The sequence below is a fragment of the Elaeis guineensis genome, chromosome 1 (assembly GCF_000442705.2).
Source record: "Elaeis guineensis isolate ETL-2024a chromosome 1, EG11, whole genome shotgun sequence".
NCBI classification, from domain to species: Eukaryota; Viridiplantae; Streptophyta; class Magnoliopsida; order Arecales; family Arecaceae; genus Elaeis; species Elaeis guineensis.
In genome coordinates this window covers 80000714-80072802 of record NC_025993.2, presented here as the reverse complement: position 1 = coordinate 80072802, position 72089 = coordinate 80000714, and the positions used below count along the sequence as shown (strand labels likewise).

The following is a 72089-nucleotide window of genomic DNA, read 5'->3' as shown; positions in this document are numbered from 1 at the left end:
ATTTAGAGTAAAGACCTACATTGAAGTGGACTTGCTATCATCAGGGTTTAATTGAAAACTAGAGTTAGAATACCCTTTTAATTTTAGATCAGATCCTCCATATACTAAAAAAATATTCTTAGTCCTTCTCAAGTATTTAAGAATATTTTTTGCTACTTTTTAATGATCTTTATCTGAATCAGTCTGAAATCTACTAACTATGCCTAACACATAGGCAACATTAGGCCTGGTACATAGATAGCATACATGATTGACCCTACTGCCAAAGCATAGGGAATAGAACTCATTCTATTTCTCTTTTTCAGTGTCTTAGGAGACATCTTGTTAGAGAGATGTATGCCTTGACTCATGAGTAAGTAACCTCTTTTACTCCTATCCATGCTAAACTTTTTCAGCACAAGATCTACATACCTAAACTGGGACAAACCTAACATCCTCTTAGATCTATCCCTATAGATCTTTATACCAAGTATATAAGATACTTTGCCTAAGTCCTTTATGAAAAACTTACTTGATAGTCATATCTTGACTAATTGTAACATTGGGATATCATTCCCAATAAGAAGTATATCATCCACAGATAAAATTAAGAAGACAATGGCACTCCTACTAGCCTTTTTATATACACAAGGTTCATCCACATTTTTGATGAAGTCAAACTCTTTGACTGTAATATCAAAGTAGATGTTCCAACTCCTCGAGGCCTACTTTAATCCATAAATATTTTTTTTAAGCTTGCATACTTGATTTGCTCTCCCTCTTGAGACAAATCCTTTTGGCTGAGATATGTAAACCTCTTCCTCAAAATAACCATGAAGGAAAGCAGTCTTCACATCCATTTTTTAAATTTCATAATCATAGTATGCGGCTATCGCAAGCATAATCCGAATAAATTTGAGCATAACAATAGATGAAAATATTTCATCATAATCAATATTCTGTTTTTGTCTGAAATCTTTTTTCACCAATCTGGCTTTATAGATTTCAACTTGGCTATCTGCTCCAATCTTTTTCTTATAGACCCATTTACATCCAATGGGGGTCACACCATCTGGTGCATCAACCAAAGTCTATACTTCGTTGAAGTATATAGAGTCCATTTCAGATTTCATAACCTCTAGCCATTTATCTGAGTTCCTACTCATGATAGTTTCCATATAGGTCAAATATTCATCATTCTCAATGATATGAGCTTCATTATTCTTAATAATAAATCCATACCTTAGAGGTACATTTCGCACTCTATCCAATCTTTGAAGAGGAGGTGTATTTTGTGGTTGTACCTCATCAATGGGTACTTCTGATTGAAGAATATCTTATGCTTCTATTTGTTGGTCTTGAACCTCATCAAGTTCAATTTTCTTTCCACTGCCCCTTTCTAGGATAAATTCTTTTTCCATAAAAGTGACAGGTTTACTAACAAAAATCTTTTGTTCAATAGGGTGGTAGAAGAGATATCTCATACTCTTTTTAGGATAACCTACAAATAAGCATTTATCTGCCTTAGTACTTAGCTTATGTCCAAAATTTTTTTTAATATAAGTTCAACAGTCCCATATCTTAAGATACCTAAGATTAGACTTCTTTCCTCTCCATATCTCATATGAAGTGCTCGGCACAGATTTTAAAAGTACTCTATTTGGGATATATATAGCAGTCTTTAGGATATATCTCCAAAAAAAAAAAGATAAGTCTGTAAGGCACATCATGGATCGCACCATATCTAATAAAGTATGATTCCTGCTTTCAGCTATACCATTCAATTGCGGTGTATAAGAAGGGGTCCATTCTGAGAAAATTTTTTTTTCTTTAAGATGATCTAAAAATTCACTGGATAAGCATTCTCCTCCTCGATCAGATTAAAAAATTTTAATATATTTTTTAATTTATTTTTTGACTATACTTTAATACTCATTGAATTTATCAAAAGATTCAAATTTATATTTCATAAGATACACATACCCAAACCTAGATAAATAATCAATGAACATAATAAAATAAGACTATCCTACTCTGACTTCAATTGTCATAGGACTACATACATCAGTATGTACAAGTTCTAATAACTTACTTATCCTTTCTCCATGTCTACTAAATAGAGTCTTGATCATTTTTTTCATAAGATAAGATTCATAAGTACCTAATGATTCATAATTATGAGGATCAAAGAAGTCTTTTTTATCCAACTTGTTAATTCTTATCTCACTTATATGACCAAGTCGATAATACTAGAGTAAACTATTATTTACATTATCTCTCTTTCATTTTTTGCTTTCATCAACATAAAAAATATTATCATTAAGAGATAGAATTAGAAGATCATTATCAAAAATACCATGATAGAGAATTTCATTAGAAAAAAAATTGAGCAACTATTATCTTTTTCATTTATTTCAAATCATTGTTGCAATAGTAACGGTACGAAAATAATATTCCTAATTATCTTAGGCATATAGTAACAGTTTTTCAGCTCTAAGATCTTTTCAGAAGATAATTTTAACATATATATCCCCATAGCTTCTGCCTGGATGGACTCTCCTCTAGCATCGTAGAGCTCGAAGTCATCCTTCTTCAAAACTTTAATATTCTGTAGCCCTTGTAATGACTTGCATATATGAGAACCGCAAGCGGTATCCAATACCTAAGAGTCTGAATTAGAAGAACTTAATAATAAAATTGTATGTATCTCATACAGACTTTTTGGTACGTTGCTTACACCAACCTTTATAGATGCAAAATAATCCTTGCAATTCTTTTTTTAGTGTTCTGCATGCCTTGTCGTAGTGAAAGCAAGTACCTAGTCCAAAAATTTTCTTCCCTTTCCTTTTCATCTTGCCACTTTTAGGGTTCAATCTTTTCTTTGAACCCTTAATGCCTAATTTCTTCTTAGAGATCTTACCTATAAGAAGAACTAGAGCCTTATCCTTTTTAATATGGCTCTCAGCTATTTTGAGCACGTTTAATAGCTCAGACAAAGAGGTATTCAGTTTGTTCATGTGATAATTCACAACAAACTGAGCGAATGATTCAGAAAAAGATTACAGGATCAAATTCTGACTCAATTCTCCATCCATCATAAAATCCAATTGATCCAATCTAGTGATCAAGTCAATGACTTTAAGGACATGATCTTGTATGGATGATCTTTCTATCATTCTAGCACGAAATAACTACCTAGATATCTCATACCTAGCAATCCTACTCTATTTTTCAGACAACTTCTTAAAATTGAGGAGTATGGATTGAGTATCCATACTTTCATGCTGCCTCTACAATTCATTACTCATATAGGCCAGTATAATGTATTTTTGACAGTCAAACTATCATTCTTCCACATCCTGTATGTGGATACCTCTTCCTCAGTGGCATCATCCCCAATCTCTTATGGTTCAGGGATATCAAGAATGTAAGAAAACTTCTCCTGAGTGAGTACTATTTTTAAATTCCTCAACTAATCCACATAATTGGGACTGATCAACTTGTTGGAATCTAAAATTTCTTGTAGTGATAATGAAGATGCTACTTGTAGAATTTAATCTACATTAAATAAAGAGCATAACATAAGAAAACAACTCATGATGACACACAATTAAATAAGGTCTTTAGGTTTAATTGTGCCTTCTACCATTTTATTGAACATCATAACCTTCTACTATGATAAACGAGACATATTAAATATTTATCTTAGTGGGATTGTGATCCTAATTTTTCATAATGATCTTGTAGTAACACAATAAATCTTTATGAGTTTAGAGGTAAGAAACTCTTTCCAATTGCATCTCATATAATTTCCAACTTTATCTTAACCTCTAAAACATTAATAACCTTGTGGTAACACAACAAGCTATAATATTTTAATTAAGTATGATCCTTCATTTCAATACAATCAAATTTGAATATTACTATCCTTGTGGTAATACAATAAAGTAGTATATCTAAAATTACCGTAAGCATCTTCTATGCATCAGGATTATGTTACATCAGTCTCCATGACAAGCTTTATGGTAACACAACAAACCTGCTATGAATTTTGATATAATATTGACCTAGCATGAAGGAAGGCCAAAAGTAGTGATTTTAAATATCAAGCAATCTGAATTCATGATTCAATTTAACCTAATCAGTCAGAAAAATATTAAGATTGGTGGGAGTCCTCCCATTGCTTTTCTTAGACATCAATAAATTGATCAGACTAACAAACAGAATCAATTAAAGAACCACCGTACTTGAAACACTCCTTAAATACCAATCGATTAATCATTTCAAGAATCAGTTAGCTTATAGTTACTATCACTACAACTTAGTATAATTTTTATGAGGGCTTCATTGATCTCATGCACATTTTAATTTCATAATGCTAATGCACACTTATATATATTAGCATTAATCATTTTATATACGCCAGTGCGACATATGAATATTCATTATTCTAGGACAACCTTTACAGTATAATCCCGTTATGCTAGGACAATCTTATTTTAGAATGATGAAGTGATGGATCAGACATGCATCAATTCATATCATCATATGAAAATATGATTAAAGTATAATTAATTTTAAACTATGAACATCTGCATATGATTGAATCAAGCAAGGTCTGACTCTGATACCACTGTAGGGTTCGACAAACAACATGCACAGTGGAAGTATAATGGACTTCAAAATTTTTAGTATAATGAAATCCTGATTAACTCAAACCTTAATCCTAGGAACCCCCTTAAAATTATATAATTATATAAACATATTCATAATGGAAGCTATAGAGGAATACATGCAACACTTATTACAAAACTCTGGCAGAACCTCCACCCGGTGCCCACATATTCGCCCTCCAATGTTGATCCACACCAGAATTTGATCAAGACACTGACTCCTTAAGATGGTTCCTCCTGAATTCTTTCTCCAAGAACTTCTTTGGACAACAAAACCTTAGGGTTTCTTTCCTCTCTCCCTAGCCTTCCTATCTCTACCTTTCTTCCTCCTTATCTTTCCTAATTTTCTTCCTAGATCTTTATCCTACAATCAAACTTATCCTCACTATTTTAGGACTTATCCTAATAAAGAAAGAAAGAGAGCAATTTAGACAACCTAGGAGACTTGTAAGAAAGAAGAGATGGAATTGTTTTCTGATGGATTAGAATACCCGGCACAGCACCCTATTTATAGTTAGCTATCGGATGCCATCAGGATCATCTCATGCCCTCTCCACACAACAACTTGCACCCAACCAAAATATCTCATGCCTCCTACCAATTTCACATGCCCATCAGCAAGCCAGGGACATATGGCAAACATCGGGAAAGAGTTCCAAGAGTTGCTTCGCACAGAAAGACTCTTCGAAGAAACTTTTTTGGTGTTTTTTCGAGAAGTTGCGAGGCTTCACTTGGGCAGCATAATTCTCCACCCTTGATCAGTGCTCTATGGCCATCCAAGGGCTCAAAATGGAGGCACCAATCTAAGATATGCGTGAAAAAGAATTAGAGGAAAAATGTGGCGTGAAACAATTTAAGAGACCATAAATATATGGACTCTTATAAATGGCGCATGAGTTGTGGGCGGCTAAGGTTCCAAATTTATCTAAACTTCTTGATAATAAACAAGTGATTAAGAGGCAGAAGGACTCTTCTGTGCCTCTTATTAACCTGAAGACCATGCCATATATAAATTTCATCATGGAATAAAATGGATAAACATGGAATATGGCATCCCATCCCATGGGGCGCCATGAAAATCTTTTGTGCACAAAATGAACACCATGCGCCAGAGAGAGAATCTCTAGCACGTGGGATGCTAGGAAGGAGGCACCAATATCTTGGCTCAATCAGCCATGAGTCAACCCAATTTAAGATCAAATCTGATTTGATCTTAATTGGATCTAATTAGCCCAATCCGAAATCAATTTCGAATCTGATTCGAAACTAGGAGCTAAGATTTGCAACATGTATTCATCCTACAAATATGGTCAAATCCAATTAGACCTTTGATCAATTTTCTTTGTATGTGACCCATTGGTTTCCACATCTAGCTAACAGTGAGTCTGGATGCAAGTTGATCTGATTTAATTAGAATCTAATCTAATCGATTTAGGTCCAATTGAGCTAACCCGATCTCAACAATTAGAACCCTTTCTAATTGGCGATTGAATTAAACTCTTTAATTTGATTAAACCCATAAGACAAGATTGATCTCTAACAATATATCATATCTACTTGAAAGATATGAAATTTGATAGAAATATCAAAAATATCCTTCAGTGGTAAGTTATCATGCAATTTGATCCTGCAATTAGCCTGCATCCCAAAAGTGACTCTGAAAATAAAATCATGTCAAATCTAATATCATATTCATATTTTTCTTAATCTTATAATGATGATTCAATTAATGAAATATTAGAACCTCTTTCTAATTTTCATCTTGCTTTGATCAAAGACTCCCTGAATCATTAGTCGATTAGAGCAAGTAGGATGCGATCTTTTCTGACCAGGAATGATCGATTCTATGTTAACTTACTCACAACCTCCATACATATTTCACCATATCCAGAACACCTCATACATGACTAAGTCATGAATGAGTATGAACTAAAATATAGATTCATATATATAAGGTTCTATGGTAGTCTCAAGTCAAAGGATTACATGCACAACTTTCACTATAAGAAAACATCTTTTGACAAGTAAGTTGAATCCATAAGATATTTTTTAAGTTAGATCAATTTAGTGAACTTATTCTCTAATGAATACCCATATCTTCGTATTAGTGTCTCACACAAGTGGCTTATGAGATCGGTCACCCTCTCCATCAAGCATACATAGGAAGTGCTAGTCTATCTGGAATATTAATCTCCTACTCAATGCTCTTATGACTAAAAATATTTTAAATTAAAATTTTTAAAATTTTAGATCTCATAGGTATGATTTCATCATAATCCTAAAGCCATTATTTTGATTTATGGAGTTCATCGTAATCAATACAGAAATAAGATGTAGCACATGATGAAAAATAAATATCTTATATTTATAAAGTGTCAATTATATGGTTCTGGAAGATTACAAGAAAAATTTATCAAAATATAAATTTTGATTGGCTTGTAGGACATATTCCTTTCAGAATAATAGGTTTCTAAGGATCTATAGCTCTTTACTATTCAGAGACCTTCTCTTCAAGCTCAACTAACCTCCCACTACCACCATTCTGGATAAATTATTTTTCTAAGAATATGGCATTCTGACTCACCATCATATTATGATCTTGTAGAAAGTAGAACTAGTATCCTATTGATTCTTTTGGATACCCTATAAAATGAGCTATTATAGATCTATCCTGTAATTTATTAGCCATCTATCTCTTGATATAGGTCGGACTTAAGATATCCTAAAAATTTTCGATCAAAGTATTCTTCTTTTCGATCAGATCAAAGAAACTTAATGAATTTCTCTGTTTATTTTTCTACTTCATTTCTGAATTTTTGAACTTTCAAAGACTTCAGACTTGTATTTCATTAGATACATATATCTGTATCGTGACAGATTATCGGTAAAGGTGATGAAGTAGCTGTAACTACTCCTAGCTTGCATATCAAATGGCCCACATACATTAGTGTATACCAGAACAAGTAATTCAGTGGCCCTTTCTCCATATCCTACAAAGGGTAACTTGACCATTTTTCTTTGAAGATAAGATTCATAAGCTGGTTATGACTCCAAATCAAAAGAGCCAAGGATCTCATCACTTTTCAGTTTGTTTATCCTATCCTCTCCAATATGGCCTAGTCTATAATGCCATAAATATTTTTGGTTAATTTCATCTCTGAATCTCTTTTAACCTATAGCACTCACTACTTGCTCGTTTAGATTCACATTTGCATCAATATGCAAGTGATAAAAAACTATCAATTAAAAGGTCACATGTAACTAATTTATTTCATAAATAAATGAAATAAAACCATCCTGATAAAGACTATCTTTATTGAAATTAAAATCAAAACCATCCTGTGCTAGCACAGACATGAAAATCAAATTTCGACTAGCTACAGGAATAAAATAACAGTCTTTCAAATCTAATCTATATCCTGATGGTAATCGAAGAGGATAAGTGCCAACGACTTCTATAGTAATTTTTGCTCCATTGCCGACTCGAAGGATCATATCACCTTTCCTCAACCTCTTACTTTCTATTAGACCTTACATTGAAGTACATATATGAACACTCGATCCAGAGTCTAATATCTAACTAGAAGTAGAAGAAATCGTAAAGTTAGATTCAATTACGAGCATATCTTCTGAATGGTTATCATTCTTTTTGATCTTCAGGCTCTCCAGATAGAGTGGACAGTTTCTCCTCCATTGACCTTCAGCAGCACAGTGAAAACACTTTTCCTTTGCTTCAGCCTTCTTCAGAACATCCATTTTTGGCTTGCTCTCTTTCTTCGCTTCTTCACGGGTTTACTCTTCTTCCAACTAGATTTTCTCTTGGATAAAGAAGTCTACTCCACAGCAAGAATAATACCCCTTGAACTCTTCAAGGTTTCCTTAATAGTGATCAATATGTTGACCAGTTTGGGTATAGTGCAATCAAGTTTGTTCATATGAAAATTTATAATAAATTAACTATATGAACTCATAAAGGATTGAAAGATCAAATCCATCAGTAATTCTTTTTACATATCAAACCCAAGCTTTCCAAGCTCCTCAATATCCTCGATCACTATCATACAATGCTCATGGACTGACTGCTCTTTATACATCTCAGATTGAAGAGTCTCTTGAACACTTCGAAGTACACTGTTCAGCTCTGCTTACCATATAACTCTTGTAGGTGAGTAATTATAGTCCTGACAGTGGGTATATACTTATATTGGCTCTATAACTTATTTGACATAGAAGCCAGCACATAGCACTTGACTCGACTATCTTCATTCATCTACTTTTTATATGCTATTCTTTACTCAGCAGTAGGATGGTTTGGTAATACTAGGAGTTTCTGATCGAGTACATAACCTAATTTTTTAGAAGTCAGGATAATTCCGAGATTTCTAAGCCAGTCTTTATAATTGGTTCTAGTTAAATGATTGAATTCAAGGATGCAGGCTAGAGGGTTTGAAGCTGACATGGTTTAACTGCGAGAGTAAAGATTCAAATTAGATTTTTATACTTTAAGTTTATATTTACTTTAGAAATTTTAAGAAGCTAAAAATGACTTCCACTATTTTTTCAGATCCCTCCACTTTTCAGGTGGAAAATAAAAATCCTAACATGACAAGTAGATTTCTAGTGGGTGCTACAGTCCCACTGATGCCATGCACCTCAGTTAATAGTTATTGATAATATGCACAGTATATGTAGACAACCCTTTGCCCAGATGCTTCTCTAAGCATGTTGCAGCGACTTGGTCTCTAAGTTATTTGGGCTCATCTATCAGTTATTGACCATACTCCTTAGTTAAATTCGACCCATCATCCACAAGCAAGTGCAAAGCCGTCATTGGAACCTTTACTTAACAGTTATTGGATTCAACTCCATCTTTATCCTGGAGCAACTCTTTGCTAATAGAGTGGTTGTATGTTTTCAGTGCAACTGAACCACTATGACCAATCGAGAACAATCAACACCAGTACCACATCCACACATCTACAATGGTGGAAGATCTATTTACTTAATATTTATGGAAAGATTTAGGTTTAGGTCTCACCTAATCAGTCATCATATAATCGATCTAATTGGCATGGGCTCAACCAAACCGCTAAGTATCTTATTCAAGACTCAATCATCTAAATTGATCTGGTAAGTAGAGATCAGTGGGTCCCCCCGTTGCTTTCCTTAGATATTAATAAATTAGTCAGATAAGCGAATGGAACCAATTAAATAACTACCTCTCAATTACTTATCTTAAACATTAATAGGTCAATTGATCCAAATATGTTAGCTTAAGTGAATCAGGCTCAAGCCATCGAGCCGAATTAGATCCTTAGGTTAATTGATTCTACATATGAGATTTAATTGATTTGATTAACATCAATTGCATGATCTTAAACTTAATTGATCTAATGCTAATCAACACTTAACTTGGTTTGATTAATTACTTAATCGAATTAGATCCATTATGTTTAAATCAAAAATTCTAGATGCAATCTAATTACATGACCTAATTTTTGATTTATCCATGACCAAAACCCTCATGTACAAATATAAATTTTAGATTCTAAAATTAAATTTTAGATCTAAATTTTTTACATGATCGATTAGTTTTAAATCATGAAACTAATTTTCAGATTTAACATACAAGCATATATCTCATATATGTACGTAAATTTAGATCTAAACAAAAATTTAGATCATAACATGATATTATATATCTTATATACAAATCATAAAACATATTAAAACTAACTTTCAGACCTAAATATGCAATCGTACATCATATATATTAATCATGAATCAGGTCAAAATAATTTTTAGATTTATGCATGCATCTATATATCATATATACATGAATTAGAAATCTATCTAGAACAAATTTTAGATCTATGCATACCTTCACATATCGAATATATAATCTAAAAATTAAATCAAAAATAAATTTTAGATTCAAAGTAATCATCTATATATCTCATGTATCAAGAGTAATCAGATTTTAAATTTTTTTTCAAAAGCATGTATGTCAATTTCATGCATATAAAATCCGTAGCTCTGATACTACTATTAGAATTTTGTATCAAGGTATGCATGCATATTTCAAATTTTTTTTCTAAACAATGCATAGAATAGAAAATTAAAATATCTTTTAATCTAAATCATACATGTATAAAATAAAGAATACAGGGATCTACATTATATGCTAAAATTGAACACATGCTGAATTTTATACTAAAATTAAATATGTGATCGAACTCACATACCTATTTCATAATTTCTTTCTTCAAATCTAGACCTAGAAGAGAGTAGGGTTCTCCCTAAACTATACAAGTATCCGACCTCTATGGATATCTACTTAGGATCAGTCTAGAACAGTCCTCTTTGGTGTTGATCTTTTTTTTTCAAGAACAATCATCCTATGAATCTGAACGAAGTCTGGATCATGATCCACTCTTTGATCATTTTCTTAATTTTTTTTTCTCTTCTTCTTTTGCTCTTTTTTTCTTGATTATGAAGCAATCAAGGTCTGAAAATCAGCAAGAAAGAGGAGACGCCCAAGCTCCTCTTGGGCGTGGAGATGGAGGATGCCCAACTCCTTTGGGCATTAGATCCAAAGGGGAGAAGAGAGGGAGGCGTGGGGGGGCCTTATGGGAGGCATAGGTTGCTGAAAATCTGATGTAAAGAGCCTTAGAGAAGTTCTCTTTAAATAAGCAAAAAATTTGAATGCTATTCAAAACCAAATAGCTCCTTAATACAAGTCTTACTTGCATTAGGAATCTTTATAACCTTAGATATTTGACTCCCTTTAAGAGATCTAATAGGGGCCAATTATTGGAGCCTTTGCATCCATTTTTTCACACACTACATGGGACCTAGGGGATGCCCCATGCTGGTCCCATACGTCCTCTTTTAAGTGGGCACGCCCAATTTGATCAAATTAAGTGGCATCCCATGCAAACAATCAAAGAAATTGATTAAGGGTTTGAACCCTTAATACATATGATCAAAAATCCTAGGCATCCAACAATTGGAGCCCAATGAATTTAATTCATTTAGATTATTAGTAAGTAATTAACTTGAATTAATCTTATCAAATAAGAAATTCAGATACAAAGAAAAAATTGAGTTCAACTATGTGCTAGCAAAGTTACCCTATACCTAATAGGATTTCTCTAAACCTAATTGAGACTTCATAAGCCTAATTGCTTATTCCAGATCTAATCTCTTTGTTGTATAAGCTCATTAGTTTAATTCTATCTGCTAGTGAGATATACTATGATCTCTATCATAGTGTCATTGAAACTCTTTGCAATGGATCGGAACGATTCCACTCTAACTCATTAAGGATTGTCGATCTTGAGCAACTTTAGTGAGCTCTCACAATCCATCAGTGACACCTAGCAATATGTAGTGGCAACCTAGTAGAACCGAAAAAAATCTTAAAGTGTAGTTTCCATATGATTTAGTCCCTCTATCGTGAGTCCCAATTAGATGGCAGGTTATAGATAAATCGTTAAATCTTATCATCAGTCATATGATAGATTTGATTAGCTCAAGTCCAATTGTGATTCTCATAAAAAAATTTTTTCATTTATCACATTGTTGTGGCTACAGACTCTCGAACTTAGCCTTTCAAATCCCATAAGACTACTCTTCTTTATCAAGATCGATAGATTCCATCTAGATGTATATCCTACTCCTATAGTAGACCAACTATCATCAACATCCACTACAAGATCTCATCGAGATCATGTTTATATAGCAATCAAACTCCAGCAGCCTCATTACGAACAGTCGTACCATCATAGATCAAAAGACTATTCACACAACTATAGCATCGAGACGATCACTGTTGCCCAACTATGCAACCCAAGAGGGAGGGATAAATTGGATTTTTAAAAATTTAAACTTAACTTCCAACTATGAAGATTATTTAACAATGAGCAAGATAAGTATGGAGAGTATAATTTATGCAAGGTGTAGAAGTTGGATGCAAGAATGTAAGAGGATAAAAAAATTTAAAAGGAGAGCAAGTAAGTACAACACAAACAAGAAGATTTATAGTGGTTCGGTGCCAACCTTGTACCTACATCCACTTCCCAAGCTCCTACTTGGGAATTTAAATCCACTAAACTGTATTCAACCTGAATAAAATTGTCGGAACCTCTGACTCTAGCTATCCCAAGCTAGAACACTTATTTTTCGGATACAAACCAACCCAATACAATCCGATTCAAGGTTTAGATCAACCTTTCCACGTTTTGGAACCCTTCCAAAACAAAAATAACAACTCAAAAAAGAGTATTACAGTTAATTGCACAGAAATACAGATGAAGCTTCTTTAATGAGCAAATAATACTTTAAATACACTTTACATAATTAGAAGAAAGCTCTTTCTGATTTTCTCAAGGTGGTTGGAGACTTGAATGAGCTCTTGAGGAGTTGGTGAACTTAAAATAAAAGCTTCTTGAACTCTTTTTGTGGGCTCTTGCTTAGGGTTGAAATGAATACTTGAAGAACCTTTTTTCAAATCTCTTTCTTCTATTTGATTCCCTCCTTTAAGTCTCTTTATATAACTTCAAATAATGATGGAGAGTAATCTGGGCTGAAATAGAGCCATTAGAGCACATTAAATGGATATTAAATATAGCCAAAATGAGCTAAAAACTAACCGTTGCAGAACTTTTCTGTCGCAGGGGTGGACTCATAGGGTCGACTCATGCTCATGGGTCGACTCATGGGGTCGACCTCTGTGGAAAAAAGTAGAAAACAACTATTCTATAATTTTAGCCTGCAGAGCCGCAGAGGTCGACTTATAGGGTCGACTCATGCCAAGGGGTCGACCTATAGGGTCGACTTACAGAGTGTGCCAGCCAAAAAATTTTACGTGCCGTTCAGCCCTTCTAGCCATGAGTCGACTCATGGGGTCGACTCAAAAATATAAATCAGATTTTTTTACAAAATACACTTCTAAAAATATTGAAATTGCCTCCAATAGATTGCATATCTTTTATTCTTGCTCTTGAGGCTTCCGAATCAGGCTTGATAAAATTATGATTTTGTCCCTGAAATACAATAATTCTTTTTCTAAGCCAAAATCATTAGAAACTCCCTCAAATGCTTTGTAATCATCAAAATCAATTCAAGGAGCAACAATCTCTCCCTTTTTGATGATGACAAAATACTTGAGCAAAAGCATATATAAAGTATTGAACATGAATTTCAAATTTATGAAGATGCATCACCTAAATATTATAGCCAAGTATTTGAACGAAATGCATCATAAGCAGTTTGAAGACAAATTTGAAACTTGCTAAAGATTTAAAATTTGCTTATAAGTTCATTTGCTTTGGAAAAAAAAGCTGATGATTTTGATTCTTTGACACATGTACCCATTTGCTTAACAATTTACTTATTGCTCATTCTTTATTGCTTATTGCTCAATCTTGATTTATTGCTTATTTCTTGTTGCTCTTTGAATTGATTTTGATGATTACGAAGTATTTGAGGGGATTACTAATGATTTTAACTTGAAAAAAGATTTATTATATTTCAGGGACAAAATTATAATTTTATCAAGTTCTGATTCAGAAGTCTCAAGAGCAAGAACATAAGATTTGTAATCTTTTTGAGGCAATTTTAATATTTTTGGATATGTATTTTGAAAAAAAATTATATTTATAAATTTGAGTCGACCCCATGAGTCGACTCATGGCAAAAGGGGCTGAACGGCATGTTATTTTTAGCCGGCACACCCAATTGAGTCGACCCCATGAGTCGACCTCTGTGTATGAGTCGACTTCTATTGCTGTGCCAGCCAAAAATACAGAACTGTCAATTTTTATTCTGTGCCATATAAGCTGACCCTATGAGTCGACCCCTGTGACCCCATGAGTCAACTCATGAGCATGAGTCGACCCCTGCGACGAAAAAGTTCCGCAACAGCTAGTTTTTTGCTCATTTTGGCTGTATTTAATGTCCATTTAATGTGCTCTAACGGCTCTATTTCAGTTCAGATTACTCTCCACCATTATTTGAAGTTATATAAAGGGACTTAAAGGAGGGAATCAAAAATAAGAGAGGGGTTTTGAAGAGGATTTCAAGCATACATTTCAGCCCTAAGCAAGAGCCCACAAAAGAAGTTAAAAAAGCTTTCATTTCAAGTTTACCAACTCCTCAAGAGCTCATTCAAGTCTCCAACCACCTTGAGGAAATTAGAAAGAGCTTCCTTCTAATTGTGTAAAGTGTATTTAAAGCTTTATTCGCTCATTAAAAGAGTTTCATCTGTATTTCTGTGCGATTAATTGTAATACTCTTTTTGAGTTGTTGTTTTTGTTTTGGAAGGATTCCAAAACGTGGAAAGATTGATCCGAACCTTGAATCGGATTGTATTGGGTTGGCTTGTACCCAAAAAATAAGTGTTCTAGCTTGAAATAGCTAGAGTCGAAGGTTTCAACATTGTATTGGGTTGGCTTGTACCCGAAAAATAAGTGTTCTAGCTTAGAATAGCTAGAGTCAGAGATTTCGATGTTGATTCGGGTTGAATATAGTTTAGTAGATTTGAATTCCCAAGTAGGAGCTTGGGGAGTGGATGTAGGTGCAAGGTTGGCACCGAACCACTATAAATCTTCTTGTCTGTGTCATGCTTACTTACTCTTCTTTTAAATTTTTTTATCCTCTTGCATTCTAGCATCCAACTATTACCCTTGCATAAATTACACTCTCTATACTTATCTTGCTCATTGTTAAATAATCTTCATAGTTGTAAGTTAAGTTTAAATTTTTAAAAAACTCAATTCACCCCCCTCTTGGGTTGCATAACTGGGTAACAAGTGGTATCAGAGCCCGGTGCTCTGGTCTTACTTTGATCTAACCAATCAAAGGGCTAAAGATCTATGGCAACTCAAGTTGGCACTTCTCTAGCTGAGGGGTAGTCCACTAACTGACCTCCACTTTTCAATGGGTCAAACTATACCTATTGGAAAGCTCGGATGAAAATCTTCATTCAAGCACTTGACTATGATATGTGGAGTATCATAGTAAACGGACCACACACACCCACTAAAATTATTGACGGTATGGAATCAACCAAACCTGAAAAAGAATGGGATGAGGTTGATAAGAAAATGGCTCAACTAAATGCTAAAGCCATGAATATCTTGTATTGTGCCCTAGATGCAAATAAATTCAATCGTATTTCAACTTGCATGTCTGCTAAGAAAATATGGGATAGATTAGAAGTAACTCATGAAGGAACTAATCAAGTGAAAGAATCCAAAATTAACATGCTCGTGCATAAATATGAGCCTTTTAAAATGGAGCATGATGAATCTATAACTGAAATGTTTACTCGCTTTACTGATATTATAAATGGTTTAAAAAATCTTGGTAAGTCTTATTCTAACAGTGACCTCGTGAGGAAGATTCTTAGGTCCTTACCAAGAACTTGGGAAGCCAAAGTGACCGCTATCCAAGAAGCCAAGGATCTAAACATCCTATCCTTGGAAGAGCTTCTAGGATCGCTGATGACACATAAGCTGAGCATGAAATAACATCAAGAAGAAGAAGTCAAAAAGAAGAGGACAATCGCCCTCAAATCCATGGCTCAACTTGATGAAGAAACTGATGATACGAAAAATGAAGAGCAGGATGAAGAAATGGCTCTCATTAATAGAAGGTTTAAGAAATTTTTGAAGAAAAAGAAACAAGAAATGAGGAAGAGGCCACCCACAAAAGGAGAATATAGCAAAGAAAAGGATAAAGACCAACCCCTTATTTGCTATGAATGCAAGAAACCGAGATATTTTAAGTCTGAATGCCCACAACTGAAGAAGGATCCCAAAAAGTACAAGAAGAAGGCTATAATGGCTACCTGGAGTGGAAGTGATGAGTCAAGCTCCAAAGAAGAAGACTCAAATGAACAAGCCAACTTGTGCCTTATGGCACATGAAAATGAGGTAAATTCTGATACTCCTGTTGACTTTACCTTTGAAGAACTTCATGAAGCCTTTTATGATTTAATTGATGAACTAAAGAAGCTAGGGGTAAAGAACAAAGAGTTAAAATCAAAGAATCAATCTTTACTAAAACAAAATGAGAATATTTCAAATGAAAAATCTACCCTGCTTCAAAAAAATCTGAACTTAAAGAATGAAATTGTCAAACTAAAATCAATAGTTGAAAAATTCACCTTAAGTTCTAATAAACTGAATATGATTCTTGAAAATCAAAAGGCTATTTATGATAAGGCTGGTCTTGGTTACAACCCCTTAAAGAAACAAAAATTTCTAAAAAAATATCTATGTAAACTCTTCAAACAATAAATTCTCAAATATTACTTGCTTCAAATATGGTAAAATAGATCACAAGTCATACACTTATCTCTCTAAGAAATTCTTAAATTCTAATGCAAAGAAAATATGGGTTCCAAAAGGAACCATTGTGACTAACCAAAAAGGACCCAAGAAAGCTTGGGTACCTAAAGTAAAAACTTGACTTTTGCTTGCAGGTGTGTCTAGCATCCCAAGGAGCAAACCAAAAATGGTATCTTGATAGCGGATGCTCGAGATACATGACTGGTGATGAATCCCAATTCATCACACTTGATGCTAAAAATGGAGGGATGGTCACCTTTGGAGACAATGGCAAAGGAAAGATCATCGATATAGGTAACATTGGTATTACTTTCTCTAAGTACATTAAAAATATTTTATTAGTAGATAGTTTAAAACATAATTTATTAAGCACAATTATTTTTGTGATAAAGGATACAAAGTCATTTTTGAATCTTCATAATTAAATCAAATCTTTTAGATCTAAAAATTAGTATTTTTGATATGTTTAATTTAAGTTTAGTTCTAAAATTAGAATGATTAAAAATTTACATCAAACTGATATAAGGTTGTCCTGATATGAGGTTTACCCCTTATATTGTAAAGGTTGTCCTAGTTTGATGTGAATCGATTTTTGAAAAGATATTTTTAAAATATTTTAATCATTATTTTAGATTTAATTATATATATATTTGATATGTGTAAATTTAATTTTAGATCTGAAATTTGATGCATATGTGATGCATTTTTATTTAGATCTGAAACTACATATATTTGATATATGAAATTAGTCTGCATTGTAACTAGTCCTATTAATGAAGGCATTAAATTTGTTGGGCATAGACATGATAATGTTTATATGGTAGATTTGAATGATCCTTCCAAAATAAACATGCAATGCCTAGTAGCTTTGAATGCCAAGATTAATGAGACTAGTTGACTTTGGCATTGTAGACTTACACATATTAGCATGTATTCACTTTCAAAACTTATTAAAAAAAAAAAGAATTGGTTATCGACTTACCTAAGTTGAATTTTGAAAAGAATAGAATTTGTGATGCATGCCAAATGGGTAAACAAACACGAGTCTTATTCAAATCTAAAAATATTGTTTCAACTTCTAGGCCATTAGAACTATTGCACATGAATTTATTTGGATCTACTAGAACTACTAGTCTATGTGAAAAATAATATGATTTTGTAAATATTGATGATTTTTTCATTTTACATGGGTCTTCTTTTTGGCACATAAGAATGAAACTTTTCATGTTTTTGATTGTCAATATTTTGTTTTGAACAATGGTAAAGAAAGACTAAGAAAATTTGATGCTAAATCGGATGAAGTGATTTTTTTTGGTTACTCCTCTTCTAGCAAAGCTTTTAGAGTTTTCAACAAAAGAACTTTAATAGTAGAGGAGTCAATACATGTTGTTTTTGATGAAACTAACGATCTTCCTTCAAGAAAGAATGAAGGTATTGATGATGCAGATCCTCTTATAGAAGGGATAAAGGAGATCACTCTAAAAGACTCAACCATTCAAGATGATGAAGAACATGAAGACAAACAAGATGAGGAAGATGAAGAACAACCTGCAGGTACAAATGATCTATCCAAAGAATGGAGGTATGATCACAATCACCCCAAGGAACTAATCATTGGTGATCCTACACATGGTGTAAGAACTCACTCTTCACTTAGAGATATATTCAATCATTTTGCTTTTGTCTCACATCTTGAACCTAAAATCATAGATGAAGCTGAAAAAGATTATAATTGGATAAATATAATGCAAGAAGAATTCAATCAATTTGAAAGAAATAATGTATGGACTTTAGTTTCAAGACCTAAAAATTATTCAATAATTAGCACAAAATAGGTATATAGGAATAAATTGAATGAACATAAAAATGTGATAAGAAATAAAGCAAGATTGATTGTAAAAGGTTATAATCAAAAAGAAGGAATTGATTTTGATGAGACTTTTGCACCTGTTGCTAGATTAGAGGCAATTAGACTTCTACTTGCATATGCTTGCTTTATGAAATTTAAATTATTCCAAATGGATGTCAAAAGTACCTTTTTGAATGGATATATCGCTGAAGAAGTTTATGTAGAACAACCCCCAGGTTTTGAAAATCATGCTTTTCCTAATCACATTTTTAAATTAAATAAAGCTCTATATGGTTTGAAACAAGCACCCAGATATGAAAGGCTAAGCAAATTTCTACTTAATAATGATTTTTCAAGAGGAAATATAGACACAACTCTTTTCATTAAAAAAAATCAAGATGATATATTAGTTATACAAATATATGTTGATGACATTATTTTTGGGTCTACTAATAAAACTCTCTATCAAGATTTTGCAAAGCTCATGCAGGAGGAGTTCGAGATGAGTATGATGGGAGAACTTACATTCTTCATCGGACTCCAAATCAAACAAACGAAGGAAGGAATGTCCATCACCCAAACCAAGTACATAAGAGAACTACTCAAAAGATTTGGAATGAAGAACTCCAAAGCAATTAGCACACCCATGAGCCCAACATGTAAGCTTGACAAGGACGAAGAAGGTAAAAGTGTAAACCTAAAATTTTATAAAGGCATGATTGGTTCTCTACTATATTTAACTGCTAGTAGACCTGACATCATGTTTAGTATTTGCCTGTGTGCTCGCTTTCAATCAAATCCAAAAGAATCACACTTGAATGCAGTTAAAAGAATCTTTAGATACTTAAATGGTACACAAACTCTAGGATTATGGTATTCTAAGGACTCACTAATTGATTTAATAGGATATTTAGATGCCAATTTTGCTGGATGTAAATTAGATAGAAAAAGTACTAGTGAAACTTGTTAATTTCTTGGAGTTAATTTAATCTCTTGATTTAGCAAGAAACAAAATTCGGTAGCTCTGTCTATAGCCGAGACTGAATACATTACAGTCGAAAGTTGTTGTGCTCAAATCTTATGGATTAATCAATAACTCGAAGACTTTGGTATCAAACTTAATGAAACTCTCATAAGATGTGATAACATTAGTACTATAAATCTCACTAAAAATTCAATTCAACATTCTAGGTCAAAACATATTGAAATCAGACATCATTTCATAAGAGAACATGTCCAAAATAAAGACATAATTCTTGACTATGTTTGTACTAAAAAATAATTAGCTGACATCTTTACCAAGGCCTTAAGTGAAGATAGATTTTGTGAAATTAGGAGAGAACTAAGAATCCTTGATCCATCTGCTTAGGTGTCTCTTTGATTCCAAGGTATCTATGCCAAAAATTCTTTTAGCTTAATTCCCATCTTTTCTTTTGAGCTCAAAAGCCCAAAATAAATATTCTCATGATCAATTTTTGGGTAAACATCCTTCCCCTAATATTTCGAACTTTTTCGAAATTGTTTCATCATTTTTCTGAATTTCTCTGTGCCATGAGTCGACCCCCAGGGTCGACCCTAGGGTAAACTTGTAATATTGACTAAATCCTTCGGGTGCTTTCTTTTTGTTGGAAAACCTCCCTTGAGCCGACCCAACTCCTCATCTTCTTCCTTCCACCAAGCCAAAAGACTCCCTCTCTTCTTCCCCAAATCCAAGTTTTTCCCCAAAAAAACTCTTCTCCCATCATCTCTCTCCCTCTAAATCGCCCTCTTGGAACCCAGCTCCTCCCTTTTCTTCCTCTTCATTTGGAGCGAGTCAAGCTTGCCCTAGACTCTACCTGTCTTCTCCAAATCGGCACTCCTCTTCTCCAAAATCATTATCCTTCCCCTAAAAACCTTTTATCTCTCCACACATTTGCTCTCCTAAGTTCCTTGCTAGCTCTGGTTGTGCAAATGGCTCTGAAAATGAAGCTTCCACAGAGGAGGAAATCAGTCCGCGGGTTGGAAGAAAGTGTTCGCCGAAAGAGACAAGCAACCGAGACCACGTCAGCTTCAATCCCTGCTCCTGCATCTGCTCCTGCTACAACTCGGTCTCCAATCAGCCTCAGTAAGATACCCCTTTCCGATAGGAAGGTAGAACCCGGCAAAAATATTGATTTCAGATTTTTTGAAAAGGAGGGGTTCTCTATCGGATCAAAAATTAAGGACCAAGGTTAGAAATTCTACTGCTCTCTAAAAAAAATACTTATGTGGATCTTGTTAGAGAATTTTATCTGAATTTGGGATACAGCAATGAAACAGTAAAATCCACAGTAAAGGGTATAGAAATTAGCCTTGATCCTATGCTTTTGGGAGAAATTCTTTATTTACCCTGTGAGGGATACACAAACATGGAACTCCCAGTTAAGGAGGAGGGAATAAATGCTATTCTAGGAAGAACCTTCACTGGAAGCTTAAACAAATTAGAGGCTAAGATTCTTTCCATTGAGATGAGGCTGCTGCACCAAATGGTAACTAAGTTATTCTTCCCTAGAAGTGGTAGACATGATCTCTTCTCTGGTTGGGATATCTGCATTATGTATCATGTTATTACTCAAACCCCCCTGAACCTCCCGGCATTGATGATTGAGGCTATGAGAGAAACCTTGAATAGGTCCAAGGCACATTTGCCTTTTGGTATGGCTCTCACTTTAGTATTTAGGAAGTTTGGAGTTAGCTTTGAGGGGGAGGTAGTAGCTAGACTTTCTCACTCCGACACTATCAACCGCCATACTCTGCACCGCATGAAATTTTTCAAGACTGATGGTGGTTGGACAAAAGGTGTGGAAGAGAGAGCTGAGGACAGAGCAGAGGAGGAAGGACCATCATCACCTCTCCGTGATCACAGGGCTGTATCTCCAGATATTCAGTTTGTTTTCGACCATGAGGCGGGCCGTCAGAGTCTGTGAGGAGGCACACTTCAGTTCAGCAGTCGGACAGCAGAGCACATCCTTCAGAGATCAGATTGGCTGATGATCAGATAGAGATGATATCTCAGCGTGTAGCTTCCATACTATCTCGTTAGATGGGTACTTCAGTTTTTACTCAGGGATCGACATCTCACGATGTATCTGATCAGACACTGATCCCCCACATCTCCACTATTTTTCAGATGATTCTGATCAGTCAGTATGCATCGAGCAGCTTGAGGGTTGTATAGTGAGACTGACTGGCAGAGTATTTGACTTGCAGAGGCAAGTACTAGTTCTAGCCCATCCACAGCCACATGAGGACATCACTGAGGTCTCAGACCTATCTGCGGAGGCAGTCAGACTGCGAGGAGTCTTAGAGAGTGGCTTTGACTTTCTGAGGAGAGAGATCAGGGGCTCTAGTGAGCATGCTTTCACTCAGTTCATTGCACTGCTACAATCTATTTTGAGAGCTTTAAACCTCCTAGATACCATCAGACTATCACTTGTAGCATAGTCCTTTGCTTCTCAGCCTTCAGGATCCTCTCACCCTTTCACTCGTGCTGGCACCTCTACCCATGGCAGAGGTAGACGCGGTCGAGGTCGAGCCCATGGACGTGATCCTTCATCTCCTCACCCCATCTCTGATTCATCAGACTCCGATCCATCCAGTCATGTATCTACTAGATCCAGTATAGTCAGTCTTTTCTTTAGTTTTTATCTAGGATCTATCTTGTAGGCCATGTAATGCAATGTTGACTGATTAACTCTTGGATAGTTTCTATCCATGTCTTTTGTACTCTAAGTCAACACTTATGTATTGAAACATCTTTGTACTCACTCATCTTTTGGATCTATATATATACACTTTGACTTTCAATGAATATCTCTGAATGTGATCACCTTGGATTACTTTTAAATTGTGAAAAACTTGAATAGCAATATCTTTTAAATGAGCAAATTGATCTATCTTTTATGATTGCTATATTGAGGGGGAGTAAAATAATAAGCAATACAGAAATAAGTAATTAAAGAAGGAAGCTAAAGAAGTAAAATTGATCCTATCAAAAGGAAGGAATAGAAAATATATTCAAAAAAAGGGGGGAGTAGAGAATCTCAATTGATGCTGTCAAAAAGGGAAAGTATAGAGAATCAAGATTGATGAGTTTGAGCAAAGCAGTAAGTACAGTAAAGATTGAACATTAAGATTGAGATTGAGCACAAATCCAAAAATCAAAATCGAGATTGAGCAATAAGAGATTGAACTATAAGCAAATTTTAAATTATTAAGCAAATGGGTATATGTGTCACATGCCTTTTTCTTTCCAAGCAAATGCACTTATAAGCAAATTGAGCAATAAGAGCAATAAAGATTGAACATTGAGTAAATTGTTAAGCAAATGGGTACACGTGTCACATGCCTTTTTCTTTCCAAGCAAATGCACTTATAAGCAAATTTCAAATTTATCTTTAAACTGATTATGATGCATTTCGTTTCAATACTTGGCTATAATATCTAAGTGATGTATTTTCATAAATTTAAAATTCATGTTCAATACTTTATATATGCTTTTGCTCAAGTATTTTGTCATCATCAAAAAGGGGGAGAATGTTACTCCTTGAATTGATTTTGATGATTACAAAGTATTTGAGGGGATTACTAATAATTTTGGCTTGAAAAAAGATTTATTGTATTTCAGAGACAAAATCATAATTTTATCAAGTTCTGATTCGAAAGTCTCAAGAGCAAGAACACAAGATTTGTAATCTATTGGAGGCAATTTCAATATTTTTGGATGTGTATTTTGAAAGAAAATCATGTTTATAAATTTGAGTCGACCCCATGAGTCGACTCATAGCAAAAGGGGCTGAACGGCATGTTATTTTTAGCCGGCACACCCAATTGAGTCGACCCCATGAGTCGACCTCTATGCATGAGTCGATCCTATGAGTCGACCTCTATTGCTGTGCAAGTCAAAAATACAGAACTGTCAATTTTTGTTCTGTGCCATATGAGCTGATCCTATGAGTCGACCCCTGTGACCCCATGAGTCGACTCATGAGCATGAGTCGACCCTATGAGTCGACCCCTGCGATGAAAAAATTTCGCAACGGCTAGTTTTTTGCTCATTTTGGCTACATTTAATGCCCATTTAATGTGCTCTAACGGTTCTATTTCAGTCTAGATTACTCTCCACCATTATTTGAAGTTATATAAAGGGACTTAAAGGAGGGAATCAAAAATAAGAGAGGGGTTTTGAAGAGCATTTCAAGCATACATTTCAGCCCTAAGCAAGAGCCCACAAAAGAAGTTAAAGAAGCTTTCATTTCAAGTTTACCAACTCCTCAAGAGCTCATTCAAGTCTCCAACCACCTTGAGAAAATCAGAAAGAGCTTCCTTCTAATTATGTAAAGTATATTTAAAGCTTTATTCGCTCATTAAAGGAGCTTCATCTGTATTTCTATGCAATTAACTGTAATACTCTTTTTGAGTTGTTGTTTTTGTTTTGGAAGGGTTCCAAAATATGAAAAGGTTGATCCGAATCTTGAATCGAATTGTATTGGATTGGCTTGTACCCGAGAAATAAGTGTTCTAGCTTGGAATAGCTAGAGTCAGAGGTTCCGACGTTGTATTGGATTGGCTTGTACCTGAGAAACAAGTGTTCTAGCTTGGAATAGCTAGAGTCGGAGGTTCCGACATTGTATTCAGGTTGAATACAGTTTAGTGGATTTGAATTTCCAAGTAGGAGCTTGGGGAGTGGATGTAGGTGCAAGGTTGGCACCGAACTACTATAAATCTTCTTGTTTATGTTGTGCTTACTTGCTCTCCTTTTAAATTTCTTTATCCTCTTGCATTCTAGCATCCAACTATTATCCTTGCATAAATTACACTCTCTATACTTATCTTGCTCATTGTTAAATAATCTTCATAGTTGTAAGTTAAGTTTAAATTTTTAAAAAACTTAATTCACCCTCCCTCTTGGGTTGCATAGCTGGGCAACATTGCTCAATCTTGATTTTGATTCTCTACTCTCCCTTTTTGACAGTATCAACTAAGATTCTCTACTCCCCTTTTTAAGGTCATATTTTCTCTATTCCCTTTTTTTGATGGGATCAATTTTATTTCTTTAGCTCCCTTCTTTGATTGCTTATTTCTCTATTGCTTATTGTTTTACTCCCCCTCAATATAGCAAATGTAAAAAATATACCAATTTGCTCATTTAGAAGATATTGCAATTCATAGTATTTTACAACACAAATATTCATTATTTTTCATATCTCATAATTAAAAGCAATTCGATTCACATTCATAAACATTCATTGAAGGTCAAAGTATCTATATATATATTCAAAAAGTGATTGAATACATAGGTGTTTCAATATATATGAGTCAACTTAGAGTACAAAATTCATGGATAGAAACTATCCAAGAGTCAATCAGTCAACACATTACATAGCCCACAAGATAGATCCTAGACAAAAACAAAAGAAAGGACAAACTACACTGGATCTAATAGATGTCATGGCTAGAAGGATCAGAGTCTGATGAATTAGAGATAGGGTGAGAAGATGAAGGACCATGTCCACGAGCCCGACCTCGACCGCGTCTGCCTCGGCCACGGGTAGAGGTGCCAGCACGAGAAGAGGGGTGAGAAGATCCTGAAGGCTGAGAAGCTATGGACTGAGCTACAAGTGAGAGTCTGATGGTGTTCAGAAGATTCAGGGCTCTCGAAACAAACTGTAGCAGGGCACTGAACTGAGTGGAAGCATGTTCACTAGAGCCCTTGATTTCTCTCCTCAGGAAGTCAAAATCACTCTCTAAGACTCCTCGCAGTCTGGCCGCCTCCGTAGATAGGTCTGAGACCTCTATGATGTCCTCATGCGGCTGTGGATGGACTAGAGCTAACACTTGCCCCTGCAAGTCAAGTACTCTATCAGTCAGTCTCAAAATACAACCCTCAAGCTGCTCAATGCATACTGACTGATCAGTAATCATCTAGACAATAGTGAAAATATGAGGGATCAGTGTCTGATCAGATACATCCTGAGATGTTGATCCCTGTGCAAAAACTAAAGTACCAATCTGTCAAGATAGAATGGAGGCTACTCGCTGAGATATCATCTCAATCTGATCATCTACCAATCTGAGCTCTGAAGGATGTGCTCTGCTATCTGGCTGCTGAGCTGAAGTATGCCTCCTCGCAGACTCTAATGGGCCAGCCTCGTGGTCAGAAACAAATTGAATATCTGATGATACTGCTCTGTGATCACAGAGGGGTGAGGATGGTCCTTCCTCCTCTGCTCTATCCTCAGCTCTCTCTTCCACACCTTTTGTCCAACCACCATCAGTTTTAGAGAATCCCATATGGTGCAATGTATGACGGTTGATAGTGTCGGAGTGAGATAGCCTAGCTACTGCCTCCCCCTCAAAGCTAACTTCGAACCTCCTAAATACTAAAGTGAGAGCCATTCCAAAAGGCAAGTGTGCCTTGAACCTGTTCAAGATCTCTCTCATAGTCTCAAACATCAATGCCGGGAGGTTCAGGGGGGTTTGTGTAATCACATGATACATAATACAGATGTCCCGACCAGAAAGAAGATCATGTCTACCACTTCTAGGGAAAAATAATTTAGTTACTATATGGTGTAGCAGTCTCATCTCAATAGAAAGAATCTTTACCTCTAATTTATTCAGACTTCCAGTGAAGGTTCTCCCTAGGATAACATTTATTCCTTCCTCTTTAACTGGGAGTTCCATATTGGTGTACCCCTCACAAGGTAAATGAAGTATCTCCCCCAAAAGCATAGGATCTAGGCTAATGTCTACACCCTTCACTGTGGATTTTACTGTTTCATTGCTGTACCCTAAGTTTAGGTAAAACTCTCTAACAAAATCAACATATGTATTTTCTTTCAAGGAGCAGTAAAATTTTCAACCTTGGTCCTTAATCTTTGATCCGATAGTGAACCTTTCTTTTTCAAAAAATCTGAAATCAATATTTTTTTCGAACTCTACTTTTCTATCGGAGAGGGGTACCTTACTAGGACTGATTGGAGATCGGGTTGAAGCTGAAACTGAACCAGGAGCAGGGTTTGAAGCAAAAGTGATCTCGGTTGCTAGTCTTTTTTGGTGCACACTTTCCTCCAACCTGCGAACGGATTTCCTCCTCTGTGGAAGCTTCATCTTGGGAGCCATTTGCACAGGCAGGACTAGCACAAAACTTAGGAGAGCAAATGTGAGGGAGAGATGAAGGGTTTTATTTTGGTGAAAAGATAAGGATTTTGGAGAAGTGATGTGCCGATTTGGAGAAGACAGGTAGAGTCTAGGGTAAGCTCGAATCACTCTAAATGAAGAAGGAGAAGGGGAGGAACTTGGTTCCAAGAGGGTGATTTAGAGGGTGAGAGACGGTGGGAGAAGGATCTTGAGAGAAAATTTGGATTTGAGGAAGAAGAGAGGGAGACTTTTGGTTTGGTGGAAGGAAGAAGGCAGAGAGTTGGGTCAGCTCAAGGAGAGATTTTCAACAAAAAGAGAGCACCCGAAGGATTTAGTCATTATTACAAGTTTACCCTAGGGTCGACCCTGGGGGTCGACCCATGGCACAGAGAAATTCAGAAAAAATGATGAAATAATTTCAAAAAAATTTGAAACATTAGGAGAAAGATGTTTACCCAAAAATTGATTATGAGAATGATAATTTTGAGCTTTTGAGCTCAAAAGAAAAGATGAGAATCAAGCTAAAAGAATTTTTGGTGGTGATACTTTGAAATCAGAGAGACACTTAAGCAGATGGATCAAGGATTCCTAGTTCTCTCCTAATTTCACAAAATCTATCTTCACTTAAGACCTTGGTAAAGATGTCAACAAATTATTTTTCAGTACAAACATAGTCAAGAATTATGTCTTTATTTTGGACATGTTCTCTTATGAAATGATGCCTAATTTCAATATATTTTGACCTAGAATGTTGAATTGGATTTTTAGTGAGATTTATAGCACTAGTGTTATCACATCTTATGGGAGTTTCATTAAGTTGATACCAAAGTCTTCGAATTGTTGCTTAATCCACAAGATTTGAGCACAATAATTTTTTACTGCAATGTATTCGGCCTCGATCGTAGATAGTGCTACCGAATTTTGTTTCTTGCTAAACCAAGAGATTAGGTTAACTCCAAGAAATTGGCAAGTTCTACTAGTACTTTTTCTATCTAATCTACATCCAGCAAAATTGACATCTGAATATCCTATTAAGTCAATTAATGAGTCCTTAGAATACCATAATCCTAGAGTTTGTGTACCATTTAAATATCTAAGGATTCTTTTAACTGCATTCAAGTGTGATTCTTTTGGATTTGATTGAAAATGAGCACAAAGGCAAACACTAAACATAATATCAGATCTACTAGCAGTTAAATATAATAGAGAATCAATCATGCCTCTATAAAATTTTAAGTCTACACTTTTACCTTCTTCGTCCTTATCAAGCTTACATGATGGGCTCATGGGTGTGCTAATTGCTTTGGAGTTCTCCATTCCAAATCTTTTGAGTAATTCTCTTATGTACTTGCTTTGGGTGATGGAGATTCTTTCCTTTATTTGTTTGATTTAGAGTCCGAGGAAGAATGTAAGTTCTCCCATCATGCTCATCTCGAACTCCCCCTGCATGAGCTTTGCAAAATCTTGACAAAGAGTTTCATTAGTAGACCCAAAAATAATGTCATCAACATATATTTGTATAACTAATATATCATCTTAATTTTTTTTAATGAAAAGGGTTGTGTCTACATTTTCTCTTGAAAAATTATTATTAAGTAGAAATTTGCTTAGCCTTTCATACCAAGCCTTAGGTGCTTATTTCAAACTATATAGAGCTTTATTTAATTTAAAAATATGATTAGAAAAAGTATGATTTTCAAAACCTGGAGGTTGTTCTACATAAACTTCTTCAGCAATATATCCATTTAAAAAAGTACTTTTGACATCCATTTGAAATAATTTAAATTTCATAAAGCAAGCATATATAAGTAAAAGTTTAATCGCCTCTAATCTAGCAACAGGTGCAAAAATCTCATCAAAATCAATTCCTTCTTCTTGATTATAACCTTTTGCAACCAATCTTGCTTTATTTCTTATTACATTTTCATGTTCATCCAATTTATTCCTATATACCCATTTTGTGCCAATTATTGAATAATTTTTAGGTCTTGATACTAAGGTCCATACATTATTTCTTTCAAATTGATTAAGTTCTTCTTGCATTGCATTAATCCAATTATAATCTTTTTCAGCTTCGTCTATAGTTTTAGGTTCAAAATGAGAGACAAAAAAAAAATGATTGAATACATCTTTAAGTGAAGAACGAGTTCTTACACCATGTGTAGGTCACCAATGATTAGTTCTTTGGGGTGATTGTGATCATACCTCCATTCTTTGGATAGATTATTTGTACCTTGTGGTTGTTCTTGTTATTCTTTACCTTCCTCATCCTGTTTGTCTTCATGTTCTTTATCATCTTGAATTGTTGAATCTTTTAGAGTGATCTCCTTTATCCCTTCTATAAGAGGATCTGCATCATCAAAATCTTCATTCTTCCTTGAAGGAAGAACGTTAGTTTCATCAAAGACAACATGTATTGACTCCTCTACTACTAAGGTTCTTTTGTTGAAAACTCTAAAGGCTTTACTAGAAGAGGAGTAACCAAGAAAAATCGCTTCATCAAATTTTGCATCAAATTTTTCTAGTCTTCCTTTACCATTGTTTAACACAAAACATCGACAACCAAAAACATGAAAATATGCAATATTCGATTTTCTTCCTTTCCAAAGCTCATAGGGAGTTTTTTTAAAAAATTATCTAATTAAAGTATGATTTAATATGTAACATGCCGTGTTAATTGTTTCCACCCAAAAGTATCTAGGAAGGTTATTTTCATATAGCATGGTACGGGCCATTTTTTCAAGAGCTCTATTTTTCCTTTCTACTACCCCATTTTGTTGGGGTATCCTAGGTGCCGAAAAGTTGTGGCATATTTCTTTTTCATCATAAAATTTTTCAAAATCTTAATTTTCAAATTCGGTTCCATGATCACTTCGAATATTTTAAATTAAAAAAATTTTCTCATTTGTGACTTTTCGATAAAATTTAGAGAAAACTTGAAAAGTTTCATCCTTGTGTGCCAAAAAAAAAATCCATGTAAAATGAGAGAAATCATCAATAATTACAAAATCATATCGTTTTCCTCCTAGAGTAGTAGTTCTAGTAGGTCCAAATAAATCCATGTGCAATAGTTCTAATGGCCTAGAAGTTGAAACAATATTTTTAGATTTGAATGAAACTCTTGTTTGTTTACCTAGTTGGCATGCATCACAAATTTTATCCTTTTCAAAGTTCAATTTGGGTAAATCAATAACCAATTTCTTCTTAATGAGTTTTGAAAGTGAATGCATGCTAATATGTGCAAGCCTACGATGCCAAAGCCAACTAGTCTCATTAATCTTGGCATTCAAGGATACTAGGCATTGCATGTTTATTTTGGATAGATCATTCAAATCTACCATATAAATATTACCATGTCTATGCCCAACAAATTTAATGCCTTCATTAATAGGACTAGTTACAATGTAAACAGAAGATTCAAAAATAACTTTATATCCTTTATCACAAAATTGACTGATACTTAATAAATTATGTTTTAAACCATCTACTAATAAAATATTTTCAATATACTTGAAGGGAGTGATACCAATGTTACCTATACCGATGATCTTTTTTTTGCCATTATCTCCAAAGGTGACCATCCCTCCATTTTTAGCATCAAGTGTGATGAATTGAGATTCATCATCAGTCATGTGTCTCGAGCATCCGCTATCAAGATATCATTTTTGGTTTGCTCCTTGGGATGCTAGACACACCTGCAAGTAAAAGTCAAATTTTTACTTTAGGTACCCAAGCTTTCTTGGGTCCTTTTTGGTTAGTTACAATGGTTCCTTTTGGAACCCATATTATTTTTGCATTAGAATTTATGGATTTGTTAGAGAGACAAGTGTATGACTTGTGACCTATTCTACCACATTTGAAGTAAGTAATTTTTGAGAACTTGTTGTTTAAAAAGTTTACATAGATATTTTTTAGAAACTTTTATTTCTTTAAGGGGTTGTAACCAAGACCAGCCTTATCGTAAATGGTCTTTTGATTTTCAAGAATCATATTAAGTTTATTAGAACTTAAGGTGAAATTTTCAACTATTGATTTTAGCTTGACAATTTCATTCTTTAAATTCAGATTTTCTTGAAACATGATAGATTTTTCATTTGAAATGCTCTCATTTTGTTTTAGTAAAGATTGATTCTTTGATTTTAACTCTTTGTTCTTTACCCCTAGCTTCTTTAGTCCATCAATTAAATCATAAAAAGCTTCATAAAGTTCTTCAAAGGTAAAGTCAATAGGAGTTGTAGAATTTACCTCATTTTCATGTGCCATAAAGCACAAGTTGGCTTGTTCATTTGAGTCTTCTTCTTCGGAGCTTGACTCATCACTTCCACTCCAAGTAGCCATCATGGCCTTCTTCTTATACTTCTTGGGACCCTTCTTCAATTGTGGGCATTCAGACTTAAAGTGTCCCGATTTCTTACATTCGTAGCAAATAAGGGGTTGATCTTTATCCTTTTCTTTGCTATATTTCCCTTTTGTGGGTGGCCTCTTCCTCATTCCTTGTTTTTTTTTTCTCAAAAACTTCTTAAACCTTCTAGTAATGAGAGCCATTTCTTCATCCTGCTCTTCATTTTTCGTATCATCAGTTTCTTCATCAAGTTGAGCCGTGGATTTGAGGATGATTGTCCTCTTCTTTTTGACTTCTTCTTCTTGATGTTGTTTCATGCTCAGCTCATGTGTCATCAGTGATCCTAGAAGCTCTTCCAAGGATAGGATATTCAGATCTTTGGCTTCTTGGATAGTGGTCACTTTGGCTTTCCAAGTTCTTGGTAAGGACCTAAGAATCTTTCTCACGAGATCACTGTTAGAATAAGACTTACCAAGACTTTTTAGACCATTTATAATATCAGTAAAATGAGTAAACATTTCAGTTATAGATTCATCATGCTCCATTTTAAAAAGTTTATATTTATGGACGAGCATGTTAATTTTGGATTCCTTCACTTGATTAGTTCCTTCATGAGTTACTTCTAGTCTATCCCATATTTTCTTAGCAGACATGCATGTTGAAATACGATTGAATTCATTAGCATCTAGAGCACAATGCAAAATATTCATGGCTTTAGCATTTAGTTGAGCCATTTTCTTATCAACCTCATCCCATTCTTTTTTGAATTTATTTGATTTCACACCATCAATTATTTTAGTGGGTGTGTGTGGTCTGTTTACTATGATACTCCACATATCATAGTCAAGAGCTTGAATAAAGATTTTTATCTGAGCTTTTCAATAGGTATAGTTTGACCCATTGAAAAGTGAAGGTCGGTTTGTGGACTGCCCCTCGGCTAGAGAAGTACCAACTTGAGTTGCCATAGATCTTTAGCTCTTTGATGGTTAAATCAAAGTAAGACTAGAGCACCGGGCTCTGATACCACTTGTTGCCCAGCTATGCAACCCAAGAGGAGGGGGGTGAATTGGGTTTTTAAAAATTTAAACTTAACTTTCAACTATGAAGATTATTTAACAATGAGCAAGATAAGTATGGAGAGTGTAATTTATGCAAGGTGTAGAAGTTGGATGCAAGAATGCAAGAGGATAAAGAAATTTAAAAGGAGAGCAAGTAAGCACAACACAAACAAGAAGATTTATAGTGATTTGGTGCCAATCTTGCACCTACATCTACTTTTTAAGCTCCTACTTGAGAATTCAAATCTACTAAACTGTATTCAACCTGAATACAATCATCAGAACCTCCGACTCTAGCTATCCCAAGCTAGAATACTTATTTTTTGGGTACAAGCCAACCCAATACAATCCGATTTAAGGTTCGGATCAATCTTTTCATATTTTAGAACCCTTCCAAAATAAAAATAACAACTCTAAAAAGAGTATTACAGTTAATTGCACAGAAATACAGATGAAGTTCCTTTAATGAGCAAATAATACTTTAAATACACTTTACATAATTAGAAGGAAGCTCTTTCTGATTTTCTCAAGGTAGTTGGTGTTGTGATCCAGGTGGTGTGCCCAAGGCCCAGGGGACCAAGGCTAAGGCCAAGGTCCATCATTCATGAGGGCTTCATGGAGGCTCTAGGGCTAGTTGGGCCCTAGGTTGAAAGGCTGTGGGCCTTTCGGATTCTTGAGGTCTAGGTTATGTGGGCCTCAAGGGACCAACTCTTTATGGGCCAGGTCTGGGCCCAGGATAGGTGAGATTAGGTTAAGTCATGGGTATACATGGGCTTGGGTTAACCTAATCTCCCATAGAGTTGGTCAAGGGAGTTTTGGGTTTGGGTCACTTGACCCTGTGTTTATATATACATGTACTTGTATAGGTTTGATCAAGCCAAAGGAATACAAGAAACCATTTCTCTCAAGTCTCTCTCTCTCTTCTCCCTCTCTCTCCAGCTCTTCTCCACACCCCAGGAGCAAGAAACCCTAGGGTTTCTTGCCGCCAGGCCCAAAAAGGAAAGAAAAGCAAAGGAGGCGCTAGCCCCTTCTCTCTTGCAGCCGCCAACCAGATCCCTCTCTCCCTCTCTTGCAGCCACCCAAGTATCAGGTCTAGAATCTGAAATCTCTTGCAAAGAGGTTGATACAAGTCCCTCTCAGATCTGGAGTAGATCTGAGGTCGTTTGAGGCACGGGTGAGATCTCCATCAACAGATCTACAGGAAAGGCTGCAGCAGGACAGATCTGCAAGGTCTGTCTCCATCTACCTTCTTCCCTATCTAGAATATCCCAATTTGAGATCTACAAATTGGAAGACCTCGGTCTAGGCCTGATCTGGTTGGGTACCAGATCTTGGATTTTTTAGAGGTGATTTCAGAGGCATTCTTCATCTGGAATGAAAGGCTGACGAAGAAGACAGCAACCAGGCTGTTTTTGTAAAGGGCCTTCGATTGTGTCCAGAAGTCTCCAGATCTATTCGTTGCTAGTTCCGCTGCACCCAAGGTCTATGGGAGGAGCCAGAATCATGCTCCAATAGTTGGTATCAGAGCCACAATGGTGAGGAAGCAGTTCCAAGTGTGAGAAGTTAAAGATCCCAAGTGCTGAAAATTTTCAGCAAGGTACCATCAAGGTATATTCTACACTTCTTGATTTTATATTGCTTGTTTGGCTTGGATCCAGTCATGGAAAGCAATATGAAGGTCGAGTTCGAGAAGTTTGATGGTAAAGAGATTTTTTTCATATGAAAAATCTGGGTGGAGGATCTTCTGGGGCAAGAAGATCTGGATCAGGCTTTGGATGAGAAGCCTGAGGGAATGACAGATAGATAGTGGGCATCATTAGAGAAGAAAGCATGCTCGGTGATCAGAGGATGTTTGGCGGATGCGGCATTGTATTCGGTGCTGGAAGAAAAGATCTCGAAGGGCCTTTGGTCGAAGTTGCACACCATGTATATGGGGAAGAATATGTGCAATAAGCTGATGCTGAAGAAGAGGTTGTACAGTCTTCGGATGCAGGAGGGATCTGATGTGATTGGCCACATTCAGAGGTTCGACTAGTTGTGCACGGAGTTGATGAATATCGGGGTGAAGCTGGATGAGGAGGACAAGTCCCTGTTGCTTTTGTGTTCACTACCAGGATCATATGATTCTTTGGTGACTACACTGCTCTACGGCAAGGAGACTCTGGAATATGAGGACATGGTCTCGGTGCTGAGGTCTAATGAGCAGAGGAAAAAGTTGATCAGAGATCAGACTCCCTAGGAGGGTTTGGCAGTAGGGGAGAGGATAGGTAGAGGCAGAGGCAGAAGCAAGTCCAGGGGGCGGTCTAAGTCCAGGAAGGGAAAGAAAGAGGTGAAATGCTTCAAGTGCAACGAGTTCGGGCACTTCAAGCGAAAATGTCCACTATGGAAGAGCAAGAAGGGAGAAAGAAGTGGCTCAGAATCAGTGAGTACAGTTGCTGGGCAGCAGGTGGAGGATGATCTACTGGTGGTATCAGATGGTCACAGGCATTACACAGAGGAGTGGATACTAGACTCTGCGTGCTCACATCACTACACACCACACAGTTCTTGGTTTGCGACATACACCAAGACAGATGAGGAATCAGTGACTGTAGGCGACAATCATCCTTGCAAGGTGGCTGGGATAGGGACAGTCTGTTGTGATCCAGGTGGTGTGCCCAAGGCCCAGGGGACCAAGGCTAAGGCCAAGGTCCATCATTCATGAGGGCTTCATGGAGACTCTAGGGCTAGTTGGGCCCTAGATTGAAAGACTGTGGGCCTTTCGGGTTCTTCAGGTCTAGGTTATGTGGGCCTCAAGGGATCAACTCTTTATGGGTCAGGTCTAAGCCCAGGATAGGTGAGATTAGATCGAGTCATGGGTGTACATGGGCTTGGGTTAACCTAATCTCTCATAGAGTTGGTCAAGGGAGTTTTGGGTTTGGATCACTTGACCCTGTGTTTATATATACATGCATTGTATAGGTTGATTAAGCCAAGGAATACAAGAACCATTTCTCCCAAGTCTCTCTCTCTCTTCTCCCTCTCTCTCCAGCTCTTCTCCACACCCCAGGAGCAAGAAACCCTAGGGTTTCTTGCCGCCAGTCCATAAAAGGAAAGAAAAGAAGGGGAGGCGCTAGCCCCTCCTCTCTTGCAGCCGCCAACCAGATCCCTCTCTCCCTCTCTTGCAGCTACCCAAGCACTAGGTCCAGGACCTGAAATCTCTTACGAAGAGATTGATAGAAGTCCCTCTCAGATCTGGAGTTGATCTGAGGTCGTTTGAGGTGCGGGTGAGATCTCCATCAACAGATCTACAAGAAAGGCTGCAGCAGGATAGATCTGCGAGGTTTGTCTCCATTTACCTTCTTCCCTATCTAGAATGCCCTGATTTAAGATCTACAAATTGAGAGACCTCGGTCCAGGCTTGATATAGTTGGGTACCAGATCTTGAATTTTTTAGAGATATTTTCAGAGGTGTTCTTCATCTGGAATGAAAGGCTGACGAAGAAGACAGCAACCAAGCTGTTTTTGTCAAGGGCCTTCAATCTAGTCCAAAAGTCTCCAGATCTGTTCGTTGCTGGTTCTGCTGCACCCAAGGTCCGTGGGAGGAGCCAGGATCATGCTTCAATAGTTGGTATCAGAGCCACAGTGGTGAGGAAGCGGTTTCAAGCGTGAGAAGTTGAAGATCCCAAGTGCTGAAAATTTTTAGCAAGGTACCATCAAGGTATATTCTACACTTCATGATTTTATATTGCTTGTTTGGCTTGGATCTAGTCATGGGCAGCAATATGAAGGTCGATTTTGAGAAGTTTGATGGCAAGAAAAATTTTTCTATGTGGAAAATCCGGGTGGAGGATCTTCTGGTGCAAGCAGATCTGGATCAAGCCTTGGATGAGAAGCCTGAGGGAATGACAGATAGACAGTGGGCATCGTTGGAGAAGAAAGCATGCTCGGTGATCAGAGGATGTTTGGTGGATGCGACGTTGTATTCGGTGCTGGAAAAAAAGACCCCGAAGGGCCTTTGGTCGAAGTTGCACATCATGTATATGGGGAAAAATATGTGCAACAAGCTAATGCTGAAGAAGAAGTTGTACAGTCTTCGGATGCAGGAGGGATCTGATGTGATTGGCCATATTCAGAGGTTCGACTAGTTGTGCACGGAGTTGATGAATATCGGGGTGAAGCTGGATGAGGAGGACAAGTCCCTTTTGCTTTTGTGTTCACTACCAGGATCATATGATTCTTTGGTGACTACACTACTCTACGGCAAGGAGACTCTGGAATATGAGGACATGGTCTCGGTGCTGAGGTCTAATGAGCAGAGAAAAAAGTTGACCAGAGATCGGGCTCCCCAGGAGGGTTTGGCAGTAGGGGAGAGGACAGATAGAGGCAGAGGCAGAAGCAAGTCCAGGGGGCGGTCCAAGTCCAGGAAGGGAAAGAAAGAGGTGAAATGCTTCAAGTACAACGAGTTCGGGCACTTCAAGTGAGAATGTCCACTATGGAAGAGCAAAAAGGAGAAAGAAGTGGCTTAGAATCAGTGAGTGCAGTTGCTGGGCAGCAGGTGGAGGATGATCTACTTGTGGTATCAGATGGTCACAGGCATTACACAGAGGAGTGGACACTAGACTCTGCGTGCTCACATCACTACACACACACAGGTCTTAGTTTGCGACATACACCAAGACAGATGAGGGATCAGTGACTCTAGGCGACAATCATCCTTGCAAGGTGGCTGGGATAGGGACAGTCAGGGTGAGGATGTTTGATGGGATTGTGAGGATATTGACAAATGTAAAGCACATCCCGGAGCTGAAAAAAAATCTGGTGTCACTTGGCTACTTGGAGCGTAATGGATACAACTTCAGCAGTAGGGCTAGAAGCGGAGTACTGAACATCTCCAATGGAGCTATGGTAGTGATGAGAGGCAGGAGGTTGGACAATAACCTCTATCGCATGGAGGGATCTGTGGTGATCGGAGAGTCTGATGCAGCAGCTGCAGTACAGTACCAGCAGGGGGCTTACAGGATGTGGCACTACCGCCTAGGCCACTGGGTGACAAGGGGCGAGGGAGTTGAGCAGGAGAGGACTCATCTCTAATCTGGAGGATGGTGCTACAAGGGAGATCTGCGAGCCTTGCCAGATGGGAAAGCAGAGGAGAGTTCAGTTCAACATCAGTACAGCCCGCAGTGCAGCCCCTCTGGAGTTAGTACACACGGATGTGTGGGGACCAGCCCCAGTTTTAGCTAGGAATGGGGCCAGATACTTCATGACCCTGATTAATGATTTCTCAAGGAAACTCTGGATTTACTTCATGAGAGAGAAGTCAGAGGTCTTCACCAAGTTCAAGATCTAGAGAGCAGAGGTGGAGAAGGAGCAGGGGAGGAGCGTGAAGTGTCTGAGGTCAGACAATGGCGGGGAGTACACCAGCAGAGAGTTCCAGGACTACTGTGAGGAGTGTGGGATCAGGAGACACTTCTTAATTAAGGAGACTCTACAGCATAATGGGGTGGCCGAGAGGATGAACAGAACACTTCTGGAAAAGGCAAGATGCATGAGGCTGCAGGCAGGGCTACCAAAGGAGTTCTGGGTTGACACAGTTGACGCAGCAGGTTACTTGGTCAATCGGTCACCTCACACCAGGTTGGATGGCAGGCTTCCAGAGGAGGTGTGGTCTGGGAGGATAGTTGGGCTGGGCCATCTACGAGTATTTGGGTGCATGGCCTATGTGCACATTGGAGCTGGTGAGCGGAGCAAGCTAGACGTCAGATCACGCAAGACAGTGTTTCTAGGCTATCCGCGAGGAGCTAAGGGATACAGGCTGTGAGATCTCTTGAAAAAGAAGGTCATCATTAGTCGGGATGTGACTTTTGATGAGGAGTCAGTCCTATGGAGGCGAGCAGGCATGGAGGAGCAGCAGGAGCAGGAGGAGGTCTAGCAGGGCGTTGCTGGACAACTTACCTCTTTGATTTTGCCTCTTGCAGGTACTACGGGAGGATATGACATTCAGGTGGAGAACCTACCTAAGGTGTCTCCATAGGTGGAGAGGACTCAGATGGATGATCGAGACAAAGAGGTCCAGCAGGAGCGAGCTGGACTGAGGACTGATATCGGTGTTGCCCTACACAAGCCCAAGAGGACCATCAGGCAACCGGACCGATATGGCTTCGAGGAGATGCTGTCATATGCCCTGGTGATAGTGAATGGAGACCCATATACGTATCAGGAGACTATTGAGAGCCAGGACAGAGAGCGGTGGATCCAGGCGATGTCCGAGGAGATGCAGTCTCTCCACCAGAATCAGACATGACGATTGGTGCAGTTGCCACAGGAGAAGAGACCCATTGGCTGCAAATGGATCTACAGTCGCAAGGAAGGGCCTTCAGAGCAGGGAGGTATCAGATTCAAGGTGAGGTTAGTGGCCAAGGGATACTCGCAGAAGGAAGGCATCGACTTCAACGAGGTCTTCTCTCCCGTCGTCCGACATACTTCCATCAGAGTGTTGCTGAGCATTGTAGCAGCTCAGGATTTAGAGCTGGAGTAGATGGATGTCAAGACGGCGTTCCTCCATGGGCATTTGGAGGAGAGGATTTAGATGGAGCAGCCATCCGATTTTAGGGATCTAGGATCAGAAGGAAAGGTATGCTTGTTGTAGAAGTCGCTGTACGGGCTGAAGCAGTCACCGAGGCAATGGTACAAGCGGTTCGACTCCTATGTGCGCAGCATTGGACTTTCCAGGTGCGAGTATGATCCCTGTGTTTATGTTCAGTCTCTTGAGGATGGTTCTAGGCTGTTCCTACTCTTGTATGTGGATGACATGCTTATAGCATGCAAGAGTAGGAAGGTTGTGCAGGATCTGAAGGCATCCTTATCTCGGGAGTTTGAGATGAAGGATTTGGGCCCTGCAAGGAAGATCCTAGGCATGGAGATTTTCAAAGATCAAGCCCGGAGGGTGCTGCATCTATCTCAGGGGGGCTACATACAAAAGGTCTTAGAGAGGTTCGGGATGAAGGGAGCAAAGCCGGCGGAGCTGCCACTTGCCGGTCACTTCAGACTCTCGAAGACCATGGCGCCACAGACTGAGGTGGAGGCTCAGGAGATGGAGACGGTTCCTTATGCTTCAAGAGTTGGGAGCTTTATGTGATGGTCTGTTGTAGGCCAGACATCGCTCATGCAGTGAGTCAGATTAGCAGGTTCATGGTGCAGCCTGACAGGGAGCACTGGAGAGCTCTGAAGTGGATATTCAGATACCTGACGGGATCAGTTGGAGTTGGCATCTGCTACAGACAGCAAGGAGGTGCAGTGAGATACTCTGACATATCCAGGGAGGCTCAGAGGCTGATTGACGGTAATGTAGATGCAGACTTCGGTGGAGATGTGGATACCCGGAGGTCTACGACAGGCTTCATCTTTAGCCTGTATGGAGGTCCTATTTCTTGGAGATCGATTTTGCATCCTATCACGGCCCTATCCACTACAGAGGTTGAGTACATCGGGCTGACAGAAGCAGCTAAGGAGGTAATTTAGCTAAAGAATTTGGTGACGGAGATGGGCCTTACTCAGGAGGCCATTAGAGTGCACTGTGACAGCCAGAGTGTACTTCTATTAGCACAGAACTCAGTCTATCATGTAAGGACAAAGCACATCGACATTCGGTATCATCGGATCAGGGAGCTTGTGGAGGATGGTGAGGTGGAGTTGGTAAAGGTACACACCAAGGAGAATCCAGTTGATGCACTTACGAAGGTACTTCCACGGGACAGCTTTCAAAGATGTGTTGAGCTGATTCGGCTGATGGACAGAGTGGAGCTGGTTGAGGCCTTGGGACACCAAGGTAGAGATTGTTGTGATCCAGGTGGTGTGCCCAAAGCCCAGGGGACCAAGGCTAAGGCCAAGGTCCATCATTCATGAGGACTTCATGGAGGCTCTAGGACTAGTTGGGCCCTAGGTTGAAAGGCTGTGGGCCTTTCGGGTTCTTGAGGTCTAGGTTATGTGGGCCTCAAGGGATCAACTCTTTATGGGCCAGGTCTGGGCCCAGGATAGGTGAGATTAGATTGAGTCATGGGTGTACATGGGCTTGGGTTAACCTAATCTCCCATAGAGTTGGTCAAAGAAGTTTTGGGTTTGGGTCACTTGACCCTGTGTTTATATATACATGTACTTGTATAGGTTTGATCAAGCCAAAGGAATACAAGAAACCATTTCTCCCAAATCTCTCTCTCTCTTCTTCCTCTCTCTCCAGCTCTTCTCCACACCCCAGAAGCAAGAAATCTTAGGGTTTCTTGCCGTCAGGCCCAAAAAGGAAAGAAAAGCAAAGGAGGCGCTAGCCCCTCCTCTCTTGCAGCCGCCAACCAGATCCCTCTCTCCCTCTCTTGCAGCCGCCCAAGAATCAGGTTCAGGACTTGAAATCTCTTGCGAAGAGGTTGATACAAGTTTCTCTCAGATCTGGAGTTGATCTGAGGTCGTTTGAGGTGCGGGTGAGATCTTCATCAACAGATCTACAGGAAAAGCTGCAGCAGGACAGATCTGCAAGGTCTGTCTCCATCTACCTTCTTCCCTATCTAGAATACTCTGATTCGAGATCTACAAATTGGAAAACCTCGATCTAGGCCTGATCTAGTTGGGTATCAGATCTTGGATTTTTTAGAGATGATTTCAGAGGCGTTCTTCATTTGGAATGAAAGGCTGACGAAGAAGACAGCAACCAGGCTATTTTTGTAAAGGGCCTTCGATCGTGTCCAGAAGTCTCCAGATCTGTTCGTTGCTGGTTTCGCTGCACCCAAGGTCCGTGGGAGGAGCCAGAATCGTGCTCCAACAGTTGAAGACTTGAATGAGCTCTTGAGAAGTTAGTGAACTTGAAATAAAAGCTTCTTGAACTCTTTTTGTGGGTTCTTGCTTAGGGTTGAAATGAATGCTTGAAGAACCTTTTTTCAAATCTCTTTCTTCTATTTGATTCCCTCCTTTAAATCCCTTTATATAACTTCAAATAATGGTGGAGAGTAATCTGAACTGAAATAGAGCCGTTAGAGCACATTAAATGGGCATTAAATGCAGTCAAAATGAGCTAAAAACTAGCCGTTGTGGAACTTTTCCGTCGCAGAGGTCGACTCATGCTCATGGGTCGACTCATGGGGTCGACCTCTGTGGAAAAGAGCAAAAAATGACTGTTATGTAATTTTGGCCTGCAGAACAGCAGAGGTCGACTCATAGGGTCGACTCATGTCAAGGGGTCGACCCATGGGGTCGACTCACAGAGTGTGCCGCCAAAAAATTTTGCGTGCCATTCAGCCCTTCTAGCCATGAGTCGACTCATGGGATCGACTCAAAAATATAAACCTGATTTTCTTACAAAATATACTTCAAAAAATATTGAAATTACCTCCAATAGATTGCACATCTTTTGTTCTTGCTCTTGAGGTTTCCAAATCAGGTCTTGATAAAATTACGATTTTGCCCCTGAAATGCAATAAGTTTTTTTCAAGTCAAAATCATTAGAAACCCCCTCAAATGCTTTGTAATCATCAAAATCAATTCAAGGAGCAACAATCACTGACAATTGATTAGAAATCTAAGTAATTTCTCGTATAGTCACCTCAGTACTAGTTGTTCTCTAACAACTATCCACACTCGTTGTTTAGTGTCTCTACACTGTAGATCAGATACTCGTCTATCCTGAAGAAAGTGATCTATATGTCGGTCTATCTAGATCGATTACTATCCTCATGATAATATTATGACCAAGAGCATTTAGAAATTTTATACATGCCTCTAATTCTCAATACTTTGGAAATATGTATCGAAGTATTAAATCCATAGACGATTCAAAGACACATCACTCTTGAATAAAAATAAAACTTATCTTTTTATTAATCAAATCAATAAATTAAGTATAAAATTATGTCTTAAATTTATTACAATGTGTTAGCCGTGTTGGCTTTTAGGACATATATCTAACACGTTTAACCCTGGTTGAAACTAGGGAGTAGGGGGTATATGTTGAGAGAAAAAACTATAATCTTCAATCAAAGGATACATGGCAACCTCGATGATGTTTGATCGTAGGTTACATGATGACTTCGATTACAGATCATCCGACTTCGCCGCTAGCAAGGGTGGAAACAAGCTCGGCTAAAGACCCTCGCTCCTCACGAAGGAATAAAGACACGTAAGGGATCCTTCCGAGGTGGCCTCTCATCGTGAAATATTTTTGAATAGCCTTAAGTTCCTTCGAGATCATTTGAGCAAGCATATGAACAAAGATGCCCGCTAAACTCTGATTCGGCCTCCATACCCTGTGATAGCTTCCAAACCTGACGATGGGTATGGAGCCTAGGTATCAATCGTTGACCTCTATTCCAATCGACCTCGACCTTAGTTTCTGGCCTGGATCATCCTCACCGCTCTCGACTTCGGCCGCATATATGAAACGGACCTTCGAAGTAGATCCACCCTTAGAATCCTGCACTTTTTCGTGTGAGATACAACCCAGTTGGTTACGAAACAGATAAGAGAGGAATAACTACCATATCCCGATAATTTCGGTCTCAAATCTCACCACGACGCACCTGAACCGATTGAAATTAACCCCAATCATCGCCCTCAAGCAGTTATCACCACCATCCATAAAAGACGAACAAAAGGGGAACCCAGGAGGTACAAAAAAATGGATACCTAATCGCTCTTTTACTCTGTTTCCTTAATTCCGACTTGAGCGTCGGAAGATCTCCGCTGGAGTTAGCTCCAGCCAGAACTTCTTTTGTAAGTCCCATACTCGGAGAGTGTACTTCACAATCTAGTCTTCCTAACGAAAAATCGGATTCGAGCGGCAACAGATGGCATCCAAGCTTGTTCTAAGTTGGATTTAAGAGCTGCCTTTTTCTTAACCAACAGCACTATTTCTTTGGACCCACTCCTGGACCGGTCAAGGGGCGAAACCTGACTTGACTACAAACCTAACCTGATGACCCGAGCTCAATCCTCACGGTGTCACGCCAGCTCATTCGGGTCGGCTTCGGGTTCATCTAAACCCGACCGACCCGACCTGATACCTGGAAATATCGACCTAGGGCCTGGAGAGAGCCTTCCTTTCCTCGATCTCCTCCACTTCCAAAACATACGATAACCACCCTCCGTCGGTAACGACAACCTCGTGCGGCGACCCTCTCCGGCGCCTTGGACTTTCCTTTCCGCACCTCCACCTCCCACTCCACCGTTCACTTCCACCTCTGCGGCTCCTGCAGCCATCCCCATCGCCGGCGACGATCTCCTTCGGCTCCATCAAGAGAAGGTATCCCAAGCCCACTCTTTCATCGATAATTTTTTTTTCTTTTGTGTGCGCGTGTGTGTTTGTGTGTGATCTTGAGAAAGATGTGGGGATTTCTCGTAGTACCTTGTGATATATGTCCAAGTTGTGAAAGGAGGTGTATAATTATAATAAAATGGCCATCTTCTCAGTAAAAGCTAGTTTGACGGATGAATGCGTTTCTAGTGTTGTTTTTGGTTTTAAGAATCTTAATTATGATGATAATGATTCATAGGATGATGATTTTTGTGCCACATTTTTGTTCCAACCTTATTTTTAAGCCTCTGCTTGAAAGTGGGGAATTTGTTGTGATGTGGGATCATTCTGGTACAAATCATTGATCATAAATTAATCAAAGAATCTATGAGTCAGTTAGGAAGTGTTTTGCCTTGCGTCTTCTTGTAATTCTTTTTAGCAAGGTTTCTTTTTTCTTGTTGCTAGCTACAATTTAAGTTTTACTTATGTTTGGGTGCTATCTATGGGAGGCTCATGAATTCTGGGTGGCTGCATTAGCCGCTGCTTCCTTTCTGTTGATCGTTACCCAATCTATAAGATTGGCTGGGACGGATCAAGGAATGATCTGTCAAAGTTTTAAATGTTGTTACTACTGGCCATCAACCTGACATCAATCCTATGACTTTGCATTGAGTCCTAGCTGAGGTAGCACTATACAAAAATGAGGCTCTCTGCCATGAAACATAGAGCAGGAGTTTGTGGGCAGAATACCTAACTTATTGGATTTGTATACACTATTAAGAAGATGCATTTCATCTATTTGGGCATGCTTCTATGGGGAAAACACTTGTATGTCTATATGAAAGCAAGGGAAGGAAACTCAGAACTTCACGGAATTATTGCTTATAAACTCTGTATGGAGTTGGATGCATCAATGAGAAGCAAGAAAGGGAGTTGGTTCTTGAAATCTGTGGGTGTTTTGAAGGACTATCATTGTTGATTATCTTGGAAAAATGGGGGAAAGTGATCTTGACCCTTATTTTCAACATGAGAGGTTGGACACTCATCCTAGGTAAATTTAGAAAGGATGTTTCTATATAAAGTGGATTTCAAATGTTAATTTAGATCATTTACAGAAATTTCTTTGATGCAGTTCAATATGGCCACCCTTCGAAATCTGAAAATCAAGACAGCTACTTGCAAGCGCATCCTTAAGGAGCTTCATTCTTATGAGAAAGAGGTTGAGAAAGAAGCTGCAAAAACTGCAGACATGAAGGATAAAGGAGCTGACCCTTATGATCTTAAGCAGCAGGTATCTGAAAGAATGTTTTTTAAATTTTTTTTTATACTTTTTATTATCAATATTGTATTGCTTGCACGCCATGGTTTAGAACTGTAAACTAGCACAGGTTTTGTAGAATTATTGATTTGTGTATTTATCTCCCCTATTTGTTCACCTGCCACCTGCATATGATTATTCCACTATTCTGAATATCATCCTCTTGATAAAAGCTTTATTTAAACAACTTTCTAGATCAGATTTCCTCATTGGAATCGGCAAGTTAGCAAACACTTAAGGCCAACAGCTTTTATCTCTGCTGCTTGGTGCCCCGCTCTCCTTCCATATGAGAGGTCTAAGGTTCAGTCTTTGGGTGTTGGGAAATAACCACAGTAATGCTTAAAAAGTTTATTAGCAAATACTTAAATATATATTTGCTGACATTTGCAATTTACATCTTTGTTACATTCTTTTTAAAGAATTTTCCCCTTATGTTCCTCGTTTGAGCATCATTCTCTATATTGAACAATTAATCTGCCATACAAAAGAATCTGGGAGGGACATTCATCATATAATATATTCTTTAGTTCTGCACTGTGTCATTGTGTACAGTTTTCTGCTTCTGAGTGTACTTGATGCTGGAACCTGCTTAAGATAAATCCATGCTTTAGTTTAAGGGAAATGTGTCACAGCATAAAAGTGGAACTATAAGTGGCTTGGGTGATGTTAGCCTTGTAGATGCTTTGAATTTATACTATATGATTTTCCTGCACTTTTTCGGTCCAGAACTGATTTGTGAGGAATAACTGAAAAATGGTGACCTGTGCAGAAGACTTAACAAATCTCTTTGCCCGATCTGATAGAACAAACTAATTCTCCGTTGCATAACTTCAGTGATTCAGAGGAGGAATACAGCAGGTAGAAGTGAAAAAGGAAGGAGAATTTTCATGAGAACTAGTACAATAAGAAGAAAAGTAGAAGACAGAACAGATAGAAGAAAAGAAGTGGTCATAGTCCTTTCAAATAACCTCATGTAAAACATAAAAAACTTGCTGCCAGCATCCAATCATAACAGCCTGTTATTTAGTTTACTCAGCTACCTATCCTAACCACAAACAGGACTAATCAATTTGGAAAAACATTTAAACTAAATAGCTGACTAAATCCCAGTTTCAAGTTGACCAATTGAACCTCCTTTTTCCCCCATTTAGGAATCTTAAAGTTGGTAATTTAAGCAACATTTTGATCAATTTCACCCAGTTGGAGTTATAATTTTCTTTAAAGAAGCCTTCATAACTTTACATGGCCGTGTTTTCCTTGTGTGGGTAAGTAGGAGAGGTGTGTGTTTATTCAAGTGACAAGAAGAAGAAAATGAGTGAGAGTAATTGCTCCTAAGGTTGATTTATTATTTTCATGGTTTTCAACTATATTAGGAAATAAGGATTTCTCATGTACACATCTTTTTGATGTAGGCATCAGATGGTAGTTGGATGGATCTACCTAGTTGACCTATCTGGTTTTCTAAACACTGAACAAGACTTTGCTTATGCTAGACAAGCTTGACATTATCACAGCTATTGCAAAAGAAATAACACATCTAATGAAGTGAATGTTCATGAATGTCTGTGTCTTGGAGTTTCCAAGCAGTGCCTCTTAGTATTCTTGGAGGTATTTATTTCTTTTCTTTTGGTGTGATATATTGCATTAACATAAGGGGATAAAAGGCTCATGAACAAGACTTCCCTTATGATAGACAGGCTTGACATTATCACAGCTACTGCAAAAGAAATAAGTTATCTAATGAAGTGAATGTTCATGAATATCTGTGGCTTGCAGTTTCCAAGCAGTGCCTCTTAGTATTCTTGGAAGTATTTATTGCTTTTCTTTTGGTGTGATATATTGTATCAAGATAAGGGGATAAAAGGCTCACTACATGTGTATGTTAAGTCTTTGTACGGAATCATTTTGTTAGTAAGAGAACAACAAATTGAATAGAGAAACAACAGTGTGTTTTCGCCACCTGTCCTCTTATCCTTTCCACCTCCATATCTACTATAAAGGGATCCAACTGTTTATATTGCTTCTGCTATCCTTAACATAGTGGTATCAAAGCAAGTTAGTTTGGCAATGGCAAATGGACAACTAGCTATCCCTCATGTTACCGAAAATAATGTTGAGAACTAGACTATCTAAATAATTAAGCATTGTTTGGATCCCAAGATATTTGGGATTTGATAGAGAAGGGCCGCATTAAGCTGTAGGATGAAGCATTATCACCTTAAGCTCAAAAGGGATACTTCGAAGGATTCTAGACCAAAAAAGGCCAAAAAGGCACCTTACCTCTTTTAGATGAGGCCACATTTGGGAAGGTTGTGGCTACAAGGATGGAACATCCTCCAAAATGCCTCCAAAGGTGTTGAGCATGTGAAGAACCTCCAAACCCTTCATGGTGAATTTGAAACCTTATGTATGAAGGAGAATTGGTGATTACAAGAGTCTTGATTATTGCTGATGAATTAAGGAAAAATAGTGAGACACTGAATGACACAGAAGTTGTAGATAAAATTCTGTGCTCATTGGATGCTATGTAGTTTGTTCATACGAGAATCAAGCTAAACATCCAACAATGAGCACACATAAATTAGGAGGGTATTTGTGAAGATTTGAAGGACTTCTTTGCAAGCAAATTTGCAGTTCTTTAATCTTCTATATAGATTTGAAGGACTCCTGTACCATTAAATATTTCTGAAGTATACCAAATGAGATCAAGAATATTCTTTACCAGATCATTATCATTGCAATCCAACCAAATATTTTAGTATCCAGCTCGAACTACATCTTTGAATGTGTCATGTACTGGATAGGACATGCTTTGGAAGCAGCAATGGCACCCTTAAGCTCAATACCTTATGTGAAACACGTGCATCAATATGCTTATATATAGGACAATAGAGATGCCTTAAATTCCTGATAACTTTCCCTTGTTCAGAAACCTTAGGAATAATTTCTTTATCTGAGTTAAATTTTAGCCAAGAGATCTCTCCAATTAGCATACTTTGGGGAAGCATTTCCTAGTTTCATAGCAGAACCCCATATGTCAAGCATTTTATGCTAACATATGACACAACTTACAACTTTGCATGGCAATTCAAAATTTTAACAAAACTTTTTTTTGAGGGGCAGGCGGCAGGGGTTCTTAAAGTTCTATAATACAATTCATTAGCTAAGTAGTCTAATTGTGAGATAAGGAAGCAGGCATCTCTCCATCTTCAATTCTGATTTAGTAGGAGCTAAGTTCTCCAAATAGGAAGAGCTCTAATCCAAGATGATTACTTGACTCGACGTGGACCACTATGGTCACTATAGAGAGAATTGGATAGGGCCGAAGAGCGAGACCTGCCATATTGGGAAATTGAATTGTGTACCAAACTTTTGAAGGCCCCGATTTACTAATAGGGTGTCTAATTGAGTTTCTTTTTTTTTTTGGGGAAATTGGGTATCTTTTGGAGCTCTATGATGTGGTGCTATCCCATAAGGTTGCAGCACACTAAGTAGTCAGGACTAAATTCTATCATTTTGGTCTCAAAATGGGTGATCAAAACTAAAATTTGGAAATTGGGTATCTTTTGGAGCTCTATGATGTGGTGCTATCCCATAAGGTTGCAGCGCACTAAGTAATCAGGACTAAATTCTATCATTTTGGTCTCAAAATGGGCAATCAAAACTAAAATTTCCTTTCGAGAAAGACTTTAGAGAGCATATCCTCCAATCCAAGAAGAATGAGGGAAAGCGGCTGAAGACAAAGTTAATGTAGAACTCAAGATCTTCCTCCTATGGAAGTTTAGCTTTTCATGATTATTTCGACCAGTCATGTCTATTTTGGAAAATTGTATTCTGTTTTAACTAGATGTGGAATCTAAGTAGGATTGTACAAGGGCAAATTTTCACTAGTATAAATAAAGGCTTTGTGACTTAGTTTTGTAGTAACAACAGATCTACACTTGATAAATGCATCTTGATTCAAGGAGATCAAATTACCTAGATTAATTTGAATCTTGAAGCAGATTGGTAGATTGCTTCTTGACTTTTCCTTTAACCAAATCTAAATAAATTTGACAAAATGCTCTAGCGTACATGTCCAGGTTAGAAGTTTTATAATGGTTGGTAGATGCAAGCACATTCTCAAGTTTCTTAAGATTTACCTCTTTAGATAGCTGTAGATTGGCTTCAGGAGATGGAAATTGAATTCAGTTCTTGAAAACTTGGTAGGATGCGGGATTTACTAAAGAGTTTGCTAAAGGAATTCCAGTGCTGTACCTTGAACATTCTCTATCAGTCTCTATTATCAAGCCAAATCAGCCATTAATTTTTCATGCTCTCTTCATAACATACCTGCTCCTTGGGCTTGATAAAGAATTGTTTGTTCTCTAAACATAGCCACTCAAAGCTCTACTCTGCATAAATGATTTTCCTCCATAGCCAAGCCGGAGTCTTTCACTTTCACTGTAGCATGCCTGCTCTTAAGGCTGCATATGGAATTTGGCTGTTTTTTCACCCGAACCAAGCATCACACGGCCTTAATTGATTGACTTCAGTAAAGAAGTGAATTCAGTTTCTCCCTAACCTGAACATCTTGTTTGCAGAGTAATTCAGATTTAGCAGAGCTTAACTCCTGCCTAGCTTGCACATTTTTTCTGACCAGAAAAGTCAAAATGATTCTTCAAGTTTTTGTCCCTGCTTTAATGGCATTCAGCTTCATAACAAAAACAATAGAGGATAAACTTTAATTTACAATTACCATGCTTCTTTAGCTATAGCTTCACTAACCTCTAAGGTCAATTCATTGAATACCTGCTAGTGATAAATGTTATATCTTGTATTAGCACAAGCTCTTTCTGCAATGATTAATATCCATTATCTGATGTTCAAGATAATAAATTCTATTTGCAATATATGTTGTACAAATTTCCATGTTTTCAGCATAAATGCATACCGGTGCTTAGGCTTTTTGAATTCCATGACCAAAATAAAAAGGATCATCAAGCCATGAAATTTTCAGCTTTAGGTTGGGTGTCTGCTGTAACTACTTGTATCTGAAATAATTCAGCTGGGCCAAACATAACAGAATGATGAGCTTGAACACAGACTAATAACAACTTAGTTTTCCCTTGTCAATGCACAAAGAACTTGGTTGAAGCTAAAACCATAATAACTGATACAGTAATACTTATAAAGCCTGCCACACAGTTCCAGAATGCCTTTGTCAGTATGGGTTAAGATATTCTTGTTTTGGCATTTTTTTGGATTCTAAGATCACTATAATGAACTGCAAATTGAAATTTTGGATCTTGATTAGTAATGATTGAATTTTATAATTTAGGCATTACCAAATTACTGTTCTGATCGACGTATGCCAAGACCATATTATGTTAAAGTAGGCTCATGAATCTTAGAACCATTGATAACTTTGTCAAAATGATTATGCATATTCAACAAAAACTGGATTACGACCTCCTCTACAAACTTCAAGTGTGTAGGAAAAATTGTTAGTTTGCAGCTGAATTGCTTCAACATACTATCGTGCCAAATGCCTATCATGCTGTATGATATTTCAATCATCAGTAAATTAATAGTATATTTCTATCATTTGGATCATGCATGTATATCAACTATGAGTGATACATGTCATAATCATATCTATCTAATAAATACCATTGCCTTAAGAAATGTTGAAATCAGCATTTTGTTTTAATTTTCTGTTTTCAATTTGTTTGTCTTCTTTTTCCTTAATATTATGCTGATGGATGATAATCTTCTATCTGATCATATGTAATGATGGATCTGACCAACCATAAATCTAACTTGTTACTTGTGCCTATTTCCATTGCATGAAATTGCTATGTTCCACCATAGATATGGGCTAATGCAAAAGTGAACTAGAAGCACTTATTTATAAATCACTATACCTATTAGTTCACCATATCAAGCAAAGGCCCAAAGTTTTGATGAAAATGGAAGACGATATTGGCTTTTACTGGAATTTAAGCTTCAGGCCCAAGCCCACCTTGACAAGCACTTCAAAACCTAACAATTTATCTTTTTTGTTGAGAAGAACCTTACAATTTTTTTGATTCTTGAACATAATCTGGCAAATCAATGTTTAAATCTCCTAAACTTTGGTTATGGTTATTTGGTAATTAAAAAAAATGCTAGGAGCATGAAGAGGAAAATGCAATCTTCAAATCCGATTATGGTGAACCTTAAAAGTTCTCATTAGGGCAGCTAAAAAGTTTGCAAGGAGCCTTCATATGATTTTATTTGCATAGAAGTGTTGGTAGTTGGCTGTTTGGTAGGCATTAAAAGCAATTGCATTGCTAATGGAGGGCATAGTCCCTCCATCGGTGCATCATTGCTTTTAATGCCTGCTATTAAGGGTGGCATTGTATCATGGTGGTACTATTCCACAAAGCAACCAAAAAAAAAAAAAGTACAGAATATTTTTTGTTATGAAGTTGTGTATTCAAATAATTTTTCCCATTTTGGCTCACTGATGAAACAAACTGATTAGATTACTCGACATCATACCACATTTTCTGAGGATGATTCTCTTTTATTGATCAAACTAGGTAAACAAAGAAAATGTTTTCTTAATTTTTCCCAACCTGCATAGTGTCAATCAACATAAGAAAGGGGCACATATTCAACGTATTGTAGCATGTGTAGTTTTACTTAATTTCAATATATCATGGATTGAATTTCAGTGATTTGAGCAGGAGAATGTGTTGGCAGAGTCAAGGATGATGGTTCCCGATTGCCGCAAACGGCTGGAAGCTGCACTTGCAGACCTAAAAGGAACATTGGTATATATGCTTTCTCACAGGCAACTACTGTGAACATTGTTAACTAAACCTTACTAATACTATCCTATTGCAGGCTGAGTTGAAGGAGTCGAACCAGCAAGGCATTGAAATTGAGGAAACTGATGGTATCATTACAGAAGTTGAGGCGTTATTTCAGACAGAAGAGGATTAGAAGTTAAAAATGAAATGAAAATGTTGTGATATTTGATGTTCTGGTATATGGTCTGCTCCATATGTACTTGAAGTTTGTAGTGTTATTGTGAATGCTGGTTATGTTGGCTGCTGCATCTTTATAGTTATCCAATTTTACCAAGAATATGTTAGTAACTTATGAAATTTTTTATGTCAGCTTCACATTATATTCGCCTCCCTATTTTGCTTTCACTGCAACTATTACAAGAAATCATTACCATCTTGCCATCCTTGTGCAAACACTGGACCAAAAACAATCTGCTGAGTTTGTTTTGCATTACAGCTATTAAAAGAGGTCATCTTTTGCTTTCTTAGGGACAAGAAAATATGACATATTGGTTCAGTCTAGATATCTATCTCAATTAGGCATTCGAATATAAAGGAAAAGGCAAATACAAAAATTGCAGAACCACAACATTTGCTCAAATTCGATAGTACTCTGCATAATCTGCTGTCAAGGATTGAATGCCAAACCTCTTCTTTCTCTAATCTCTCGTGTCATTCTTTGTTCAAATTGATGAGAAAATAATGAAAGTATGTTCTTAATTTGCAATCTCAATAGATTTGATAATCTCTTAATTAAAGTTTGCATAGGGCAAAAAGAAAGGATTTGATTAGATAAACTATAATGCAAATGTAATGGTTTGTTAGAGGCCAGTGAATTTGTGAATCTACACACTATAATGCCCAAGGGAAAAATGAAGCAAAACCACATTAATTTGAAATATAACATCCAATGCCAAGTGATACTTAAAAAAATAAGAAGCTGAAAGACAGTTTTCCACACAATGACAAAGCAAGCAATCCAGGATAGAAACAATTCTTTAGTGGCTGTCAAACAAACTTTTTTAGTTGTCGATTATGCATCCTTTAGGACCTAGCTAACACCAATTTATCAATGCAATTGCCTTGGAGGATAAAGCATACCCAGGTTGGTACATTGTAATGTGCCAATGTGGCTACAACTGGTTACTTAAGATTGGTAACTGTAAAATGTACAGATAAGCTTGCATGAGGGCTTTAAGAACAGTTTAGTACATAAATTTCAATATATAGACACCGTATTCATCATAAGGATGGTAGTGTAGGTGGTGAAGCATATCTTATCGGTCTGTTCCTCTGGTTCTACGCATTCATAAGTGATTGTTAGGAAATTTGGTGAATTATTCATTGCTTCACTTTTCTTAATTAGAACATTGTGTTTTGATACAAAAACAACTTCAGATGGTGAAATATATTTATTGGATTGCTGAACATTAAATAACAATTTGATTGTTGAATGGTAACTATTTGACTGTAGATAGAAATTTTCATTCCATAGCATTTATTATTGGTAAGTTTCACTGCTTATATATCAGATCACCTTTGAAGCTGAAATCTTGTTTTGGAGACATTTATATATCCTGTTCTCTTGTCCTGATGTTAAAAAAAACATCCTTATTTAGATTAGTTGTGCAGAAGCAAAATATTCAATGGTTTGTTCATATATGATGATCACCAAGATAAATTTTCATACAATTGTAGCATGTAGCAATAAATTCTACTATTCGTCAAAGCACTTAATGAATAATGTTATTTAGAACATTTTATACTAGCTTAATTCTTTGTTGTATCCTTCTTATCATAATGTATTAGTATTAGATGGTTTTATTCAAACAGAGCCACTACTTTCTTACGATCACTAAATCAACCTCGTGGTACAGCTTTGACCATAGACAAATAATCAAATACTCATCATTCATAAGATTTTTTAACTTTGGATTACAGTTATATGACCTTCTTAACGACGTGATAGCTTCACACCAAGGTTATATTCTATAAGTTGCTCATTTTAAGTTATTAGAACCCAAAATGAATCAAGAATTTCTTTTAGTCAAAATAGGAAAGAAACAAAATGCTACGAGCTTTTGTTAAACATTAATTTTCATAGGGAGCAAACTAAGATGCCACTGAATTCCTGTAGAGCATATTCTTGGTTGATCAATCTTGTAGCAGAAACTGGCTTGACTCTGCAAATAAGCATGCATTGAGTTGTATACTAAATTTTGATTCTCATGTATGATATATGTATAACTACAACTTACAAATGCAGAGCTTTTCTTGTTGTTTATTTCCCTCTTTTTGAGCATGAATCAAATAGTTTTTTTCCTTTTAGTCTCTTGAAGCAAATGTTTAGCTGCCTGGTGCAAATGGTTTTTCGTTTTGTCTATTTTCTCTACATTTGTTTTTATTTTCTCTAGTTTCTCAAATAGTTAAAACTTATATGCAGAATCCAAATAAATTATAACTTCTCAATATTAAGTGACTTGGCTACATCTAATCCTAATTATTGAGATGTAAAACCAACTCACATTGATCATACAAGGTTTCATAGCTTGCAAAATATTGCGGACAAAAACTCATTCACTGATCCGATATTTTAATGTTATCAGCCCCAACTAGTGCTGCTAATGATAAGATGAAAATTACTAAGAAAGAAATAAAAAAAAAGTAGATAACTTGCTTGAAAAGAAGTTTTTATATAAATGAGTCATGAATTAGATCCTTTCGCCAAATCCCAATTTTGACATGGTGTTGGAGCCCAACCACTTTCCTGGTTCAGCTAGTTTTGATTTATTGAAATGTTAATGAAGTCATCAACATCATCTATCAATCTCAGGAATTCTTTCCTTATAGTTTCCCATTCTTTCCCCATTCCCCCTTTCTTTTTCAGAAAGCACGGGGCAACTACCATATCCATTACATGGAACTCAATTGAATCCTAAGACAACAAGGATCTATGAAAGAATAAATCACTGTAGCATGTTTATATATTGATCAATGTATATCAAACAAAACAAGAAATTAGACATAAGAACTCGGGTGGTCCAATCAATTAAAGCTGGTCATTGGCGTTTAAGATCTGCCCTATTTTATAGTTTGAATAGAACATAGGAGACTCTTCAGTAATGTTTAATAAATAGAAAGTTTAATAAATAAAAATTATAATTTTGAGTACAAAAAATATTTTCTAATAGAATTTCTTTATTATTTAGTTACTTCTATTATCTTAATTATTAGATTTTTTTTTTAAGATCACCATTCCATTTAGATTGAGAAATATTCCAATAAGACAAAAAACTAAAGTGTTTTTGCCTAGTCCTTCTCTCTATATATATTTAATCATGCATTTTGAGTGCACCATTCATGCAAATCCACTTACAACAATACATGTTAATTACATGGGTGATGCATGTGGAGTTAAAAAAAAATAAATAAATTTTGATGCAATCTTTATAATAAATGTAAAAATGTACCATAAATGTTATTTTACATGATGAAGTAATATCATCAAAAAAAGAAAAAGAAGAAGAAGAAGAAGAAGAAGAAGAAGAAACATAAACACAGAATTTATTTTGTATCTTGGCTCTGTCTGTCAGGAGGAGGCAGGTATATAGTTAATCCTAATATACCTCCATTGGTGCATGCAAGCATGTATGCTACATGTGCATGTTAGGTATTCTTGGACATAGGTCTGAGTGCATGCCCGTCAAACACTGAATAAGACTGATGATACATTTCAAGATTCATTTTAAGATCACCATCCATATATCTCTATATCAATGCCTGTGATTGAATAGGTCTCATGATACATGTATTTTAGAACAAGTTTTTCTCAGTCACACGGCACTCTGTAATAATGGTACATGGTCTAGAATACATTAAATTGGCAAATAGGGTTTTCCTTTAAATTGGATTGGCCACACATCAAGTCATCTTTATGCTATTATATCATGTGAATGCTTGAACGTCTTTATTTGTTTGATTCCCTTTTTGACAGAGATGTCATGGGGTGTCTTAGTATCTTGCCATCGTCCCATGCATGATGTCTTGTCATCTTGGCTTTTTTAATTATTTTTTTTCTTCGCTTTATATGTTGAATGCCCATATTTGTGGTGTAATATAATGCAAGCTCTTTGCTTTAACTCTTTTTGGAGTGGAGCAACCCTGCTGTTATTGAAAAATCTTACAATAAGGTCCATATATCATGACACAATCATTTTTCCTGACTGGCATTCCCCATTTACCCTACACGTATTGCCCGTATATGGTTTTCGTACTGCAGTGTAAGCCTGCATGCACCCATTGGAGCTTTTATTTAGAATAAAAAAATTTAAAATCTTCTTATCATTAATTTTTAATTATTTAAAAATATTGAAATTTTATTTTAAATATAAACACTTCTTTCCAAAAATAAATGATTCTTCTACATTGATTTTCAAAAAAATATAATATTTTTAAAATATTATTTTTTTAAAATTAATACCACCTCAATAATCCAGAGAAAGCATATAAATTATTATTTTAAAAATCAATAAAAACTCTCAATCACTTTTTATGTTCGATCTCTTTCTATTTCTTTCTGAGATAAAGATTATTTTTTTTTTATTTTTTTTTTTAATTGGACAACTGAAGAAAATCTTTGGAGTTAGCCTCTACAATGATCGTGCTCATTAGAAGAAGATCGGACTGAGATAGATCATTGTATTTTGAGAATATGATCATCGAAGATCTGTACGTAGGAAACGAATCACATTCTTAGGATAGTATTTCACACGTCTCCATTCAAGTAAGATTTTTTTAATCTTTTATTTCCATTCATTATTTTATTTTTATTTATAATACTATTTTAAAATCATATAAATAACAAAAGTAATTTCTAGATATTTTGAACAATTTTTTCCAATAATCTAGGAATGTGATCTTGATAAAACTAGAAATTACTATTTATTATTTAGAATTAACTTTAAATTAATTGTATAATATCAAAATTTTTAGTATTTATCATTTAGAGATTATTTTTTTAAAATTTCAAATTTTTAACAAACTTATTTGATCTGAAAGTAGTGCAAATTATTTTTTATAAATTTTAAAAATGATACCAAAATTTTTTTATGGTTCTAAATTTCTTTGTAGAATTTTTCTACAACTTTAAAATAGTGCAAAATTTTTTTGCAGATTTAAAATTCTATTCAAATTTTTTTATTGATTCTAAAAAATAGTGTAAAAATTTTGCTACTACTTTAAAATCTATGAAAAATTTTCTATAAGCTTAATTTTTGTTTAAATTAATTTCATAGGCTTTAAATTTTATACAAAATTTTTTTTTGCTATTTTAAAATCAGTGCAAAATTTTTTTCTTTATCTTTAAAAATTGCATAGAAATTTTTTGCATTTTCAAAAATTGCACAAATATTTATGTTGCTCTAAAAATGGTGCAAATTATTATTTATTCTTTCAAAATTCATATTGCTACTACCTGAAAAAATGTACAGAATCATATAGTTACTCTATTTATTATATTCCTAATGTAATTATTTAATTTTATTCTTATTATTATTCTTAATTTATCATATTTATTTTAAAAATCTAGAATTATATCATTATAAGCCATTAATTAATTACTCAAACATATAAGGCTAAATCCCTTGAAATTTGTATTTGCAAAACCAATTAAATGATCAAAACATAATAAAAAGCTTCTTTCGACAATCATAGTGCAATTAAACTTGAGAAATTTAGTAGATCATTCTTTAGAAGGTGATAAAGTCAAATAAAATATTAGCTCACCACTTTAGGATTGATTTATGTTCTAGAATTATCAAATCCTAGACCTTCCTCTGGATTAATTGCGGCCATAGGATCTTTAGTGCTCTATCTAATTCTTTATATATGATGTGTACTGCTGCTGCTCCTCTTCGATTGGGGCAGTGTGGTGTGAGCGATGCCATGAGACGACCACCAGGCTGGAGCGAGGGGATGCCAGATGGGGGTCTCCAGATATCCACAAGAAAAGTCTGCACATTGGAGAGATCGATGGAGGGTTCTTCGGTAGGAGACCTTTCGATGCTTAAGTCAGTTGCAGTCGGAGAGGAAAAATAGTATGAGATGGATGGTGAGAGCTAGAGAGGGAGCAAAAGAAACCCCTTATGATGTTGGCTTTGGCCCCTCTTTTATGAGGGGAGGCCTGTCAGGTGGCAGGTAGTGGGTGTAAGATCAGTTCTAATGGGATCAATTTTTTACTAGTAGAAAAAGACTGCCAATGCCATCGATTGTCAGATCGAGATGCCTCACATGCCGAGGATCCTCTAAAGCTTCAACGAATCTCATAGAGGATCCAAATGGAGATCGACCACAATTGTTTGCCGATCTCATCTAGGTGGTCGGATCATAGCCAAAGTTTGTAGAGTTGTCGAAGAGGCCGCATGATGTTACTCAGGTCGTGCGGTCTCTATGGCCAGATCATGTCACCATATGCTTGAAGGAAATGCCATCGTATGACGATTCGTATGAATGCAGAATTTTAAAAATTTATTTTATGTGTAGTAGAATGAGAAATTTTAAATTTAAATAATTTAAATCCAATTAGATCTAATCTAACTAGCATGCATAGAGATTTAGGAATCATTGCATATACAAAATTTAGATCTATTTTATTGAGATCTAAATTTTATCTTTGTGTAGATAGATTTTCATTACGATCTAAAAATCATAGATGTCTTGAGAGATTTTTTGAAGTTGCATATATATCCGACCTCTACAGATATCCATACATAGATGATCTTGATCAAAAGAATCTAAACACCACCAGGGTGTTAGCTCCCTTTTAGATCTTTCTCCCTTCAAATTAAATCTAATTTCTTTTTCTTTTTTCTCAAGAACCAAAGAAGAACATGATGAACGAGAGGAAGGAAGAGGGCTTCCCTCTTGGGCGGCACCAAGGAGGAAAGGAGGGTGGGCGGCAACAAAGAGAGAGGAGAGATGGATCTATTGTTAGTTTGGGCATCTTCTCAATTTGTTCCGATTTATAGACCCCAATTCCTTATCCATCTATCCTATTAATTTGAATCAAATTCAGATTTTAAAGATTTGAATCAAATTCAAACTTTGAGATAGATTAGGAAAGAGAGATAAGAGTAAGAGAGGAGAGAGAATCTGTGGGATGTGCATCCCAACCTTGGGTCATGCGTCCCACCCTAAGTCGTATGTCCCAATGCTTAGACATGCCCTCTTTGGCATATGGGATGAGAGAGAGTTTCACTCCAACTAGGATCTCAATACCTAATCCTATTCTACATTGGTTTTGAACCAAATTGAAATAGGTTTAATCAAATCCTTATTCGACCAGAAATAGACCTAATTAGAATCAAATTAAATCTAATTTAATTTGTATAAAGCCTAATCATTAATTAAATGATCAAATCAAATAATTAATGATTAATTCAGCAATAATTGCTCATTGTTCTTCTTCTAACTTACTAACTTTTAATAAGTATTTTCTTGTAACTTTTATAATTTAGTTTAATCATCAATCAAATTGATAATTTGGTTCATCCATTAATCAAATTCATAATTTAATTATTTGATCAAGTTAAAACTCTTTTTATGTGTGATCCCGTAGATTTTATTCTATCTGATAGTGAGACATATCATGATCTCCATCATGAATATCATTGAAATCTCTTTCAATGGATTGAAATAATTCTAACTCATCCAATGAGAATTATTCTCATAGATCTCACAATCTACCAGTGATGCTTAACAGCATGTGTGGCAATTCAATAGAATGGAAGAGTTTGAACTTTTAGGTATAGTTAACGTATGGTTCAGTTCTTCTATTGTGAGTTCCAACAAGACAAAGATTATGAAAAACTCATTAAACCCAATCATTTATCATATGTAAGATTTAATTAGCTTGAGTTCAACTCGTAATTTCTCATAAATTTTTTTTTTCATTAATCACATCACCATGGCCACAGTCTTAAGAACTCAGCTTCATAAATCATATAGGAGTACTCCTTAACTACTAAGATCGATAGATCCCATCTTGATGGATATCCTACTCCTACAGTAAACCTACTATAGCCAATATATACCATAAGGATCAATATGACTAAAAAATTAGATAAATAAATAGTCAAACTACAGTGACCTCACTGTTAATAGTTGAGGCATCATAGCTTAAAGAACTACTCATACAAGTATAATATCGAAAAAGTCACTAACGAGTGATTAGATATTCAAGTGACTTCTCATTTGATCATGCTCAATATCATTCTTCTTTAACAACCACCTAAACTCTCGCTCAGTGTCACCACACTATAGACTTGTGACTCGTCTATCCTAAGAAAAGCCATCCATGCACCAACCTCTCCAGATCACTTATTGTCCTCATGATGATCTATCGATCAAGAGTAATTTAGAAATTAACCATCAATGACACATATCTTAAATTCTCAACTCTTGAGAATATGTGTCATCATCTTATTAATTTTTTGGATGATTCAAGGACATATAATAAGAATGGAATGAAAAAATTATCTAATTTTATTAATAAATAAATAAGTCAAGTATAAATTTATGTCCTAAAAAAATATAATGTGTCAGTCAGATTGACTTCTAGGACATACATCTAACTATTTTTCACTTATACTAAATCTAATTTGCCATATATCTAAATTTTATCTTCTCAAGGTGGGCTTCAATCTTCTGCTGGCCAAGCGGCTTAGTCGGTGGATCCACCATGTTATTCATGGAGTCAACTTTCTGCACCTCAACGTATCTCTTCTTGAGATAATCGTGAATGATATGATACATCGCTCAATATACTTGGACTTCTCTTGAGACCTTGACTTCTTAGCAAGGTTTATGGTGCCATTGTTGTCACCGTATAATGTGATGGCATCTGATGTCATGACATCTAGTTCTGCAATGAATTTTTTATATCAGAAGGAAGCTTCATAGTTTCTAATGCAATAATATATTTAGCTTTTATGGTTGAATCTGCAATGATTGATTGCTTGAAACTCTTCCAACTTATCAAACCATCATTGCATAAGAACACAAAATCTGATGTAGACCTTCTATCGTTAGTATTAGACATAAAGTTTGAATTAGTGTATCCTTCAACCCACAACTCATATTCTCCTTCAAAGATTAAGATCAAATCCTTAGTTCTTCTCAAGTACTTAAGGATATTTTTTATAGCTATCCAGTGCTGCTCATCCAAATTCGACTGATATCTACTTATGACACTCACAAAAAGTGTTGTATCAGGTCACGTACATAATATGGCATGTATGAGGCTCTTTATTACCGAGGCATAAGGGATCTTGCTTATCTTCTGAATCTCCTTAGATGTGGTCGGACACATCTTCTTGGAGAGATGAATGCCATGCCTAAGGGATAACAATTCTCTTTTGGAGTTTTTTCTACTGAACCTCTTCAGCACTTTCTCTACGTATATTTTCTATGAAAGGTTCAGCATCCTTTTAGATCTATCTCTATAGACTTTTATTCCAAGAATATAAGATGACTCTCCTAAGTTTTTCATGAAAAATTCTTTGAAAAATCAATTTTTGATCGAAGTCAACATGAAAATATCATTTTCAATAAGGAAGATGTTGTCCGCGTACAGTATGAGGAACGTAATGGCACTCTCACTAATCTTTTTAAAGACACAAGTTTGTCCTCATTTTTGATGAAATTAAATGATTTGATTATACTATTAAAATGAATATTCCAACTCCGAGATGCTTGCTTCAATCCATGTATAGATCTGTGCAGCTTGCCGACTTTATAATCTCCATCACCAGAAGTGAAATACAAATGTTGCTGTATATAGATATTTTTCTCGAGATATTTATTTAGGAATATAGTTTTCACACCCATCTACTATATCTTATAATCATAAAGAGCTACAATAGTAAGCAATGTGTGGATAGACTTCAGTATGACTATAGGTAAAAAGATGTCTTGATAGTCAATGTCTTCGTATTGATTATAATCTTTCATCACAAGCCTAGCTTTATAGGTCTCTACTATTGGAGCACGATCCTGGCTCCTCCCACAGACCTTGGGTGCAGTGGAACCAGCAACGAATAGATCTGGAGACTTCTGGATACGATCAAAGGCTCTTCACGAAATCAGCCTGGTTGCTGTCTTCTTCGTCAGCCTTTCGTTCCAGATGAAGAACACCTCTGAAATCACCTCTAAAAAATCCAAGATCTGGTACCCAACCAGATCAGAACTGGACCGAGGTCCTCCAATTCATAGATCTCAAATTGGGATATTCTAGATAGGGAAGAAGATAGATGGAGACAGACCTTGCAGATCTGTCCTGCTGCAGCCTTTCCTGTAGATCTGTTGATGGAGATCTCACCCGCACCTCAAACGACCTCAGATCAACTCTAGATCTGAGAGAAACTTGTATCAACCTCTTTGCAAGAGATTTCAGGTCCTGGACCTGGTGCTTAGGTGGCTGCAAGAGAGGGAGAGAGGGATCTGGTTGGCGGCTGTAAGAAAGGAGGGGCTAGCGCCTCCTTTGCTTTTCTTTCCTTTTATGGCCTGGTGGCAAGAAACCCTAGGGTTTCTTGCTCCTGGGGCGTGGAGAAGAGCTAGAGAGAGAGAGGGAGAAGAGAGATAGAGACTTTGGGAGAAATGGTTCTTGTATTCCTTTGGCTTAATCAACCTATACAAGTACATGTATATATAAACACAAGGTCAAGTGACCCAAACCCAAAACTCTCTTGACCAACTCTATGGGAGATTAGGTTAACCCAAGCCCATGTACACCCATGACTCAACCTAATCTCACCTATCCTGGGCCCAGACCTGACCCATAAAGAGTTGGTCCCTTGAGGCCCACATAACCTAGACCTCAAGAATCCGAAAGGCCCACAGCCTTTCAACCTAGGGCCCAACTAGCCCTAGAGCCTCCATGAAGCCCTCATGAATGATGGACCTTGGTCTTAGCCTTGGTCTCCTGGGCCTTGGACACACCACCTGGATCACAACAATCTCCACCTTGGTGTCCTAAGGCCTCAACCAGCTCCACTCTGTCCATCAGCCGCATCAGCTCAACACATCTCTGAAAGCTATCCCGTGAAAGTACCTTCGTAAGTGCATCAGCTGGGTTCTCCTTAGTATGTACCTTTACCAGCTCCACCTCGCCATCCTCCACAAGCTCCCTGATCCGATGATATCGAATATCGATGTGCTTTGTCCTTGCATGATAGACTGAGTTCTGTGCTAATAGAAGTGCACTCTGGCTGTCACAGTGCACTCTAATGGCCTCCTGAGTAAGGCCCATCTCCGTCACCAAACCCTTCAGCCAAATTGCCTCCTTAGCTGCTTCTGTCAGCCCGATGTACTCCGCCTCTGTAGTGGATAGGGCTGTGATAGGCTGCAGAATCGATCTCCAAGAAATAGGACCTCCATACAAGCTAAAGATGAAGCCTGTCGTAGACCTCCGGGTATCCACATCTCCATCGAAGTCTGCATCTACATTACCATCAATCAGCCTCTGAGCCTCCCTGGACATGTCAGAGTATCCCACTGCACCTCTTTGCTGTCCGTAGCAGATGCCAACTCCAACTGATCCTGCCAGGTATCTGAATATCCACTTCAGAGCTCTCCAGTGCTCCCTGCCAGGCTGCGCCATGAACCTACTAACCTGACTCACTGCATGAGTGATGTTTGGCCTACAATAGACCATCACATACATCAAGCTCCCAACTCCTGAAGCATAAAGAACCGTCTCCATCTCCTGAGCCTCCACCTCAGTCTGTGGCGCCATGGTCTTCGAGAGTTTGAAGTGACCGGCAAGTGGCAGCTCCACCGACTTTGCTCCCTTCATCCCGAACCTCTCTAAGACCTTCTGTATGTAGCCCCCCTGAGATAGATGCAGCACCCTCCGGGCTCGATCTCTGAAAATCTCCATGCCTAGGATCTTCCTTGCAGGGTCCAAATCCTTCATCTCAAACTTCCGAGATAAGGATGCCTTCAGATCCTGCACAACCTTCCTACTCTTGCATGCTATAAGCATGTCATCCACATACAAGAGTAGGAATACCCTAGAACCATCCTCAAGAGACTGAACATAAACACAGGGATCATATTCGCACCTGAAAAGTCCAATACTGCACACATAGGAGTTGAACCGCTTGTACCATTGTCTCGGCGACTGCTTTAGCCCGTACAGCGACTTCTACAACAAACAAACCTTTCCCTCTGATCTTGGATCCCTGAAATCGGGTGGCTGCTCCATGTAAATCCTCTCCTCCAAATGCCCATGGAGGAACGCCGTCTTGACATCTATCTGCTCCAGCTCTAAATCTTGAGCTGCTACAATGCTCAGCAACACTCTGATGGAAGTATGTCTGACGACGGGAGAGAAGACCTCGCTGAAGTTGATGCCTTCCTTCTGGGAGTATCCCTTGGCCACTAACCTCATCTTGAATCTGATACCTCCCTGCTCTGAAGGCCCTTCCTTGCGACTGTAGACGCATTTGCAGCCAATGGGCCTCTTCCCCTGTGGCAACTGCACCAATCGCCACGTCTGATTCTGGTGGAGAGACTGCATCTCCTCGAACATCGTCTGGACCCACCACTCTCTCTCCTGGCTCTCAATAGCCTCCTGATAAGTGTATGGGTCTCCATTCACTGTCACCAGGGCATATGACAGCATCTCCTCGAAGCCATATCGGTCCGGTTGCCTGATGGTCCTCTTGGGCTTGTGTAGGGCAACACCGATATCAGTCCTCGATCCAGCTCGCTCCTACTGGACCTCTCCACCTTGATCATCCATCCGAGTCCTCTCCACCTGTGGAGACACCTTAGGTAGGTGCTCCACCTGAATGTCATGTCCTCCAGTAGTACCTGCAAGAGGCAAAATCAAAGAGGTAAGCTGTCCAGTAGTGCCCTACTGGACCTCCTCCTGCTCCTGCTGCTCCTCCATGCCTGCTCGCCTCTGTAGGACTGACTCCTCATCAAAAGTCACATCCTGACTAATGATGATCTTCTTTTCCAAGGGATCCCACAGCCTGTATCCCTTAACTCCTCACGGATAGCCTAGAAACACCATCTTGCATGATCTGGCATCTAGCTTGCTCCGCTCACCAACTCCAATGTGCACATAGGCCGTGCACCCAAGTATCCGTAGATGGCCCAGCCCAACTGTCCTCCCAGACCACACCTCCTCTGGAAGCCTGCCATCCAACCTGGTGTGAGGTGACCGATTGATCAAGTAACCTGCTGCGTCAACTGTGTCAACCCAGAACTCCTTTGGAAGCCCTGCCTGCAGCCTCATGCATCATGCCTTTTCCAAAAGTGTTCTGTTCATCCTCTCGGCCACCCCATTCTGTTGTGGAGTCTCCTTAACTGAGAAGTGTCTCCTCATCCCACACTCCTCACAGTAATCCTGGAACTCTCTACTGGTGTACTCCCCACCATTGTCTGACCTCAGACACTTCACGCTCCTCCCCTACTCCTTCTCCACCTCAGCTCTCCAGATTTTGAACTTGGTGAAGACCTCTGACTTCTCTCTCATGAAGTAAATTCAGAATTTCTTTGAGAAATCATCAATCAAGGTCATGAAGTATCTGGCCCCATTCCTAGCTAAAACTGGGGCTGATCCCCACACATCCGTATGTACTAACTCCAGAGGGGCTGCACTGCGGGCTGTACTGATGTTGAACTAAACTCTCCTCTGCTTTCTCATCTGGCAAGGCTCACAGATCTCTCCTGTAGCACCATCCTTCAGATCAGAGATGAGTCCTCTCCTGCTCAACTCCCTCAGCCCCTTGTCACCCATGTGGCTTAGGCGGTAGTGCCACATCCTGTAAGTCCCCTGCTGGTCCTGTGCTGCAGCTGCTGCATCAGACTCTCTGGTTACCATAGATCCCTCCATGCGATAGAGGTTATTGTCCAACCTCCTGCCTCTCATCACTACCATAGCTCCATTGGAGATGTTCAGTACTCCGCTTCTAGCCCTACTGCTGAAGCTGTATCCACTGCGCTCCAAGTAGCCTAGTGACACCAGATTCTTTTCCAGCTCTGGGATGTGCTTTACATTTGTCATTGTCCTCACAATCCCATCAAACATCCTCACCCTGACTGTCCCTATCCCAACCACCTTGTAAGGATGATTGTCGCCTAGAGTCACTGATCCCTCATCTGTCTTGGTGTATGTCGCAAACCAAGACCTGTGTGGTGTGTAGTGATGTGAGCACGCAGAGTCTAGTGTCCACTCCTCTGTGTAATGCCGTGACCATCTGATACCACCAATAGATCATCCTCTACCTGCTGCCCAGCAACTGCACTCACTGATTCTGAGCCACTTCTTTCTCCCTTCTTGCTCTTCCATAGTGGACATTCTTGCTTGAAGTGCCCGAACTCATTGCACTTGAAGTATTTCACCTCTTTCTTTCCCTTCCTAGACTTGGACCGCCCCCTGGACTTGCTTCTGCCTCTGCCTCTACTTGTCCTCTCCCCTACTGCCAAACCCTCTTGGGGAGCCCGATCTCTGGTCAACTTTTCCCTCTGCTCATTAGACCTCAGCACCGAGACCATGTCCTCATATTCCAGAGTCTCCTTGCCGTAGAGCAGTGTAGTCACCAAAGAGTCATATGATCCTGGTAGTGAACATAAAAGCAACAGGGACTTGTCCTCCTTATCCAGCTTCACCCCGATATTCATCAATTCCGTGCACAACTGTTCGAACCTCTGAATGTGGCCAATCACATCAGATCCCTCCTGCATCTGAAGACGGTACAATCTCTTCTTTAGCATTAGCTTGTTGCACATATTCTTCCCCATATACATGGTGTGCAACTTCGACCAAAGGCCCTTCGGGGTCTTTTCTTCCAGCATCGAATACAATGCCGCATCTGCCAAACATCCTCTGATCACCGAGCATGCTTTCTTCTTCAACGATGCCCACTGTCTATCTGTCATTCCCTCAGGCTTCTCATCCAAACCTGATCCAGATCTGCATACACCAGAAGATTCTCTACCCAAATTTTCCACATTAAAAAATTCTCCTTGCCATCAAACTTCTCAAACTCGACCTTCATATTGCTGCCCATGACTGGATCCAAGCCAAACAAGAAATATAAAATTAAGAAGTATAGAATATACCTTGATGGTACCTTGCTAAAAATTTTCAGCACTTGGGATCTTCAACTTCTCGTGCTTGGAACCACTACCTCACCATCGTGGCTCTGATACCAACTATTGGAGCATGATCCTGGTTCCTCCCACGGACCTTGGGTGCAGCAGAACCAGCAACGAATAGATCTGGAGACTTCTGGACACGATCAAAGGCTCTTCACGAAATCAGTCTGGTTGTTGTCTTCTTCGTCAGCCTTTCGTTCCTGTTGCCCAGCTATGCAACCCAAGAGGGGGGGTGAATTGGGTTTCTAAAAAATTTTAAGCCCAACAGATTACTTATGAAGAATAAAACAAAGACTTTAATTCAATATTAATTCCCTAAGGCAGGAATGCAAGAATATAATAAAGAAATAAAGTGAAGAGATAAAGCACACCACAAACACAAGGATTTATAGTGGTTCGGTGCTAACCTTGCACCTACATCCACTCCCCAAGATCCTACTTGAGAATTTCAATCCACTATCCTTTGTATTCAACCCGAATACAAAACGTCGGAAACTCTGACACTAGCTATCCCAAGCTAGATCACTTGTTTCTCGGGTACAAGTAAACCCAAAATACTCCGATTTCAGGTTCGGATCAACCTTTCCTTGTTTTGGAAATCCTCCAAAAACAAGAACAAAAACTCACAAAGAGTAAGAAAATTTTGAGCACAGATTAATACAACAACAGCTCCTTAAATGAGCGAATATAACAATAAAAGCTTTACTCAAATGAAGAACCCCTTTTTTGGATTTTCTCAAAGTGGATGAACGCTTGAATGCTTGAGAAGAGGTTGATTGTTGATTGAAGATCTCTTGAAAGCTTTGAACGATCTCTAGATCAAGGTTGAAACAATAGGCGTGAAGAATTCTCTTCTTGAAAGATCTTGCTTTTCTCTTTCACAATCTCTCTGGTATATTGTGGATCCTCTCTCTTTTTCTTTTTGGATTTTTCGTTGATCTCAGGCTTTTTCTTGCAAATTTTGGATCCTTTCTTCTATTCTTCTCTTCTTTTGATTTCACGTTTGATCCGCTATTTAATCTGCAATTTCTTTCACCATTTAAAGCATTTTGTAGCATTAGAAGCAAGAGAAAACAATTTAGGTAGATAAAGAGCCGTTAGAGGATTTTTAGGAAGCATAAATGGCAATTAAAATGGGCAAAAAAATAGCCGTTGCTGACATTTCCCGTTGCAGGGGTCGACTCATGAGTCGACTCATGCTTCAGGGGTCGACTCATGAGTCGACCTCTGTTGCAAAAACCAGAGAATGCGTTTCTGAAAATTTTTGGCTCAAATTAGCAGGGGTCGACTCATGAGTCGACTCATGCTTTGTGGGTCGACTCATGAGTCGACTCACAGGTCGTGCCAAGCCAGAAAACTAGCATGCCAAGGAGAATTTTTGCGTGCCAATCAGCTTACAGTGCCATGAGTTGACTCATGAGTCGACTCATGCACTTCAAACCTTCATAACTTCAAAAATATAAGTCCAAACACAATAAAATTTTCACCAATAGATTTCAAATCATTTGTTCTACCAAATGGTACTATCAAATCAGGATTTTATTGAAATTATGATTTTGCCCTTGAAGAGCATAAGGACTTTTTCAATTTAAAATTGTTTGTATCCCTTCAATCTGCTTTATAATCATCAAAATCAATCTAGGAGCAACAATCTCCCCCTTTTTGATGATAACAAAATATTTGAATAAAAATATTTATGTTAATGCATTAATTTCAAAAGAATCCATTATAGGTGTATATGCTTGAAAAGAGTATGATTCTTTTGGCATGTAATATAAATGCAAAAATAGTTTGTCCATTTTCTTAAAGATTTGAAAAGGGTATTAGATCATTTTGAGTTCAAGATATATCAGAGCAAGAGAAGAGAAATAAATTTTGCAATGTATCAGAGTAAGAAAAATAATTTTTTTTTTTACAATGTTATTAGAAAAGATTTTACAATGTATCGGAGCAAAAAAATTTTATAATATATCAGAGAAAATTTCACACTGTATTAGAGCAAATGTTATAATATATCAGAGAAACTTTCTCACTGTATCAGATCAAATGTTATAATTTATCAGAGAAACCTTCACACTATATCGGATTAAATTTTATCATGTATCAGAGCAAGTTAAAAGAAATTGTAGGGTGTATCAGAGTAAAATAAATTTCTTAAGATGTATCAAGGTGAATAAAATTTCAAAAGATGTATCAGAGCAAGTTTGAATTTTGAAATATATCAGAGCATATAAAAAAATACTTATTTGCATTGTACTTATGATTTTGCTTTTGATGGATGGCTTTTTGTTTAAGTTCTGTCTGATACCAAATTTCGATACCAAATTTCTCAAAGTTTTGTTTAATCTTTCAATCCTTGTTTTTGTTTAATTTCTTCAATATTTGTTTTAATCTTTCAATCTTTGTTTTTGTTTAATTTCTCCCCCTTTTTCTCATAATTTAGTTTCTCCCCTTTTTCTCATAATTTAAGGTTTTGCTTTTTGTCTAATTTCAATTTTTGTTTTTGTTTAATTTCTCCCCCTTTTTGACATCATCAAACATAGTTAACTCTTCCTTTTCTTTTTCTGAAATATTCTTTATTTTCTTCCTCTTTAGAGTTTTTCACAGATGTTTGCTCCCCCTTAATATAGCAATTATCAACAGCAAACAACAACAAAGAGAAGACAATATTTCAACAAGAAGAAAATATATAACCAAAATATGATCATTACAAAGAGGTAGAAATATAGGTAAAAGATGATTCCATTAATATCATAATTGTTTCAATACATAAAATTCAACCAGCTAAATGTCAATACATGGCCTCAAGGTATAGATCCTAGAACAAGATACTAACACCTAGGATCTAGTAAAGATCAAGATAAGTCAATGATCGGAGTCATCAGATATAGGGTGAGGAGATGATGGATCAGAAGTGCATCCTCTACCCCGTCTGCCTCTGCCACGAGTAGGAGAGCGAGATGAACTGGGTGGCTGAGAATGCTGAGATGCTAGGGCTGATACCATGAGTCTGATAGAATCAAGTACGTTCAGTGCTCTGGAAACAGATTGAAGTAGAGCAGTGAACTGGGTGGTAGCATGCTCACTCGATCCTCGAATTTCTTTCCTCAGTAATTCATATCCACCTTCTAGTGCTCCTCTGAGCCTGCCAGCCTCTGCAGTGAGGTCTGTGACCTCAATAGTAGACTCCTGTGGCTGGGGATGGGCCAATGCAAGGACTTGCCCCTGCAAGTCAAGAACTCTGCCAGTCAGTCTCCAGACTGTGTCCTCAAGCTGCTGTATCCTGACGGACTGATCTAAAATCATCTGAAATATAGTGGAGATGTGGGGAGTAATGGTCTGATCAGAAGAGGTAGCTCCAGGTGCAAAAGAAGTACTACTCTACTGGCTAGATAGCAAAGAAGCCACACGCTGAGATATATGCTCGATCTGATCGTCAGCCAGTCTGAACTCTGAATGAGGTGCTCTGCTCTCTGGCTGATACACTGGTGTGGGCATCCTAGTAAACTCAGAAGGGCCAGCCTCAGTATCAGGAATGAACTGGGTATCTGGTGAAGCTGCCCTGAAGTCATGTACAGGAGAAGATGGACCTTCTTCTTCTACTCTGCCTTCAGTTCTGTCTTCAGCTCTTTCCTCAACTCTCTCCTCAGCTCTTTCTTCAGAGCCCCTGATCCAACCACCAACAGCCTTTGTAATTCCCATTCGGTGCAGGCTGTGTTGGTTGAAAGTGTCCACATGTGAGAGCTTGGTAGGTGTCTCCCCCTCACAGCTAACTCCAAACCTCCTAAATACTCTAGTAAGGGCCATACCATAAGGCAAGTGTGCTTTGGATCTGTTCAAAGTTTCTCTCATGGCCTCTATCATAAGTGCAGGGAGGTTTAGGGGGGTCTGAGTGATGATATGAAACATGACACAAACATCTCTGCCAGATAGTAGATCATGCCTACCACTCCTAGGAAAGAAGAGTTTTGTTACAATCTGATGCAGGACCCTCATCTCAATGGACAAAATCTTTGCTTCCAATTTGTTTAAATTTTCTGAAAAAGCTTCTCCTAAGATAATTCTGATCCCTTCTTCTTTAATTGGGAGTTCCATATATGAGTATCCTTCACTAGGCAACTGAAGTATTTCTCCCAATATCCTAGAATCCAAGCATATGTCAATCTCCTTGACAGTTGAAGTCACTGACCCATTTTCATAATGTAGGTTCTGGTAGAACTCTCTAACTAGATCAACATAGGTGACTTCCTTAAGAGAGCAATAAAGTTCCCATCCTTGATTTTTGATCTTACTTGCAAAAGTAAAGCCTTCTTTCTCAAAGAACCGAAAATCTATATTTTTCCCGGTTTCTACTTTTCTATCAGAAAGAGGATTTACACTGGGGCTTATGGAGGATTGAGAGAGACCTTGAGCAGGTACAGAAACTGGATCGAAAACACTGGAAGACTGAGCATGCCTTTTCTTTCGGACAATTTCCTCAAGCTCACGGATTGATTTCCTTCTTTGAGGAAGCTTCATCTTTGGAGCCATATCCAATAAAGTAGCAGACAAGAAGACTTGAATTGAGTGGAGGAGAGATCACAAGAGAGTAAAGAGGAATTTTAGTGGAGAAGAGAAGTGGATTTTAGAAGTTTGGTGAAGTGCTAGGGCACGTTCCAACCGTGCCAAGTAAAGCGAGAAAGCACAGAAAATCCTTTTGAAGGAGGCGATTTTTGGTGGAGAGGAGGAGGGAGAATTGCCTCAGAATTGATCCTTGGATTTGGAGCAAGAAGAGTTGGAGAAGACGGCTTTTGGAAGAAGAACGATGGAAGATGAGTCGTCTCACAAACAGTAACCCTTGTAAAAACAATGAACCCGTTGAAAGTTGGTGGGATTTACAAGTTTGCCATTGAGTCGACTCATGGGGGTCGACTCATGAAGTTCAGAAATTCAGGAAAAATGCAAATAAATTCCAAAAAAATTCAAAATTTTGGGAGAAGGAATTTTGCTCAATGATAAGTTTTTAGAGTGATAAATCTGAGCTTTTGGGACCAGGATAGATGTTAAAAATTGAGCTCTAAGAGTTTTTGACATCTATTCTTTGGAAATTGAGAAATTTCAGACAAATGGATCTAGAA

The 72089-nt window shown here is 37.6% G+C and overlaps 1 protein-coding gene across 1 annotated transcript; it reads left to right on the top strand.

Annotated features, from left to right (window-relative positions):
• Window positions 1–43427: 43427 nt before the first annotated feature.
• Window positions 43428–52157, top strand: LOC105033089 (tubulin-folding cofactor A). The gene is made up of 4 exons (XM_010907743.4): window positions 43428–43677; window positions 44801–44959; window positions 51700–51786; window positions 51860–52157. Exons 2-4 carry the CDS (start codon window positions 44807–44809, stop codon window positions 51956–51958), a joined length of 339 nt encoding a protein of 112 aa, XP_010906045.1. The 5' UTR covers window positions 43428–43677; window positions 44801–44806; the 3' UTR covers window positions 51959–52157.
• The last annotated feature ends 19932 nt before the right edge of the window (window positions 52158–72089 follow it).

Bases quoted from the DNA above. Each gene is read 5' to 3' on its own strand.
- LOC105033089 (XM_010907743.4), top strand. From the start codon at position 44,807: ATGGCCACCCTTCGAAATCTGAAAATCAAGACAGCTACTTGCAAGCGC. The intron at 44,960-51,699 runs GTATCTGAAAGA...TGATTTGAGCAG, and splicing joins CTTATGATCTTAAGCAGCAG to GAGAATGTGTTGGCAGAGTC. The intron at 51,787-51,859 runs GTATATATGCTT...ATCCTATTGCAG, and splicing joins CAGACCTAAAAGGAACATTG to GCTGAGTTGAAGGAGTCGAA.